We start from the raw sequence: 72,089 nt of genomic DNA, 5'->3' as shown, positions 1-72,089 counted from the left end.
GAACACATTGACACAGGGAGGGGAACATCACACACCAGGGTCTGTTGGGGGGTCGGAGGCTAGGGGAGGGATAGCATTAGGAGAAATACTTAATGTAGATGATGGGTTGATGGGTGCAGCAAACCACCATGGCACGTATATACCTATGTAACAAACCTGCATGTTCTGTACATGTATCCCAGAACTTAAAGTATAATAAAAAATTTAAAAAGAGAGAGAGAGAATTATGGGAGCTACAAGATAAGATTTGGGTGGGGACACAGAGCCAAACTGTATCATTCTGCCCCTGGCCCCTCCCAAATCTCATATCTTCACATTCCAAAACCAATCTTGCCTTCCTGACAGTCCCCCAAAGTCTTCAGTCATTTCAACATTAACACATATGTCCACAAAGTCTCATCTGAGAAAAGGTATGTCCCTTCTGGCCATGAGCCTGTAAAGTCAAATGCAAGTTAGTTACCCCATAGATACAATAGAGGTACAGCCATTGGGTAAATACAGCCACTCCAAATTGGAGAAATTAGCCAAAACAAAGGGGCTACAAGCCCCATGCAAAGTCCAAAATCCAGCAGGGCAGTCAAATCTTAAAGCTCCAAAATGATATCCTTTGACTCAGTGTCTTGCATCTGGGTCACACTGATGCAAGAGGTGGGTTGCCATGGTCTTGGGCAGTTCTGCCCCTGTGGCTTTGAGAGTATAGCTGCCCTCCTGGCTGCTTTCATGGGCCAGCGTTGAGTGTCTGTGGCTTTTCCAGGTTCAAGGATGCAAGCTGTTGGTGAATCTGCCATTCTGGGGTCTGGAGGACGGTGCCCTCTTCTCACAGCTCCACTATGTGGTGCCCCAGCAGGGACTCTGCATGGGGGCTCCAACCCCACGTTTCCCTTCTGAACTGCCCTAGCAGAGATTCTCCATGAGGGCCCCACCCCTGCAGCAAACTTTTGTCTGGGCATCCAGGCATTTTCATACATCCTCTGAAATACAGGCAAAGGTTTCCAAACCTCAATTCTTGACTTCTGTGTACCTGCAGGCTCAACACCACGTGGAAGCTGCCAAGGCTTAGGGCTTCCACCCTCTGAAGCAACAGCCCAAACTGTACATTGGCCCCTTTTAGTCACAGCTGGAGTGGCTGGGATTCAGGGTACCAAGTCCCTATACTGCACACAGCAGAGGGACCCTCAGCCTGGCCCATGAAACCATTTTTTCCTCCTAAACCTCCAGGCCTGTGATGGGAGGGGCTACTGCAAAGATCTCTGACATGCCCTGGATACATTTTCCCCATTGTCTTGGAGATTAACATTTGGCTCCTTGTTACTTATGTAAATTTCTGAAGCCAGCTTGAATTTATTCTCAGAAACTGGGAATTTTCTTTTCTATCACATTGTTAGGCTGCAAATTTTCTAAACTGTTATGCTCTGTTTCCTATTTAAAAGTGAATGCCTATAACAGCACCCAGGTTACCTCTTGAATGCTTTGCTGCTTAGAAATTTCTTCCACCAGATACCCTAAATCATCTCTTTCAAGTTCAAAGCTCCATAAATCTCTAGGGCAGGGGCAAAATGCTGCCAGTCTCTTTGCTAAAACATAACAAGGGTCACCTTTGCTCCAGTTCCCAACAAGTTCTTCATCTCCATCTGAGACCATCTCAGCCTGGATTTCATTGTCCATATCATTATCAGCATTTTGTCAAAGCCATTCAACTAGTCTCTAGTGAGTTCAAAACTTTCCCACATTTTCCTGTCTTCTTCTGAGCCCTCCAAACTGTTACAACCTCTGTGTCTTACCCCCTCTAAAGTCACTTCCACATTTTTGGGTATCTTCAGCAATGCCCCACTCTACTAGTACCAATTTAGTGTATCAGTCTGTTTTTATGCTGCTGATAAAGGCATACCTGAGACTGGGAAGAAAAAGAGGTTTAATAGACTTACAGTTCCACATGGCTGGAGAGGCCTCACAATCATAGTGGAAGGCAAGGAGGAGCAAGTCATGTCTTACACGAATGAGGGCAGGTAAAAAAAGAACTTGTGCAGGGAAACTTCTGTTTATAAAACCATCAGATCCCATGAGACTTATTCACTACCATGAGAACAGCATGAGAAAGACCCATGTGGTTCAATTATCTCCCACTGGGTCCCTCCCACAGCATGTGGGAATTATGGGAACTACAAGATAAGATTTGTGTGGGGACACAGCACCAAACCATACAAAACTCCCACACAGTAATAATGAGAGAATTTAACCCACTGAAAATATTAGACATATCATTAAGAGAGAAAATTAACAAAGATATTCAGGACCTGAACTCAGCACTGCATCACTGCATCAAATGGACCTGGGGTGTGTGTGTGTGTGTGTGTGTGTGTGTGTGTGTGTGTGTGTATACACACATACAGAATGCTCCAGCCAAAAACAACAGAATATACATTTGAGTCAATGCCACATGTCACTTACTGTAAAACTGATCACATTATCAGAAGCAAAACACTCCCCAGCAAATGCAAAAGATGTGAAATGTGTGTGGTATCTCAAACCACAAAGCAATCAAATTTTATATTGAGACTAAGAAATTCACCCAAAACCATACAATTACATGGAAATTAAATAGCCTGCTCCTGAGTGACTTTTAGGTAAATAATGAAATTAAGGCAAAAATCAAGAAGTTCTCTGAAACTAATAAGAACAAAGATACTACACACCCGAAACTTTGGGACACAGATAAGGGAGTGTTAAGAGGGAAATTTATAGCACTAAATGTCTATATCAAAAATCTAGAAAGATGTCAAATTAACAACCTAACTTCACAACTGAACTAGAGAAGCAAGAACAAATTGACCCTGAAGCTAGCAGAAGACAAAAATTAACCAAAATCAGAGCCGAACTGAAGGAGATAGCGACATGAAAAAAAACATTCAAAAGATCAGCAACACCAGGAATTGGTATTCTGAAAAAAATAATAAAATAGATAGACACTGAGCTAGACTAATAAAAAAGAAAAGAGAAGATTCAAATAAACACAATCAGAAATGAAAAGGGGAATATTACCACTGACCCCACAGAAATACAAACAACCATCAGAAAATATTATTAATACCTCTATGCACACAAACTAGCAAACCTAGAAGAGACAAATAAATTTCTGGACACATACACCCTCTCAAGATTGAACCAACAAAAAATTAAATCCCTGATCAAACCAATACCAATTTCTAAAACTGAGGCAGTAATAGCATACCAACCGCAAAAAAAAAAAAAAAAAAAAAAAAAAAAAAAAAAAAAAAAAAAAAAAAAAAAAAAGCCCAGAACCAGATACATTCACAGCTGAATTATACCAGATGTACAAAGAAGAGCTGGTACCATTCCTACCGAAACTATACCAAAGAATTGAGGAGGACGGACTCCTCCCTAACTCATTCTATAAGGTCAGCATCATTCTGAAAACAAAACCTGGCAGACCAAAAAAAAAAAAAAATTCAGGCCAACATACTAGAACATCAAAGCAAAAATCATCAATAAAATATTGGCAAACCAAATCCAGCAGCACATCAAAAAGCTTATCCACCACAATCAAGTAGGCTTCATCCCTGGGATGCAAGTTTTGTTCAACATACACAAATCAATAAATGTAATTCATCTCATAAACAGCACTAATGACAAAAACCACATTATTATCTTAATAGATGTAGAAGAAGCCTTCAATAAAATTCAACATCCCTTCATGTTAAAAACTCAATAAACTAGGTATTGATGGAACATATCTCAAAATAATAAGAGCCATATATGACAAACCCAGAGCCAATATCATACTAAACGAGTAAAAGCTGGAAGCATTCACCTTGAAAACAGGCAAAAGACAACAATGCCCTTTCTCTGCTTTTACACCATTGGTGGGAGTGTAAATTAATTCAACCATTGTGGAAGACAGTGTGGTGATTACTCAAGAATCTAGAACCAGAAATACCATTTGACCCAGCAATCTCATTACTGGGTATATACCCAAAGGATTATAAATCATTCTACTACAAAGACACATGCACATGTATGTTTGCTGCAGCACAATTTACAATAGCAAAGACTTGGAACCAAAACAAATGCCCATCAATGATAGACTGGATAAAGAAAACGTGGAACATATACACCATGGAATACTATGCAGCCATTGAAAAGGAATGAGCTTATGTCCTTTGCAGGGACATGGATGAAGCTGGAAGCCATCATTCTCAGCTAACTAACACAGGAACAAAAAACCAAACACCACATGTTCTCACTCATAGGTGGAAGTTGAACAATGAGAACACACAGACACAGGGAGTGAAACATCACACACCGGGGCCTGTCAGGGGTTGGGGGACAAGTGGAGGGAGAGCATTAGCACAAATACCTAATGCATGTGGGGCTTAAAACCTAGATGATGGGTTGATAGGTACAGCAAACCACCATGGCACATGTATACCTATGTATCAAACCTGCACGTTCTGCACATGTATCCTAGAACTTAAAGTAGAATTTTTACAAAATACCCTTTCTCATCACTCCCATTTAACATACTATTAGAACACAGAAGCAGAGCATAGAAAGTTCTGGCCAGGACAATCAAGCAACAGAAAGAAATAAAAGGCATGCAAATACAAATAGAGGAAGTCAAACTATCTCTGTTTGGAGATGATGTGATCCTATATCTAGAAAACCCCATAGCCTCAGCCCAGAGGCTTCTCGAGCTGATAAACAACTTCAGCAAAGTCTCAGGATACAAAATCAATGTCACTAGCATACCAACAATAGTAAAGCCAAGAGCCAAATCAGGAACAAACTGTCATTCACAATTGCCACAAAAAGAATAAAATACCTAGGAATACAGCTTATGAGGGAGGTAAAATATCTCTACAAGGAGAACTACAGACCACTGCTCCAAGAAATCAGAGATAACACAAACAAATGGAAAATCATTTCATGTTCATGGACAGGAAGAATCAATACCATTAAAATGGCCATGCTGCCCAAAGCAATTTACAGACTCAACGTTATTAAACTACCTATTAAACTACCATTGACATTCTAAACAGAACCAGAGGAAACTATTTTTAAATTCATATCAAACCAACAAGGAGTCAGAATAGCAAAGGCAATCCAAAGCAAAAAAGAACAAAGCTGGAGGCATCATGCTACTCAAACCTAAACTCTACTACAGGGCTACAATAACCAAAATAGCACGGTATTGGTACAAAAACAGACACATAGACCAAAGAAACAGAATACAGAAGCTAGAAATAAGACTGTACACCCAAAACTATCTGACCTTCGAGAAACCTGACAAAAGCAAGCAATCGGGAAAGAATTCCTTATTCAATAAATGGTGCTGGGATAACAGACTAGACATAGGCAGAAGATTGAAACTAGACCCCTTCCTTACACCGTATACAAAATTAGCTTAAGATGGATTAAAGACTTAAATGTAAAACCCAAAACTATAAAAACCGGGAAGACAACCCTAGGCAATACAATTCAGGACATACACCCAGGCAAAGATTTCATGATGAAAATGTCAAAAGCAATTGCAACAAAAGCAAAGATAGAAAAATGAAATCTAATCAAACTAAAGAGCTTCTGCACAGCAAAAGAAATTATCAGCAGAGTAAACAGAAAACCTACAGAATGGGAGAAAATTTTTTGAAACTATGCATTTAACAAAAGCCTAATATCCAGTGTCTATAAGAACTTAAACAAATTTACAAGGAAAAAAACAACCCCATTAAAAAGTGGGCAAAGGACATGAACAGACACTTTTCAAAAGAAGACATACATCCAACCAACAATTATATGAAAAAAAGCTCAACATCACTGATCATTAGAGAAATGCAAAGCAAAACCACAATGAGATACCATCTCACACCAGTCAGAATGGCTGTTATTAAAATATCAGAATATAACAAATGCTGGGGAGGTTGTAGAATAAAAGGAATGCTTACACACCGTTGGTGGGAATGTAAATTATTTCAGCAATTGTGGAAGACCATGTGGTGATTCCTCAAAGACCTAAAGACAAAAATACCATTCAACCTAGCAATCCCATTACTGGGTATATACCCAAAGGAATATAAATCATTCTATTATAAAGACACATGAACATGTATATTCACTGCAGCACTATTCACAATAGCAAAGAAATGGAATCAACCTAACTGCCCATCAATAACAGAATAAATAAAGAAAATGTGGTACATATGCACCATGGAATACTATGTAGCCATAATAAATAATGAGATCATATCCTTTGCAGAGATGTGGATGGAACTAAAGGCCATTATCCTTAGCAAACTAACACAGGAGTAGAAAACCAAATAACTCATGTTCTCACTTTTAAGTGGGAGCTAAATGATGAGAATACATGGACACGTAGAGGAGAACAACAAACACTGGGGCCTTTCAGAAGGTGGAGGGTGGGAAGAAGGAGAGGATTAGGATAAATAACTAATGGGTACTAGGCTTAATACGTGGGTGATGAAATAATCTGTACAACAAACTCCTATGACATAAGTTTACCTATGTAACAAACCTACACTTGTACCCCGAACTTAAAATAAAAGTTAAAAAAAAGTACATATATACAATGCACTACTATTAAGCCTTGAAAATCAATGAGATCTAGTCATTTGCAACAACATGGATGGAACTGGAGGTCATTATGTCAAATTAAATGAGCCAGGCACAGAAAGACAAACTTTGTATGTTCTCACTTATTTGTGGGATCTAAAATCAATAGAGTTGTACCATGGAGATAGGGAGTAAAAGGTCAGTTACTAGAGGCTGGGAAAGGCAGTGGGGCTGGTGAGGGGATTTGATGATGTTTAATGGGTGTAAAATTGTAGTCAGAAAGAATGAAAAGACCTAGTATTTGATAGCACGACAAGGTGATTACAGTCAATAATTACTTTAGTGTACATTTTTAAATATCTAAAAGAGTATAATTGGATTGTTTGTAACACAAAAGATAAATGGTTAAGGGGGTGGATACCCCATTCTCCATGATGTGATTATTATGCATCACACACCTATATCAAAACACCTCATGTACCCCATAAACGTATATACCTACTATGTACCCACAAAAATTACAAATTAAAATTTTGTATAAAAAAAATATGATATAGCTGGTCGGTCATAAACACAGGTAAAACCACTTGGGTATGCCACTGGCATGTGAAGTAAGAGGCAGTCTTGTGAGACTGAGCACTTAACCTGTGAGATCTGACATTATCTCCAGGTTGATAGTGTTAGAATTGAATTGAACTGATGTGTGTGCTGGTATATGCTGGATAACTGATTGCTTGGTGTGTGGACAGAAATTCCTACACATCTGGTATCATAAATGTTGTGTTAAGTGTGTGAGAGTAGAAAAAATACTGGCTTTTCCTATCTCTAATAGAATATTTAGCAGATTCTGGTAAGTTGAGATGTACACGGAGAGTCTAAAGTAACCCATAAGAAACTAATAAAAATGTAGTAAAAATAGAATAATTAAATTGTAACATTATAAAATATTCACTTAATGCAAAAGAAAGTAGAAAAAAGGGAACAGAGGAACAAGAAAGGCGCAACATATGCAGAAAAGAAAAAGCAAAATTGCAGACACAAATCCAACTATATTAATAATATTAAATGTAAATGGATTAAGCAATCCAATCAAAAGTCAGAGATTGCACGAATGGATGAAATAATATCCAACTGTATCTTATTTAAGGAGAGATACTTTAGGTTCAAAGATAAAAGTGGATAGAAAGTATAACAATGGAAAAAGGTATATCATACAAAGATAAACCATAAGAAAACTGGAGAGACTATACTATTATAAGCCAAAGTAGACTTTAAACAAAACGTGTTAATAGAGATAAAGAGGTATATTTTATAATGATACTCAATGGTGAGAGTCTGAATTGTTTTCCCTAAGACCTGTAACAGTACAAGGCTGTTTGCTTTCACCAATTTTATTAAACATTGTAATGGATGTTCTAGCTACAGCAATTAGAAAAGAAATAGAAAGCATCCAAATTGGAAAGGAAGAAGTAAAACTATCTCTATATGCTAATGACATGATCTTATATGTGGAAAATCCTAAAGAATACACACATCTAAAAAAAATAGTTAAAGCTAATAAATGAATTCAGCAGAGTTGCAGGATACACAGTCAACACACAAAACCTCTGTACATCTATACTAGCAATAAGCAATACAAAATGAAATGAAGAAAACAATTCCATTTACAATAGCATCAAAAAGAAGAAAACATTTAGGAATAAATTTAACAAAGGAGGTGCAAGGCTTGTACACTGAAAACTACAAAACATTATTGAAATAAGTTAAAGAAGACCTAAATAAAAAGGCATTCCATGTTTATAGACTGAAAGACTTACTATTAAGATGTCAATACTACCCAAAATGACTTACAGATTCAATGCAATCCCTATCAAATTCCAAATGACCCATTTTGTAGAAATTGAAACGTTAATCCTAAAATTAATAACGAATTTCAAGGCCCAAATAGCCAAAACAATCCTGATAAAGAAAAACAAAGTAGGAGGACTCATAGCCCCTGATTTAAAAACTTACTACAAAACTACAGCAATCAAAACTGGCATAACAATAGAGACATAGAGCAATAAAATAGAATTGAGAATCCAGCAATAAACCCTTACATTTGTGGACAACTGATTCTTGTCAAGGATGCCAAGACAATTTAATGGAGAATGAGTGGTCTTTTCAACAACTGGTGCTGGGACAACCAAATAACCACAGGCAAAAGAGTAAAGTCACCTTCTTTCCTTATATCATACATGAAAATTAACTGAAATTGATGAAATATTACATGATTCCATTTATACCAAATGTTCAGAATAGCCAAATCCATAAAGATAGCAGATTAGTAGGTTAAGAGTAATTTACATTGGTATACTCTGCCTGCCCTCACTCCAAGAATGGTTCCAAATAAGTTGTACCCTGTAGTGCAGTTCACAGAAATAGGAATCATTGTGAATTACACTCATACCTGCCATGAGAAAGAGATGGTACATAACAGTAAACAATTGAACATTTCAGTAAAATCATGACAATATGAATAGTTTTGTCCTCATATGTTATGGGCTGAATTGTGTCCCTGCCCAAAATTCCTATGTTGATGCCCTAACTCCCAGTACCTCAGAATGTTACTATATTTGGAGATAGGGCCTTTAAAGAGTCAATTTAGTAAAAATGAGGCCTTTAGGATGGGCCCTAATCCAATCTGACTGGTGTCCTTGTATGAAGAGAACGTTTGGATACACAAAGAGAAACCAGAGTCACATACACAGAGGAAAGATCCTGTAAGGACAAGCAAGAAGGTGGGTACCTGAAGCCAAAGAGAGATGTCAGAAGACACTAAGCCTGTCAACACCTTAATATTGGACTTCTAGCCTCCAGAACTGTGAGAAAATAAATTTCTGCTGTTAAAGCCACCCAGTCTGTGTTAAAGCCATCAGTTACCATCTTACTTGGAACCTGGAAATAAAGGAATCCTGGTCCCTTGTGATGACACCTCTCCCTAAGAACATCTGCTAAGTGGCCAAGAGCCAATTATGTTGGGTAAGGTATAATAACTCTTACTGACTTGTGGAATGAAACAGAACTGTATTACTACCATTGCATGATATGGTATAACATTAGCATTGTTGGTAAAATTACATTACCTTATGTTAATAGGTCATATAATACAAATAATGGTAATTTTATGTATTGTGAAATTTAATTAAAGCCTCCTCAGGATGTAATATCAGTGAAAAATTATTGGCTTGAGGAGGAACTAGATCTAGTTAACCACCAGCTAATTAATATGCTAAATAACTCTAGGTAAGTTTATCATAAAGCATAAATATCATTAGACCAAGGGAAGAAGCAATCAAATTACTACAAAAATATGAAGAAAATATGAAGACGTATACAATGGCTTTATGGGTGGATTAATTGCTTCTTCAGGTCTGTATCTTGCACCAGCTCCTCCAAATGTTGGACATCCTCATGCTAACATTACTAATATATCTATTATAAAATATAATAGTTTTCCTTTAAGAGAGTCTGAGCCTAGGGCCAGGAAGGTAGGCTGTACAGGAAACAGTTGACTCAGCAGGTCTGAGTTGCTCAAACTTGTACATTTTCAGAAGGGTCTATTGTCATGAATGGTCCTTGTCCAGCTACTGGGAATTGAGATCTTGGAATGTTCTAACTAATAAGGTTGTTTTGCATACTTGGAACTTTTACCCACAGTGTACGAATTTGTCTATATATCTGTGAGGGCCACTGCTTGCGCAGCATGTGGAAGACAGAGTATAGACCAGCCTGACATAGCCCACACCTGCCTTTACCCCTCCACCCTCACTGGTAGCTTGACACAAAACACAGAAACTTTTGGGAGCTCTATGGTCCCACCATTGCCTGAGACACCAAAGTACCTCCCCTGGGTAATATAAAGCAAGCACAAATCCCACCTCTACCACCACAGCTGGTGCTCTCTTGCTAGCACCATCTCTTGGCTGGAGGCCAACCAATACAGTCCACTACAACATCTCCACATAGAATAACCATGTCTAGAAAGGAAAAAACTTGTGTGTGACCTCAGCTATCACCACTGCCTGCAGCACCCCAGCTAACCAGGAGGTCCTGAGTCTGTCTACATGACCAGATCATTACTACTGCAACTGGCATTACAGAAAGCCATCATACTAAGGCTGTTTATAACCGAGGAATCTCAAAGAGTCGACATCACTCCCCTGCCACCCCCATCAGTGCTGGTGTTGATACCCACTGTTGGGAGACTTGAAGACAGGCCATATCACTGGATCCCTTGCAGACATTCCCCAGCACCAGCCTGGAATGTGCCAGCTCCAATGGGCAGCTAAACCCAGAGAAGCAGCAGCATTCAGAGTAGTCTGGCTCTCAGGGACTCCTACTCCTAGGGGAAGTGGCAGTGTACCACAGCAAGGGAGCTCGCTTGTAGAACAAAAAAAAAAAAAAAATTCCAGATGGAAGGCCTTGCATTCCAGAAATTTCTACTTATGGGAAGTTTCCTTCAGCAGAGGCACAGGTATGGTGCTGGGCTCAGCAGGGAAAGTCTGTGGCTCTACCTTAACAGTCAGGCAGCCCTGGTGCTTGTGAAGGGTCTTGGAGAAGGGGACTTCTTTTCCCACTCATCCACCATTGAAGACAAAGCTTGGGCTTCCACCATGGGAGCTCAGCATGGGTGCATCTGTAGACAGCTTTTCTGGAACACTTCAAGGTGACTGTATCCCCACAGAAATAGTGCCCTCCAGGTTCGGGCTTACATGAGAAGTAGAGTCACAATACTTCTCTACTTGGAATATCAATATTCTTGCAGATAAAAACAGGTACCTTTCTGATCTGAATAGCTGAAACACTGAGTCAGGAGTGTGACTGGCAATGGGATTGCTTTCTGGCTGGCCTGGCAGGGGAGCTGACATGGCTTCCACCCTTCCCCCATAAGACCTTAGTGCATTACACTGAGAGCTCCTCCAGCCACTGTTTTCAAGGCTGGGACCTCTTCCTACCATGAGGTATTCTATTTATCCACCTGTTTTAGCCACAGCCAGTTTCTATCTGAGGACGCCCCCTCTACTGACCTAAAGCATAAACTATTCAACCCAATAAATAAAATACAGAAGAAAAATAAATACATAAAAAAGTACAGGCTACAGGGGAAAGAGACAAGTTTCAAAAGATACCTCTGCCACTCCAACCCCACAGGAAACAGTGAATTTACTCATATAACAAGCACATTGCTACTAAAACAAGCATCTGGGAAAGTTAACATACAAAGACTCTATATAACCAAGGAACTCATACAGTCTTCAGCCTTGAAAGCACCAAGAACTGAATAGGCTACAATAAACTGTAATCATTAAACTCAAATCCTTAAGGGAGGAAAGAAATTTTTAAAACACAGCTGAATAAAAAAATCAATTCAAGAATAATCAGAAAAAATAGTCTAGCCAAATGAGAAGAAACCAAAAAAGTAATTTTGGCAATGTGACAAAATAGGGTTCTATAACACCCTCAAAAATTCACACTAACTCTCCAAGAATGGATACAAACCAAGAAGAAATCATTGAAAAAACAAATAAAAAATCCAAACGGTTGATTGTTAAGCTACTCAAGGAGATACAAAAGAAATGTAAAAACCAATATGAAGAAATGTTAAAAAAAAAATTCAGAATATGAATGAAAAATTTTCTAAAAGACGGATATTTTAAAGAAAAAACAATCAGAACTTTTGCAAATGAATGACACATTTAGGGAATTACAAAATGTAGTGGAAAGTTTTAAGAATACATCAGACCTGGTAGAAGAATGAATTTCAGAGTTCAAAGACAAGGCTTTTGAATTAACTCAATCAGACAGTTTTTTAAAATATCAAAATAAATGAACAAAGTCTCCAAAAAACATGGGATTGTGTAAAAGGGCCACACCTAAAAAGGAATGGTGTTCCTGAGGGAGAAGAGAAAGCAAAAAGTTTGGAAAACTTATTTTAGGGAATAACTGAGGAAAAGCTCTTTGATAGAGATTTAGATATCCAAACACAAGAAGCCTGAGAGAAATCCTGAGAGATTCATTGCAAAAAGGATATCACCAAGGCCAATAGTCATTAGGCTTTCTAAACTCAAAGAGAAGTGAGATAAAAGCATCAGGTAACCTAAGAAGGAAAACCATCAGACTAACAGCAGGCTTCTAAGCAGAAACTTTATAAGCCAGAAAGGATTGGGGTCCTATCTTTAGCCTCCTTAAACAGAATGACTATCAGCTAAGAATTTTGTATCCAGCAAAACTAAGTTTCATAAATGGAAGATAAACAGTCTTTTTCTGACAAACAAATGCTGAGAGAATTTATCACTAGCAGACCAGCTCTACAAGAAATGCTAAAATTAGCTCTAAATCTTAAAACAAAAGGTCAATATGCAACAAAATAGAACCTCTTGAAAGCATAAAACTCACAGGGCCTATGAAACAATAACACAATGAAGAAAACAAAATATAGGTATCAACTAATATGATTAATAGAACAGCACCTCACACTCCAACATTAACCTTGAATATAAATGGCCTAAATGCTCCACTTAAAAGATACAGATTGGCAGAATAGAGTTTAAAAATCACAAACGAAATGTATGCTATCTTCAAGAGACTTGCCTAATATGTAAGGACTTATGTAGACTCAAGGTACAAGGGATAGAATATATACTCAATGCAAATGGAAACCAAAAGAAAGCAAGAGTACCTATTTTTATATCAGAAAAAACAAATTTTAAAGCAACAACAATAAAAAAATACAAAGAAAGTCATCATAAAATGATAAAGGGATTGATCCCACAAAAAAAAAAATTACAATCCTAAATATACATGCACCTAACTCTGGAGCTCCCAGATTCATAAAACAATTACTACTAGTCCTAAGAAGAGACATAGACAGCAACACAATAATAGTGGGGAACTTCAGCACTCCACTGACAGCACTGGACAGATCATCAAGGCAGAAAGTCAACAAAGAAACACTGAATTTAAGCTGCACTCCAGAACAAACGGACCTAACAGATATTTACAGAACTTCTACCCAAGAACAAAAGAATATACTTTCTCTTCATCAGCACATAAAACATTGTCCAAATAGAGCATATAATAGGCCACAAGTCTCAAAAAATTTTTAATAAATTGAAATCATACCCAGTAACTTTTCAGGCCACAGTGGAATAAAACTAGCAATCAACTCTGAAAGGAACCCTCAAAACTATACAAATACATGAAAATTAATCTGCTCCTGACTGACTTTTGGGTTAACGATGAAATCAAGATGGAAATTTAAACATTATTCAAAATGATTAATAATAATGACACAACTTATTAAAATCCCTGAGTTACAGCAAAAGCAGTGCTAAGAGGAAAGTCTATAGCACTAAATGCCTACATTAAAAAGTCTGAAACATCACAAATTGACAACCTAAGGTCACACCTCAAGGAACTAGAAAAACAAGAACAAACCAAACTAAAAGCTAGCAGAAGAAAAGAAATAACAAAGATCAGAACACAACTAAATGACACTGAAACAAAAATAAAATGATCTCAAAAAGATCAACGAAACAAAGACATGATTCTTTGGAAAGATTAAAAAAAATTGATAGAGCATTAGGTAAATTTACCAAGAAAACAAGAGAGAAGATACAAATAAGCTCAATTGGAAATAAAAATGGAGACATCAAAACTGACACCACAGAAATACAAAAGATCATCTGAAACTACTGTGAACACCTGTATGCATACAACTAGAAAATCTAGAGGAAATGAATAAATTCCTTGAAACATATGGCCTTCCTAAATTAAATCAGGAAGAAATATATACCCTGAACAGACCAATAACAAGCAGCGAGACTGAATCAGTAAGTTAAAAATTGCCAAATATAAAGCCCAGTTCCAGATGATTCACAGCTGAATTATACCAGACATTGAAAGAAGAATTGGTACCAATCCTACTGAAACTATTACAAAAGATTAACAGGGAAACTTCCCTAACTCATTTGATGAAACCAGTATCACCCTGATATGAAAAACATTAAAGGACATAAAAACAACAAGAAAAAAATGACAGACCAATATCCCTGATGAACACAGATGCAAACAACCTCACAAAAATACTAGCAAACCAAATCTAACAGCACCCCAAAAAAGATAATAAACCATGATAAAGTGGGTTTCATCCTAGGGATGCAGGAATGGTTTAAGACAAGTCAGTCAATAAATGTGATACATCACATAAACAGAATTAAAACAAAAACCATATGATCATCTCAACAGGTTCAGAGAAAGCATTCAATAAAATCCAGCATACCTTTATGATAAAAATCCTTAACAAACTAAGCATAGAAGGGACATACCTCAAAATAATAAAAGCCATATATGACAAACCAACAGACCTTATCGTAGTGAATCAGGAAAAGTTGAAAGCATTCCCGCTGAGACTGGAAGAATTCAAGGATGGCAACTTTTACTACCTCTGTTCAACATAACACTGGAATTCATAGCCAGAGCAATCAGGCAAGAGAAAGAAATAAAGGGTATTCAAATTGGAAAAGAAGGAGTCAAAATATTGCTGTTTGCCAATGATAGGATTTTATACCTAGAAATCCCTAAAGACTCCTCCAAAATACAACTATATTTGATAAACAAACTCAGTAAAGTCTCAAGTTACAAAATCAGTGTACACAAATCAGTAGCCCTGCTATAACCAATGACCAAGTTGAGAAGGAAATCAGGAACTCAATCCCTGTTACAATAGCTAAATAAATAAATAATAAAATAAACTAGGAATATACTTAACCAATGAGGTAAAAGATCTCTACAATGACAACTACAAAAGTACTAAAAGAAATCGTAGATGACACAAATGAAAACACATCCCATGCTCATCGATTGAAAGAATTAATATGGTGAAAATGAGAATACAGCCCAAAGCAATCTACAGATTCAATGCAATTCCTATCAAAATCCCAACATTATTTTTTAAAGATTTAAAAAGTTAATCCTAAAATTCATAGGGAACCACAAAAGAGTACAAATAGCCAAAACAATTCTAAGCAAAAATAGCCAATCTGCAGTCATCACATTACCTAACTTCAAATTATACTACAAGACTATAGTTACTAAAACATCATAGTACTGGCATAAAAGTAGATACAGAAATGAAACAGAATAGAGAACCCAGAAATAAAGCCAAACACCTACAACCTACAGATCTCCAACAAAGCATACAAAAACATAAATTGAGAAAAAGACACTATTTAATAAATGGTGCTGGGTTAACTGGATATCCACATGTAGAAGAATGACACTGGATCCCTATATCTCACCTTATATAAAAATCAACTCAAGATGGATCAAATACTTAAATCTAAGATGTGAAACATTAAAATTCCAGGAGAAAACCTATGAAAAACTCTTCTGGACATTGGCCCAGGCAAAGAATTTATGAATATGTGCCGAGACTAGCTTGGTCGGGGAGACCCTAACCCAGTGGCACTAGAGGAATTAAAGATACACACAGAGAAATACAGAGTGTGGAGTGGGAAATCAGGGGTCCTTATGGGAAATAAAGAATGGGCCGAGGTAAAGGGATGGGCTCTGGCTAGTTATCTGCAGCATGAACATGTCCTTAAGGCACAAATTACTCATGCTTTTGTTTGTGGTTTAAGAATGCCTTAAGTAGTTTTCTGCCATGGGTGGGCCAGGTGTTCCTTGCCCTCATTCCGGTAAACCGACAACCTTCCAGCGTGGGTGTCAAGGCCATCAAGAGCATGTCACAGTGCTGCAGAGATTTTGTTTATGGCTAGTTTTGGGACCAGTTTATGGGCAGATTTTGGGGCCTGTTCCCAACATGTCCCCTTTCTTTGTTTTGCAAAGCGATAAAAGCAAAGGCAGCTTTGTCATGGTGAGCTACTTCTCCCAGGAGTCAGGATCTGCATCTGCAGACTATATAAAAACAAACAACACAGATTAAAAGCACAATTATCATTGAAATCACAGAGCTTCTAAGTGTTGTTATCCATTTTAATGGGTTAGTAGCTGCCAATCTGTCTGCAGCTACTTCAAGCACTCCAGTTCCTGGCATTAAGGTCAGGTGTGCCTGGGATGCTTTAAATATTTGTTGTTTGTTGTTGGGTTTTGTTTTTTTTTGTTTTTTGTTTTTTTTTTTTTTTTTTTTTGCAATATCCAAAGACAAGTTTGCAGAGTATCCTTCTAGATGCTTTTTTATTCTTTCCCAAATTTTGATTTTATTAAAAGCTATTAATAGTTTCCACAGATTCTTATGTTTAGCTCTTACAATGGGCTATATCATTTGAGGTTGAGGTGCCACTATACCGCCATGGTTCTAGATAATAGGAACTCTTGCTGTACTTTGTACCATTTGTACCATCTGACCATTTTGTTCAGACCAGCTGAACACAGTGTGGCTGTGACACACAGACTGAGAAATGCAATTCAAGCTAAACATCCCCTTAGGGGACCGATCAATAATGATTCCATAGGAATCATTGCGCAGCATCTCTGCCTGTTCTGCAATGCAATCTTCCTAAACAAGTATGTTCATTTTTTCTGGCCAAGTTCAAATTTGTTTACAAATAGGTTTTTGAGGGCGGTATGCCTCAATTATAGGAGCAGATTTATTATGGTAAATATTGAGACCAGAAAGCATGTGTAACTGTGTCATAGAGTAATCACATCCAGGCATTATTGCCAGCCAAGATTGATAAATATGCCCAATATGTATAATTGATCTCTGTGTCAGCCCTTGTTGAAGGAATACTCATGGCAGTGGTGATATGATATGCTATCATAGCTACCATTAAATTACTCATTGTGACTGGTTGTCCCACTTTCCTCAGGTTTTCTTCCACCATCTGTGACAGCTTCTTGATCTGTCCCAAGGTGGATGGCTGTGTTCGACGGGTGTTGTTCATGACAGTTGGGGTCCTCATCAGCTTCAGTCTCGACATGACTGCAACTGGGGGGTTCTCGGGATCCTCTTGGAATCTCTTCCTTGGCATCTGGCTCATGATAAGCTTTCAGGTTTCTTGATGGTATCCAAATTGGCTGTTGATTTTGGCCTGGAGAAACACAAGCATAACCTCTACCCCAAGTTATTATTTTACCTATTTCCCAACTTTTCGTTATTGGATCTCTCTACTAAACCAGTTGTTCTGCTTTTGTCTTTGCAGCTTGTTTCTGTAGATGCTGTTCAGCTGCTGATAACATCTGGCCTTTAGGGAGGCTCAAAAAATTTAAAGCTAACAATGTTAGATTCAATTATATATGGGCTGTCCTGTAATCCCTGTTTCTCCCCCTTGTTTGTTTTTGTCATCAGTTGTTCATCTGTATGAAATCGTAACTGAGCATTGTAATAAATCTCTTCCCCATAAATCTATAGGTACAGAAGTTATAATTGGCTGAATAGTCCCAGGTTGTTCATCAGGCCCTTCACAAGGCAAAATATAACTACTTGGATATACTTCAGGGGCTTTACCAACTCCAACTATGTTAAATTGAGTGGGTTGATGAACTGGCCATGTGGACGGCCAGTGCTGTAGAGAAATAATTGAAATGTCTGCTCCTGTATTTACCAACCCTTTAAATTTCTTTCCCTGAATAGTTATTTCACAGGTAGGACATTTATCAGTAATTTGATTCACCCAATAAGCTGCTCTGCCTTGTTTATTTGTGCTTCCAAATCCTCCTGTTCATTTAATTTCACTTCTCCCCATTTCCACATACGGCACAATCAGGAGCTGTGCTATATGCTCCCCTGGCTCTGCTTTCCAGGGAACAGAAGTAGATATAACAATCTGAATTTCCCCATTGTAATCTGAATCAATGACTCCTGTTTGTATTTGTACCCCTTTTAAATTTAAACTAGACCTTCCTAGAAGTAATCCCATCATCCCTGCTAGCAAAGATCCACAGACCCCTGTTGGAACTTTTTGTGGGAGTTCCCAGGAAGAACGCTCACAGCTTTTTTGCAGCATAAATCTACTGCGGCACTACTGGCTGTGGCAGGGGACAGACATTGTACAGGGGTGAGGGAATGGCCTGAGCCAGAAATGTCCCAGTTTGGAATGGGGTCTGGGATGGGCCCCTCATGGCGTTTCCCAGTTTTAAAAGGAAAAGGCTCAAATGTAGCTATAATATTTCCCTGTTGATCTGGGTGGTATATTCTAACAGGGAACTGCCAAGCCTCTAAATCACCCCCTCATCTAGTTTGCTGAATTCCTGCCTGAATAGAACTGAGAGTGGTTGCTCAAGGTGCTGCTTGAACAGTCACTGAGGAAACTATTTTCACCCAGTATCCTCCAGAAAAGAAAGGTCTGCAGGGCCAGACCACTCTTTTTCTTCAAAATAAGGAGGGGGTGGAGAAGGGTAAGGATGAACCTCTCCCTCCTTTGCCGCTTTAGCTGGCAAACAAACCTGCTCTGTCACCTCTTCTGTTACTCATTATACTTCCCTTCCTCCTCATCATTAGTGTGAAAAGGTTCCAAGGTGGAACGAACCAGAGTCCACACTTGTCCCATTGTTACCCTGATGCTTCCAAGCTCCCCTATTTCTATAGATTATAGATTAACTAAAAGTATTCCTTATGGGAAATAAAGGGATGGGCCGAGGTAAAGGGATGGGCTCTGGCTAGTTATCTGCAGCATGAACATGTCCTTAATTAAGGTACAGATCGCTCATGCTATTGTTTGTGGTTTAAGAATGCCTTAAGTGGTTTTCTGCCCTGGGTGGGCCAGGTGTTCCTTGCCCTCATTCCAGTAAACTGACAACCTTCCAGCGTGGGTGTCAAGGCCATCACGAGCATGTCACAGTGCTGCAGAGATTTTGCTTATGGCCAGTTTTGGGGCCAGTTTATGGCCAGATTTTGCAGCCTGTTCCCAACAAATATGACCTCAAAAGAAAATGCAACAAAAACAAAAATAAATAAATGGGACCTAATTAAACTAAAGATTCTGCACAACAAAAGAAATAGAGTACACAGACAATGAACAGAATGAAAGAAAATATTTGCAAACTATGCATCCAACAAAGGTCCAATATCCAGAATATACAAGGAACTCAAACAAATCAGCAAAAAAAAAGTCCCATCAAAACGTGGGCATATGACATGAATAGACATTTTTCAAAAGAAGATATACAAATGGCGAACAAACAAGAAAAAATACTCAACATCACTAATCATCAGGAAAAAGCAAATTAAAACCACAATCTGATACCACCTTACCCCTACAGGAAAGGCCATTATTAAAACGTCAAAAAAATAACAGATGTGGATGTGGATGTGGTGAAGAGGGAATGCTTAAACACTGCTGGTCACAATGTAAATTAGTACAACCTCTATGGAAAATAGTATGGAGATTTCTTTTTTTTTTTTTTCAGGTCTCCATTTCTGTTTATTTTTTAAAGTAATTTCTGTTCTTTACAATGTGTTATTATACACACATACATAACGTATGTGCACTTGTGCACACGTGCACACACAGGACTTGAGATGGATAAATAAGAATAGCCTCCACACATAATTTTTACAAAGTTCAAAGTAGATTACATTTATGTGCTTTTCATTCATTACACAATGTACAGATATGATCCGTTTAATGACTTAGGCTCCTCACATGGTTAAACAGTGAGGATTTCCTATGGAAGACTAGACATAGAAGTTTTTAGAAGCGGAGACTATTTTCTGCAAAAACCAACCTCAGGCATACATTTGTGTTTGTAGCAGTGCATAAATTCATTCTGTAAAAAGATCTGAAAGATGATTTTCAAGAGACTCTTAATGCATTGTGCTTTCAGGTAAAAATTGTTAGACAAAAGATCAGTTACTGTGACAGTAACAGTTAAAACTGCATATATGTGTTAGACATCAGAAGAGGCTATAAAGAAATGTAAATAGTTGTGCTTAGGGGATTTTTTTTGGCAAAGTTGTCTTAATAATAAATAAAAACTTTAAAAAAAGTCTCAGTGACTGATATAAAATCGAGACAGCTATGAAGAGTTTCCTACACTTGGCTTAGAGTTTAAAGGTGAAAAATCATCTCCACATAAATCACCTGGTATCTGGTAATCCCAGTCTGGGCAAGTCAGGCGGGGAAGGGGCTTAGAAGAAAAGATAAAGTGATTTTTCCTTCCTGTTAACACAAAGCATTAACCAGAGGTAAAGCCAGGGTGAACCAACTAATTAAACAGATGCCTACCTTCCTTTAGAACTCTTAGGCCAAAGAGAGAGGTCACCCTACTTCCATTAGGTTTCTTTAAAAAACCCCTATGATTCTTGGTGTCTGGACCACAACCCATTCTGTAATTCACAAAATTAATATGTCCTGTCTTCTGTGAGACACTAGGATAAGCATGATCCCTTAGTACTTTATGCTTTGTTCCCCTCTACACATAAATGGTAAAACACTTACTTTTAGAAACACCATGGCAACCGCTTATAATGATAGAGGGTAAGGTATGATTAACATAATAACGCTGATGTTTGTAGCTAGGGAATAAATGTCATTTTAGTTTTAAGCCGGTCACTTTGCTCTTTTAGTCCTGTAACTTTGAAGCATACATGACCCCTAGCAATCAAAGTGAACTGGAAAAAAAAGGTGAGCAAATAACAAATGTTTTAAAGTCTCTTGCACAACAGGTATAGGTATAAAAAGAATTTCTTCAAATAATTTCCTAGGTGTCACTCAGAAGCATCCTTGCTGTCTGTAAAATAATGTTCTGCAGTCCTTCAAATTAAATTATAATTTAAAATATATATTATACATCTGCAATTACTTGAAATCATTCAATAGTTTGTAGCATGTTAATGGAGTGAAATAGAGATAAAAGGCAGTCCACATTCATATTTTCAAGATAGAGTTACTTCAGAAGTCAACTGAAATCCTTGCTCATGTTCTAAGTATGGCCATTGTGATAAGACCTACGATATAAGCAGCCACTAATTTTTGATTCACACTTAAGTGGAGGTAGAGAGGCACCAGCGATTCCACATCCCCCATTGTAGGCAGCATCAGGGCTGCAATGCACACCACTCCCAGGAAGACAGTTAGTAAACTAGGTCCTGAGGAGACAGCTCTGTTTTCTGGTTGAAATGACTGCTCAAAAACTAAACTTTCAGTTAAATGTTCCTTTATTCTTTTTTCCTCTTCTTCCTTTTGTTGTTCTTTTGCTGATGGGAGAAGAGTAGCAACAACCTCTTTTCTTCCCAAAGCCTTCCTCTGGCTTTGCTCAGAAACTTGAAGACGAAATTTGTCTATTACACCATAGTGACAGGATCGAACATCTCCATGACGAATTACAATATCCACACAACACTGAGGCTTTACTGCATCTGCAGCATCAACGACAACATACTTATTTGGAGTAGTACACAAAACTTTGAACTTTAAGGCACACTCATAGGGATTGTACAGTGTCAACACTTGCTTATGTGTTGACTGATCATCTGCATAAAATATGAGCTCCGTGGGGAACACGAAAACAGAAAGATTTCCTTCCACTAACTCTGGCTGTCTTTTTTGTTGATGCATTGGCACTGAATCCCCCTTGCTGCAGTTTCTGTTTTTACAGTCTCAAATCTATTTTGGACTTTTCTTAGATTCAGTTAAAAACTCCAAAGCATTTTGGCAATCTCGGCAACACCAGCTTCCTCGGAAAAAAGCCGAGATTTCTTAAAGAACTAAAAGTAGTAGATCTACCATTCAGTGAAGCGATCCCACTACTGCGTATCTACCCAAAGAAAAAGAATTAATTATATCAAAAATACACTTGTATGCATATGTTTATTGTAGCAAAATTCACAACTGCAAAACTATGGAACCAACCTGAATGTCCATCCACCAATGAGTGGATCAAGAAAATGTAGTAGGCTAGGTGCAGTGGCTCATATCTGTAATCCCAGAACTTTTGAAGGGCAAGGTGGGAGGATCACTTGAGTCCAGGAGTTCAAGACTAGCCTAGGCAACATAGTGAGACCTCATTTCTACTAAAATTCCAAAAAAAAAAAAAAAATTAGCCAGGTGTGAGGCGCATGCTACTCTGGGGGCTGAGGCAGGATGATCACTTTATGGGGGATAGTGGCTGCAGTGAGGCCTGATCATGCCACAGCACTCCAGCCTGGGCAAGAGTGAGACCCTGTCTCAAAAAAAAAAAGTGTTGGCGGAGCAAGATGGCCGAATAGGAGCAGCTCCAGTCTCCAACTCCCAGCGCGAGCGACACAGAAGACCGGTGATTTCTGCATTTTCAACTGAGGTACTGGGTTCATCTCACTGGGGAGTGCCGGACAATCGGTGCTGGTCAGCTGCTGCAGCCCGACCAGCGAGAGCTGAAGCAGGGCGAGGCATTGCCTCACCTGGGAAGCGCAAGGGGGAAGGGAGTCCCTTTTCCTAGCCAGGGGAACTGAGACACAGAACACCTGGAAAATCGGGTAACTCCCACCCCAATACTGCGCTTTAAGCAAACAGGCACACCAGGAGATCATATCCCACACCTGGCCGGGAGGGTCCCACACCCACGGAGCCTCCCTCATTGCTAGCGCAGCAGTCTGTGATCTACCGGCAAGGCAGCAGCGAGGCTGGGGGAGGGGCGCCCGCCATTGCTGAGGCTTAAGTAGGTAAACAAAGCTGCTAGGAAGCTCGAACTGGGTGGAGCTCACAGCAGCTCAAGGAAACCTGCCTGTCTCTGTAGACTCCACCTCTGGGGACAGGGCACAGTAAACTAAACAAACGCGCCACACACCTCTGCAGACGCAAACGACTCTGTCTGACAGCTTTGAAGAGAGCAGTGGATCTCCCAACACGGAGGTTGAGATGTGAGAAGGGACAGACTCCCTGCTCAAGTGGGTCCCTGATCCCTGAGTAGCCTAACTGGGAGACATCCCCCACTAGGGGCAGTCTGACACCCCACACCTCACAGGGAGGAGTACACCCCTGAGAGGAAGCTTCCAAAGCAAGAATCAGACAGGTACACTCGCTGTTCAGAAATATTCTATCTTCTGCAGCCTCTGCTGCTGATACCCAGGCAAACAGGGTCTGGAGTGGACCTCAAGCAATCTCCAACAGACCTACAGCTGAGGGTCCTGACTGTTAGAAGGAAAACTATCAAACAGGAAGGACACCTACACCAAAACCCCATCAGTACATCACCATCATCAAAGACCAGAGGCAGATAAAACCACAAAGATGGGGAAAAAGCAGGGCAGAAAAGCTGGAAATTCAAAAAATAAGAGCGCATCTCCCCCGGCAAAGGAGCGCAGCTCATCGCCAGCAACGGATCAAAGCTGGACGGAGAATGACTTTGATGAGATGAGAGAAGAAGGCTTCAGTCCATCAAATTTCTCAGAGCTAAAGGAGGAATTACGTACCCAGCGCAAAGAAACTAAAAATCTTGAAAAAAAAGTGGAAGAATTGATGCCTAGAGTAATTAATGCAGAGAAGGTCCTAAACGAAATGAAAGAGATGAAAACCATGACACGAGAAATACGTGACAAATGCACAAGCTTCAGTAACCGACTCGATCAACTGGAAGAAAGAGTATCAGCGATTGAGGATGAAATGAATGAAATGAAGCGAGAAGAGAAACCAAAAGAACAAAGAAGAAAAAGAAATGAACAAAGCCTGCAAGAAGTATGGGATTATGTAAAAAGACCAAATCTACGTCTGATTGGGGTGCCTGAAAGTGAGGGGGAAAATGGAACCAAGTTGGAAAACACTCTTCAGGATATCATCCAGGAGAACTTCCCCAACCTAGTAGGGCAGGCCAACATTCAAATCCAGGAAATACAGAGAACGCCACAAAGATACTCCTCGAGAAGAGCAACTCCAAGACACATAATTGCCAGATTCACCAAAGTTGAAATGAAGAAAAAAATCTTAAGGGCAGCCAGAGAGAAAGGTAGGGTTACCCACAAAGGGAAGCCCATCAGACTAACAGCAGATCTCTCGGCAGAAACTCTACAAGCCAGAAGAGAGTGGGGGCCAATATTCAACATTCTTAAAGAAAAGAATTTTCAACCCAGAATTTCATATCCAGCCAAACTAAGTTTCATAAGTGAAGGAGAAATAAAATCCTTTACAGATAAGCAAATGCTTAGAGATTTTGTCACCACTAGGCCTGCCTTACAAGAGACCCTGAAGGAAGCACTAAACATGGAAAGGAACAACCGGTACCAGCCATTGCAAAAACATGCCAAAATGTAAAGACCATTGAGGCTAGGAAGAAACTGCATCAACTAACGAGCAAAATAACCAGTTAATATCATAATGGCAGGATCAAGTTCACACATAACAATCTTAACCTTAAATATAAATGGACTAAATGCTCCAATTAAAAGACACAGACTGGCAAACTGGATCAAGAGTCAAGACCCATCAGTCTGCTGTATTCAGGAGACCCATCTCACACGCAGAGACATACATAGGCTCAAAATAAAGGGATGGAGGAAGATTTACCAAGCAAATGGAGAACAAAAAAAAGCAGGGGTTGCAATACTAGTCTCTGATAAAACAGACTTTAAACCATCAAAGATCAAAAGAGACAAAGAAGGCCATTACATAATGGTAAAGGGATCAATTCAACAGGAAGAGCTAACTATCCTAAATATATTTGCACCCAATACAGGAGCACCCAGATTCATAAAGCAAGTCCTTAGAGACTTACAAAGAGACTTAGACTCCCATACAATAATAATGGGAGACTTCAACACTCCACTGTCAACATTAGACAGATCAACGAGACAGAAAGTTAACAAGGATATCCAGGAATTGAACTCATCTCTGCAGCAAGCAGACCTAATAGACATCTATAGAACTCTCCACCCCAAATCAACAGAATATACATTCTTCTCAGCACCACATCGTACTTACTCCAAAATCGACCACGTAATTGGAAGTAAAGCACTCCTCAGCAAATGTACAAGAACAGAAATTATAACAAACTGTCTCTCAGACCACAGTGCAATCAAACTAGAGCTCAGGACTAAGAAACTCAATCAAAACCGCTCAACTACATGGAAACTGAACAACCTGCTCCTGAATGACTACTGGGTACATAACGAAATGAAGGCAGAAATAAAGATGTTCTTTGAAACTAATGAGAACAAAGATACAACATACCAGAATCTCTGGGACACATTTAAAGCAGTGTGTAGAGGGAAATTTATAGCACTAAATGCCCACAAGAGAAAGCAGGAAAGATCTACAATTGACACTCTAACATCGCAATTAAAAGAACTAGAGAAGCAAGAGCAAACACATTCGAAAGCTAGCAGAAGGCAAGAAATAACTAAGATCAGAGCAGAACTGAAGGAGATAGAGACACAAAAAACCCTCCAAAAAATCAATGAATCCAGGAGTTGGTTTTTTGAAAAGATCAACAAAATTGACACACCACTAGCCAGACTAATAAAGAAGAAAAGAGAGAAGAATCAAATTGACGCAATTAAAAATGATAAAGGGGATATCACCATCGACCCCACAGAAATACAAACTACCATCAGAGAATACTATAAACACCTCTACGCAAATAAACTGGAAAATCTAGAAGAAATGGATAATTTCCTGGACACTTACACTCTTCCAAGACTAAACCAGGAAGAAGTTGAATCCCTGAATAGACCAATAGCAGTCTCTGAAATTGAGGCAACAATTAATAGCCTACCAACCAAAAAAAGTCCAGGACCAGATGGATTCACAGCTGAATTCTACCAGAGGTACAAGGAGGAGTTGGTACCATTCCTTCTGAAACTATTCCAATCAATAGAAAAAGAGGGAATCCTCCCTAACTCATTTTATGAGGCCAACATCATCCTGATACCAAAGCCTGGCAGAGACACAACAAAAAAAGAGAATTTTAGACCAATATCCCTGATGAACATCGATGCAAAAATCCTCAATAAAATACTGGCAAACCGGATTCAGCAACACATCAAAAAGCTTATCCACCATGATCAAGTGGGCTTCATCCCTCGGATGCAAGGCTGGTTCAACATTCGCAACTCAATAAACATAATCCAGCATATAAACAGAACCAAAGACAAGAACCACATGATTATCTCAATTGATGCAGAAAAGGCTTTTGACAAAATTCAACAGCCCTTCATGCTAAAAACGCTCAATAAATTCGGTATTGATGGAATGTACCTCAAAATAATAAGAGCTATCTATGACAAACCCACAGCCAATATCATAGTGAATGGGCAAAAACTGGAAAAATTGCCTTTGAAAACTGGCACAAGACAGGGATGCCCTATCTTACCACTCCTATTCAACATAGTGTTGGAAGTTCTGGCTAGGGCAATCAGGCAAGAGAAAGAAATCAAGGGTATTCAGTTAGGAAAAGAAGAAGTGAAATTGTCCCTGTTTGCAGATGACATGATTGTATATTTAGAAAACCCCATTGTCTCAGCCCAAAATCTCCTTAAGCTGATAAGCAACTTCAGCAAAGTCTCAGGATACAAAATGAATGTGCAAAAATCACAAGCATTCTTATACACCAGTAACAGACAAACAGAGAGCCAAATCATGAATGAACTTCCATTCACAATTGCTTCAAAGAGAATCAAATACCTAGGAATCCAACTTACAAGGGATGTAAAGGACCTCTTCAAGGAGAACTACAAACCACTGCTCAGTGAAATCAAAGAGGACACAAACAAATGGAAGAACATACCATGCTCATGGATAGGAAGAATCAATATCGTGAAAATGGCCATACTGCCCAAGGTAATTTATAGATTCAATGCCATCCCCATCAAGCTACCAATGAGTTTCTTCACAGAATTGGAAAAAACTGCTTTAAAGTTCATATGGAACCAAAAAAGAGCCCGCATCTCCAAGACAATCCTAAGTCAAAAGAACAAAGCTGGAGGCATCATGCTACCTGACTTCAAACTATACTACAAGGCTACAGTAACCAAAACAGCATGGTACTGGTACCAAAACAGAGATATAGACCAATGGAACAGAACAGAGTCCTCAGAAATAATAACACACATCTACAGCCATTTGATCTTTGACAAACCTGAGAGAAACAAGAAATGGGGAAAGGATTCCCTATTTAATAAATGGTGCTGGGAAAATTGGCTAGCCATAAGTAGAAAGCTGAAACTGGATCCTTTCCTTACTCCTTATACGAAAATTAATTCAAGATGGATTAGAGACTTAAATGTTAGACCTAAAACCATAAAAATCCTAGAGGAAAACCTAGGTAGTACCATTCAGGACATAGGCATGGGGAAAGACTTCATGTCTAAAACACCAAAAGCAATGGCAGCAAAAGCCAAAATTGACAAATGGGATCTCATTAAACTAAAGAGCTTCTGCACAGCAAAAGAAACTACCATCAGAGTGAACAGGCAACCTACAGAATAGGAGAAAATTTTTGCAATCTACTCATCTGACAAAGGGCTAATATCCAGAACCTACAAAGAACTCAAACAAATTTACAAGAAAAAAAAAACAAACAACCCCATCAAAAAGTGGGCAAAGGATATGAACAGACATTTCTCAAAAGAAGACATTCATACAGCCAACAGACACATGAAAAAATGCTCATCATCACTGGCCATCAGAGAAATGCAAATCAAAACCACAATGAGATACCATCTCACACCAGTTAGAATGGCAATCATTAAAAAGTCAGGAAACAACAGGTGCTGGAGAGGATGTGGAGAAATAGGAACACTTTTACACTGTTGGTGGGATTGTAAACTAGTTCAACCATTATGGAAAACAGTATGGTGATTCCTCAAGGATCTAGAACTAGATGTACCATATGACCCAGCCATCCCATTACTGGGTATATACCCAAAGGATTATAAATTATGCTGCTATAAAGACACATGCACACGTATGTTTATTGCGGCACTATTCACAATAGCAAAGACTTGGAATCAACCCAAATGTCCATCAGTGACAGATTGGATTAAGAAAATGTGGCACATATACACCATGGAATACTATGCAGTCATAAAAAAGGATGAGTTTGAGTCCTTTGTAGGGACTTGGATGCAACTGGAATGCATCATCATTCTTAGCAAACTATCACAAGAACAGAAAACCAAACACCGCATGTTCTCACTCATAGGTGGGAACTGAACAATGAGATCACTCGGTCTCAGGAAGGGGAACATCACACACCGGGGCCTATCATGGGGAGGGGGAGGGGGGAGGGATTGCATTGGGAGTTATACCTGATGTAAATGACGAGTTGATGGGTGCAGCACAGCAACATGGCACAAGTATACATATGTAACAAACCTGCACGTTATGCACATGTACCCTACAACTTAAAGTATAATAATAATAAATAAATTTAAAAATAAAAAAATTTAAAAAATTTAAAAAATAAATAAATAAATAAAAATAAATCAGAAAAAAAAAAAAAGTGTTACATATACAACACCATGGAATACTACTCAGCCATAAAAAAGAATGAAATAATGTCTGTTGCAGCAACTTGAATGGAGCCAGAGGCCATTATTCTAAGTGAAATAACTCAGGAATAGAAAACCCAAAACTGTATGTTCTCAGTTATAAGTGGGAGCTAAGCTATGGGTATGCAAAGGCATACACAGTGGAATAATGGACTTTGGAGACTCAGAAGGGGAAAGGTGGAAGGGGAGTAAGGGATTTTAAAAAACTACATATTCAGTACAATGTACACTACTCGAATGATGGGTTTACTAAAATCTCAGACTTCAACACTATACAATTTATCCATGTAACCAGCAATGACTTGTGCACCAAAATATATTCAAACTAAAAAAAAATTTTTTTTAAAAAACATAGTCTGAAAATAATGTGACTTATGGGGAACACCTGTTTTCTTTCTGGTGGTCTGTTTTGGTAACTGGAGTCAACCATGCAGGCACTGTGTGCCTATGTGACCAAACTCCACTAAAAAAAAACTTGAATATTAGGCTAAAATGAGCTCTCAGGTAAACCACACTTCACACGTGTTCCTGCAAATTGTAGATAGAGGAATTAAATGAATCCTATACAATTCCACTGTAAAAGTACTCTTGGAAGCTTGCACCTGCCTGGTTTCCTCCAGACTGTGCCACATTTGCCTATTCCCTGTGCTGATATTGCCTTGCATCTTTTTGCTGTAATAAGCTATAACCATGAATATAATGACTTCTCGGTACTATGAGTCCTAGAGTTGGTCTTGGGGATCTCCAAAACAGGTACAACAGAAAATAATCTAAATAACATAAAACAAGGCAGTAATGGAAATAAAAGACATATAGAAAACAAATAGCAAAATGGCAGATGTAAATCCTACGTAGTCAGTAATTATATTAAGTACAAATGGAAGAATAACAGCAGATTTCTCATCAAAGAAATCCAATAAAGACAGTGAAGAAACATTTTTAAAGTACTGAAAGAAAAAATGCTGCCAACCTAGGATTCTGTAACAGTGAAATGTCTTTCAAAAGTATAGGTGAACTTTTGCAACTTTTCAGACACACAAAAGCTGAAATAATTCATTACTGGGAGATGTGCACTACAAGAAATAGGAATTCCTTCAGGTATAAGAAAAATAATACCTAATGGAAATCTAAATCTACACAAACAGAAAACACCAAAAGTGGTAAATATGTAGGTAAATAAAAAAGAGCTTTTGAGATCTAGCAAGATGACTCAATAGGAACAGCTCTGGTCTGCAGCTCCCAGTGAGTACAACACAGAAGGTGGGTGATTTCTGCATTTCCAACTGAGGTATCTGGTTCATCTCATTGGGACTGGTTAGACAGTGGGTACAGCCCACGGAGGGCAAGCAGAGGCAGGGTGGAGCGTTGCCTCACCTGGGAAGTGCAAGGGGCCACGAACCTTCCCTTAAGGGAAGCCGTGAGAAATTGTGCTATCTGGTCCAGATAACTACACTTTTCTCACGGTTTTTGCAATCCGCAAACAAGGAGATTCCCTCGTGTCCCCACACCACCGGGGCCCTGAGTTGTAACCACAAAACTGGACAGCTGTTTGGGAAGACACCGAGCTAGCTGCAGGAGTTTTATTTTATACCCCAGTGGCACCTGGAAGCCCAGGGAGACAGAACCATTCACTCCCCTGGAAAGAGGGCTGAAGTCAGGGAGCCACGTGGTCTTGCTTAGCAGGTCCCACCTCCATGAAGCCCAGCAAGCTAAGACCCACAAACTTGAAATTCTCGCTGCCAGCAGGGCAGTCTGAACTCAACCTGGAGCGCTTGAGCTTGGTGAGGAGAAGGGAGTTAATCATTACTGAGGCTTGAATAGGCTGTTTTCCCTCATAGTGTAAATGAAGCTGCCAGGAAATTCGGAATGGGTGGAAGCTACCACAGCGCGGCAAACTCACTGTGGCCAAACTGCCTCTCTAGATTCCTCCTCACTGGGCAGAGCATGTCTAAAAGAAAGGCAGCAGCCCCAGTCAGGGGCTTATAGATAAAATTCCCATCTCCCTGGGACAGAGCACCTAGGGGAAGGGGCGGCTGTTGGCACAGCTTCAACAGACTAAATGCTCCTGCCTGCCAGCTCTGAACAGAATAGCAGATCTCCCAGCACAGTGCTCGAGCTCTGCAAAGGGATAGACTGCCCCTCAAGTGGGCCCCTGACCTTCATGTCTCCTGACTGGGAGATACCTCCCAGCAGGGGTCTACAGACACCTCACACAGGAACGCTCTGACTGGCATCTGGCAGGTGCCCCACTGGGATGAAGCTTCCAGAAAAAAAAAAAAGCAGGCAACAATCTTTGCTGTTCTGCAGCCTCTGCTGGTGATACCCAGGCAAACAGGGTCTGGAATGGACCTCCAGCAAACTCCAGCAGATCTGCAGAAGAGGGGTGTGACGGTTAGAAGGAAAAATAGCAAACAGTAAGCAATAACATAAACATCAAAAAAAGGACACCCACGCAAAAACCTCATCCAAAGGTCATCAGTATCAAAGATCAAAGGTACATACATCCAACAAGATGAGAAAAAAACAGCACAAAACTGCTGAAAATTCCAAAAACTGGAATGCCTCTTCTCCTCCAAAGGATCACAACTCCATGCGCAAGGGCACAAAACTGGATGGAGAATGAGTTTGATGAACTGACAGAAGTAGACTTGAGAAGGTTGATAATAACAAACTATTGCAGCTAAAGGAGGATGTTCTAACCCAATGCAAGGAAGCTAAGAACCTTGATAAAAAGTTACAGGAACTGCTACTAGAATAACCAGTTTAGAGAAAAACAAAAATGATCTGATGGAGCTGAAAAACACATTACAAGAACTTCGTGAAGCATACACAAGTATCAATAGCCAAATCGATCAAGCGAAAGAAAGGATATCAAAGATTGAAGATCAACTTAATGAAATAAAGCGTGAAGACAAGATTAGAGAAAAAAAATAATGAAAAGGAACAAACAAAGCCTCAAAGAAATATGGGACTATGTGAAAAGACCAAACCTATGATTGATTGGTGTACCTGAAAATGAGGGGGAGAATGGAACCAAGTTGGAAAACACACTTCATAATAATATCCAGGAGAATGATCCAAATCTAGCAAGACAGGCCAACATTCAAATTCAGGAAATACAGATAACACAACTAAGACACTCTTCGAGAAGTGCAATCCCAAAACATAATCGTCAGATGCACCAAGGTAAAAATGAAGAAAAAAATGTTAAGGGCAACCAGTTAGAATGGTCAGATTACCTACAAAGGGAAGGCCATCAGACTTATAATGCATGTCTCTGCAGAAACCCTACAAGCCAGAAGAGTGTGGGGGCCAATATTCAACATTCTTAAAGAAAAGAATTTCAACCCAGAATTTCATATCCAGCCAAACTAAGCTTCACAAGCAAATGAGAAATAATATCCTTTCCAGACAAGCAAATGCTGAGGGATTTTGTCACCACCAGGCCTGCTTTACAAGAGATCCCAAAGGAAATACTAAATATAGAAAGGAAAAACTGGTACCAGCCACTGCAAAAACATACCAAAATACAAAGAAAAACGACACTATGAAGAAACTGCATCAAGTAATGTGCAAAATAACCAGCTAGCATCATGATGACGGGATCAAATTCACATATAACAATATTGACCTTATGTAAATGGGTTAAATGCCCCAAATGAAAGACACAGACAGGCAAATTGGATAAACAGTCAAGACTCATTGGTGTGCTGTATTCAGGACACCCATCTCACATGCAGAGACACACATAGATTCAAAATAAAGGGATACAGGAATATTTATGAAGCAAATGGAAAGCAAAAAAAATTAAAAAGCAGGGGGGGGTTACAAACCTAGTCTCTGATAAAACAGACTTTAAACCAACACAGATCAAAAAAGACAAAGAAGGACATTACCTAATGGTAAAGAGATCAATGCAACAAGAAGAGTTAACTATTCTAAATGTATATGCTCCCAATACAGGAGCACCCAGATTCATAAAGCAAGTTCTTTGAGACCTACAAAGAGACCTAGACTCCCACACAATAATAGTGGGAGACTTTAACACACCACTGTCAATATTAGACAGATCACGAGACAGAAAATTAACAAGGATATTCAGGACTTGAACTCAGCTGGGCACCAAGCAGACCTAATAGACATCTACAGAACTCTCTACCCCCAAATCAACAGAATAAACATTCTTCTCAGCACCACATAGCACTTATTCTAAAATTGACCACATAATTGGAAGTAAAACACTCCTCAGCAAATGCAAAAGAACAAAAATCATAAAAACCAGCCTCTCCAGACCACAGTGCAATCAAATAAGAATTCAGGATTAAGAAGATCACTCAACAGCACTTTGGGAGGCCGAGGTGGGCGGATCATGAGGTCAGGAGATCATGTCCATCCTGGCTAACAAGCTGAAACCCCGTCCCTACCAAACATACAAAAAAATTAACCAGTCATGGTGGCAGGCACTTGTAGTCCCAACTACTCTACTCGGGAGGCTGAGGCACGAGAATGGCATGAACTGGGAGGCGGAGCTTGCAGTGAGCCAAGATCACACCACTGTACTCTAGTCTGGGCAACAGAGCGAGACTCCATCTCAAAAAAAAAAAAAAAAATCACTCAAAACCACACAAGTACATAGAAACGGAACGACCTGATACTAAATGGCTACTGGGAAAATAACGAAATTAAGGCAGAAATAAATAAGTTCCTTGAAACCAATGAGAACAAAGACACAACGTACCAGAATCCCTGGGATACAGCTAAAGCAGTGTTTAGAGGGAAATATATAGCAGTAAATGCCCACAGGAGAAAGCAGAAAAGACCTACAATCGACACCCTAACATCACAATAAAAAGACCTAGAGAAGCAAGAGCAAACTAATTCAAAACCTAGCAAAAGACAAGAAATAACTAAGATCAGAGCAGAACTGAAGAAGATGGACACACAAAAAACTGTTCAAAAAAATCAATGTATCCAGGAGCTGGTTTTTAAAAGAACTAGAGGAGCAAGAGCAAACACATTCAAAAGCTAGCAGAAGGCAAGAAATAACCATTATCAGAGAAAAACTGAAGGACATAGAGACACAAAAAACTCTTCAAAAACTCAACGCATCCAGGAGCTGGGTTTTGAAAAGATCAATACAATTGATAGACTGCTAGTAAGACTAATAAAGGAGAAAAGAGAGAAGAATCAAATAGACACAATAAAAAATGATAAAGGGGATATCACCACCAATCCCACAGAAATACAAACTACCATCAGAGAATACTATAAACACCTCTATGCAAATAAACTAGAAAATCTACAAGAAATGGATAAATTCCCAGCCATATACACCCTCCCAAGACTAAACCAGGAAGAAGTGGAATCCCTGAATAGACCAATAATAGGCTCTGAAATTGAGGCAACAATTAATAGCCTACCAACCAAAAAAAGTCCAGGACTAGATGGATTAATAGCCGAATTCTACCAGAGGTACAAGGAAAAGCTGGTACCATTTCTTCTGAAACTATTGCAATCAATAGAAAAAGAGGGAATCCTCCCTAACTCATTTTATGAGGCCAACATCATCCTGATACCAAAGCCTGGCAGAGACACAACCAAAAAAGAGAATTTTTGACCAATATCCCTGATGAACATCGATGCAAAAATCCTCAATAAAATACTGGCAAACTGAATCCAGCAGCACATCAAAAAGTTTATTCACCATGATCAAGTGGGCTTCATCCCTCGGATGCAAGGCTGGTTCAACACACACAAATCAATAAACGTAATCCAGCATATTAACAGAACCAAAGACAAAAACCACATGATTATCTCAATAGATGCAGAAAAGGCCTTTGACAAAATTCAACAGCCCTTCATGCTAAAAACGCTCAATAAATTCGGTATTGATGGAACGTATCTCAAAATAATAAGAGCCATTTATGACAAACCCACAGCCAATATCATACTGAATGGGCAAAAACTGGAAGCATTCCCTTTGAAAACTGGCACAAGACAGGGATGCCCTCTCTCACCACTCCTATTCAACATCGTATTGGAAGTTCTGGCCAGGGCAATCAGGCAGGAGAAAGAAATAAAGGGTATTCAAATAGGAACACAGGAAGTCAAATTGTTTCTGTTTGCAGATGACATGATTGTGTATTTAGAAAATCCCATCGTCTCAGCCCAAAAACTCCTTAACCTGATAAGCAACTTCAGCAAAGTCTCAGGATACAAAATCAATGTACAAAAATCACAAGCATTCCTGTACACCAATAACAGACAAACAGAGAGCCAAATCATGAGTGAACTCCCATTCACTATTGCTACAAAGAGAATAAAAGAATATAACTTAATGGGACGTAGAGGACTTCCTCAAGGAGAACTACAAACCACTGCTCATGGAAATAAGAGAGGACACAAACAAATGGAAGAACATTCCATGCTCATGGATAGGAAGAATCAATGTCGTGAAAATGGCCATACTACCCAAAGTAATTTATAGATTCAATGCTCTCCCCATCGAGCTACCATTGACTTTCTTCACAGAATTAGAAAAAACTAAATTTCATGTGAACCAAAAAAGAGCCTGTATAGCCAAGACAATCCTAACCAAAAAGAACAAAGCTGGAAGCATCACCCTACCTGACTTCAAACTATTCTACAAGGCTACAGTAACCAAAACAGCATGGTACTGGTAGCAAAACAGACATATAGACCATGGAACAGAACAGAGACTTCAGAAATAATACCACACATCTACAACCATCAGATCTTTGACAAACCTGACAAAAATAAGCAACGGGGAATGGATTCCCTATTTAATAAATGGTGTTAGGAAAACTGGCTAGCCATATGCAGAAAACTGAAACTGGACTCATTCCTTACACCTTATATAAAAATTAACTCAAGATGGATCAAAGACTAAAATGTAAGACCTAAAACCATAAAAACCCTACAAGAAAACCTAGGTAATACCATTCAGGACATAGGCATGGGCAAGGACTTCATGACTAAAACACCAAAAGCAATGGCAACAAAAGCCAAAATTGGCAAATGGGATCTAATTCAACTAAAGAGCTTCTGCACAGCAAAAGAAACAACAAAAAAAAAAAAAACTGTCATTAGAGTGAACAGGCTATCTTTCGAATGGGCAAAAATTTTTGCAATCTATCTATCTGTCAAATGTCTAATATCCAGAATCTACAAGGAACTTAAACAAATTTACAAGAAAAAAAAATAGCCCCATGAAAAAGTGGGCAAAGGATATTAACAGACACTTCTCAAAAGAAGACATTTATGCAGCCAGCAAACATTGGAAAAAAAGCTCATCATCACTGGTCATTACAGAAATGCAAATCAAAACCACAATGTGATACTATCTCACACCAATTAGAATGGCAATCATTAAAAAGTCAGGAAACAACAAATGCTGGAGAGGATGTGGAGAAATAGGAACGCTTTTACACTGTTGGTGGGAGTATAAATTAGTTCAACCATTGTGAAAGACAGTGTGGTGATTCCTCAAGGATCTAGAACCAGAAATACCATTTGACCCAGCAATCCCATTACTGGGTATATACCCAAAGGATTATAAATCATTCTACTATAAAGACACATGCACACGTATGTTTATTACAGCACTGTTTACAATAGCAAAGACTTGGAACCAACCCAAATACCCCTTAATCATACACTGGATGAAGAAAATGTGGCACATATATACCATGGAATACTCTGCAGCCATAAAAAAGAATGAGTTCGTGTCCTTTGCAGGGACATGGATGAAGCTAGAAGCCATCATTCTCAGCAAACTGACACAGGAATAGAAAACCAGACACCACACGTTATCACTCATAAGTGGGAGTTAAAAGATGAGAACACATGGACATAGGGAGGGTATCATCACACACTGGGCCTGTTGGGGCATGGGGAGCAAGGGAAAGGATAGTTTTAGGACAAATGCCTAATACATGTGGGGCTTAAAACCTAGATGACAGGTTGATGGGTGCAGCAATCCACCATGGCACATGTATACCTATGTAATAAACCTGCACGTTCTGCACATGTATCCTAGAACTTAAAGTATATTTTAAAAAATATAAAATGAAAAGACCTTTTTTCTTATTTCTTTTTATTATATCACTTTAAAAGTATTGAAAACAAACAAAATCCCACAATGTATTATAAGGTTTAACACGTGTAGAAGTAAAACATGACAATAATAGGAAAAAGACTTGAGTGGAGGAATAGAAGTACATTAAGTTCTTATCTTACACTTGAAGTGGGCTGTGATAAATTAAAGTTATATACTATAAACCCTAAAGGAACCACTAAAAGAACAAAGCATTGTATCTAATATAATCCAAAGAGATAAAATGGAATAATAAATAATAATGCAAAAGAAGGTAGAAAAAGAGGAAAAAGTGAATAAAGAACAAATAGAACGCAAATAGCAAGATGGTAGATTTTAAACCAATCATATCAATAATCAAATTAAATAAAAATGGTCTGAACATCCTGATTAGAAGGCAGAGACCATCAAATTGGAAAAAACAAACAAACAAACAAACAAACAATAAAAAAACAAGACCCAACTCTAGGTTACCTATAAGAAACCCAGATTAAATATAAAAACAATTCAGGTGTGGTGGCACATGCTTGTCATCCCAGGCTACTCAGGAAATAGGAGTTGAAGTCCAACATGGGCAATATTGCAAGACTCTGTCTCTAGAAATAAAATTTTGAAATGTTTAATTTGAAAAATCTATAAAAACACAAATAGGGCTGGGTGTGATGGCTCAAACATGTAATCTCATGGTTTTGGGAGGCTAAGGTGGGAGGATCCCTTGATGCCAGGAGTTCAAGAACAGCCTGGGCAACATAGAAAGACCCCATCTCTACAAAAAAATTAAAAATTAGCCAGGTGTAGTGATGCATGCCTGTAGTCCTGGCTACTTGGGAGGCTGGGGCAGGAGGATCACTTTAGCCTAGGAGTTCAAGGTTACAGTGAGCTATGATCATGACATTGCATTCTGGCCGGGGTGATGGAATGAGACCATGTCTCAAAAAGCCCCACACATAAGTTAAAAGTAAAAGGATGAGGCCAGGCATGGTGGCTCACACCTGTAATGCCAGCACTTTGAAAAGTTGAGGTGGACAGATCACTTGAGGTCAGGAGTTCGAGTCCAGCCTGGCCAACATGGTGAAACCTCATCTCTACTAAGAATACACAAAGTAGCCAGGCATGGTGGTACATGTCTGTAGTCCCAACTACTTGGGAGGCTGAGGCAGGAGCATCACTTGAACCCAGGAGGCAGAGGTTGCAGTGAGCCAAGATCACACCATTGCACTCCAGCGTGGGTGACAGAGTGAATGAGACTCCATCTCAAAAAAAAAAAAAAAAAAAAAAGAAAAGTAAAAGGATGGAAAAAGATATGCCATGTTAATATTATTCAAAAGAAAGCCAGAATATTTATATTAACATCAGCCAAAGCAGATTTCGGAAGAATAATAACAGGGATAAAAGGGAATATTTCATGATAAAGAGTCAACTTATCAAGAGAACATAACAATCCTAAAAGTTTACACTCCTAACAACAAAGCTTCAAAATACATAAAGCAAAAACTGATAGAACTGAAAGGAGAAACAAACAAATATAAATTTTAGTCAGAGATTTCATCAATCCTCTCCCAACAATTGATAGAATAAGTAGACAGAAAATAGTAAAGTTGCCTCAGAAGGAGCAGACAAAAAAACAGAAAATCAGTAAAGTAGAAGACTTGAACACTATCAACCAACTTAACCTAATTGACATAGAACACTCTATCCAAAAACGGCAGGATAAAACATAGTTTTCAACCACGCATGGAAGATTTACCAAAAGAGACTATATTCTGGGCCATAAAACAAGTCTCCATAAATTTAAAAGGATTCAAATAATAAGAAGTATATTCTGTCACCACAATGGGATTAAATTAGGAAGCAGTAACAGAAAGAAATCTGGAAAATCCCATATTTGGAAATTAAATGACATGTTTCTAAATAACCCTGGGTCAAAGAAGAAATGAAAAGAAAAATGAGCAATTATTTTTATATAAATGAAAATGAAACATACTATATCAAAATTTGTGAGGTACAGCTAAATCAATATTTATAGGAAAACTTGTAACATTAAATGCTTCTATTATGAAAGAAATATCTTAAATCAAAATGTGGTCTCCAAAACAATATTAGCATCTCATGGGAACTTGTTAGAAATGCAAATCCTTGGACCCTAACTGAGACCTACTGAATCAGAAACTCTAAGGGTGGAGCCCAGCAATCTGTGGCCCTCTAGGTGATTCTGATGCACATTCAAGTTTTGAGAACCACTGCATATACTATTGGAGTGTTGTTTTTATTGTGCTAGGGTGTGTTCTTCAGTAAGGAATATACACAGTTTATACTGCTCTGAAGTTCATATCACTTAAAAACAATCTTGTTTTGAATAGTCTGTTAATCTTGTGTTAAATTTAGAATACTTAAAAATGTCCCATGCTCAAAGAGTCCTGCAAGTGATTAACCCTACAAATAATGCCTCATTTGCTAAAAAGACACAAACTTCAAAAGCCATAGGTATAATTTTCTTGAAATCTAGAAAGGGATAGAAGACAAACATCAGGGGGGACTATGACCTCATTGAATACTTCCTACTATTCATTCTAGGCTCTTCATGTGGGAACCAAATGTAGTCAACTAAATATCAATCAAGGAACAAAGACATGTTAAATCTAAATGGCTGGTAATACAAAAATAATTTACTTAAAATATGGTTTTATATCTACACTTGAATGTAAATTTGTCTGCTGTTTTGGAACGTCACCTCAAATGAAATACTGAAGCCCTAAAATAAGCACTAATTTAGAAGCATTAACTCCTATAGTGGTAGGTGTCATCTTTTCAACTAGTTTGATGCACCAATCTCAAGCATATCTGTTCTCCATCTAAATTTGCTGGTTCACATCTGTGCTGGGAGAGGGAGATAGAAATTCTGGCTTTAATGGGCTTTAGTTATAACTTCTGTTAGTCAGGAGTAAACAAAATCCACACTGTATCAAGACAGTTAACTGACGAGTATAGATGAGAATTTCAATAACAACTTGAAAGCAACATTTGCCATGGAAGAACTATAATATGAGTAATCTATTAATCTCAATGTATTACATGACAGTCTTCAAAAATAAAGGGAAAAACATACTGAAGTTCTTCTAGTATTCTAGTCTCCAAAGGAAAAATATAATCCAGTCTACACTAGGCTTCCTTCCTCTCCCCAATCTTTGCTGATTTCATCAGCTTTGGTTCTTTCTAAGACATTTCCTTCTGCTCTTTTCTGTGCTCTTGAACAGAGGCCCACAACAGCTGCCTATGGGGCCATGGGAGTATAATTAATCAAGTAATCAGCTAGCCAACACTGTTAAAATGTTTTAATATCAATATAAAATGAGATCAGAGTTTTACAAGCAGATTTCAGAACACCAACATTGATTTCCAAAATGGTTTCTCTCCTTTCAGAAGCCTAAAGATGAACATATACAAAACTTAGGCGTTTTTATAAAAAGCATGGTTTTTTTTTTCTATTTTAATACATCTACAGTTGACAAACATGCAAAATAACTAATTTCCAAATCAAAGGTCTCTAGCAGAAACATCCAAATTAAAAATGAAGCATTTAAATTTACTTACTGGCCATGAAATCCAGCAAGAAACCACCCTTTCTCCCACACTTCAGAAAAACCACCAATTCCTTCCTAGAGGATTGATGGCATTAACAGTACTTGGCTCTCCCTTGTCAGCTTCCAGACATCCCCGATTCAATCTTGTAAATTAATATTACAGTTCCAATTACTGAAAATGCCCCACCATCTTCTTCACTGCATTACAGCTTAGCAAGGCACCTACCAACAATGCAGTTTGGGAAATGAGCCATGAAGAACATAATGGCCTGAGAGTTAACCATACATCCTAGGTCTGCCAATTGAATGAGGACATTAATGGGAATGTAAAATTCCAGGAGACATTCTTTTATTCTCCTCTCCAAGTTACTAGCATGTCCAGTATCCGAAAGAAAACAGTACAGGAATGTGGCAATAGCCACATATATGAAGCCTTACTAGAGCTAAAACCAAACTAAAGAAAATGCAAACTACAGTGGGACAAAGAACTAACTCTCATTTGAGTTTTATTTGTGGCTTCAAGCAACCTCCAAACTAAGAGGCTCATAAATTACGAAATAATTTTAATGCACTGAGGATTCAGTAATTTGCATTAGAATATTATTAAAATTTATGTTTTGTAAGAGTTGCATGTACTTCATTGTTGAATTTGGTACCAACAGTAAACAAATAACTAAATGAGATATAACCTCAAATATACGCACTTCCAAAACTAAAAGGCATTTTAACACATTCTTCTCTGCCTCTCAATTGAATCAGTAAAACAAATAGAAAATCAAAACATGATTGTACTATTACACAAGATGATTATTTTACTTAAATAACTTAGTCTGTTCCAAAGTATTTCTGTCCAAAATGTGTAGGTGCAACAGGATGAACTTCAGTAGTTAAAATTGTGATCTCTGGAAACTCCTGAATGATTGATTTGGCACCTTCAAAAAAAAAAAAAAAGTTATTATGGTAGGATGTTTTGGTAACACCAATTGTAATTCAGGAATTTTGTAGTTATTGCCACTAGGTCTAAAATTGACAGAAGACAGAGAGCAATGATCTTTGAATACCTAATCAGACTTGGTTAATCTCTTCCTTTTTATAAAGTCTGAAAAGCTTTGACAGTAATCAAGACTATGCCTCCTCCATCTCACTAATACATTCTTAGAATTATTATTTTATACTCAAGTTGAAAAATATAGTTATTCAGCTACAGAAATTTCCCCCTGAAGAGTATTTTTTATTTTGTTTTATTTTAAAGGTGACTGTAATAGAGTGAATACAGTCCTTTTTAAAACGAAGATCACAGGCCAGGCACAGTGGCCCAAACCTGTAATCCCAGAGCTTTAGGAGGCTGAGGCAGAAGTATCACTCAAGGCCAGGAGTTTGAGACCAGCCTGGGCCACACGGCAACACCCCATCTCTATTAAAAAAAAAAAAATTAAAAAGGATCACATATAAGATAATGGTTTCCCAACTGAAACACTATGAAACAAGTGCAGTGTTTCATAGCATGCTTGTTTTTCACAGAAAAAGCTGATGTGTCAGAGCACACCAGCTTTTTAGAAGTTAGGACTCTAGCTTATCGAGAGAGGAACAGGTAGGGAAAGAAAACAAGGACTAGGATGTTCAGTGTAGAGTGATTTGGCATAAGAAAAAATGTGAAAGTATGTAAATAACTCACAATAAGGAAATGGTTAAATAAATAACATATATTCAAAGGATATAACTGTTAAATCATGTTTTTGGAAAATATTGAATGGCATCAAAAAATGTACATGGTAAATGTAAAAATGTAAAAAATGTATAAATAACAGCATTAGAATCACATAAAATGTTATCAGCAAGCTTAGAGATGACCAATACAAATTATGACTATTTTAATTACCCTGTCAAACTAAAAATCCATAGCAAATCCTGCCACAGAATACAATTTTTCAGCTATAAATGTCAAAGAATAGTACATCATTCTCATGTATACTATTAGAAATAAAACGAGTGCTTTTCCATTCCCAAAGGCAAAAATTTTAATAATTATTGGATTCTCTCAATTTTTTCAATGCCACCTGCGTTATATATATAAATGATAATTAAGCAAATCACCTTTTGTTACCACCAACATTTGAACTACAAGTAATAGTTGGTTATGAAACAGCAAAGTAATCAAACAGGCCATAATTCCTATCAATAACCTACTGAAACCAGCTTTCCCAACTAGATATACTGTAGCCTCTTCAGAACTGGCTAAGACTTAGAAATTTTGGAAATGAGAAAACACCTGACTAGAGAAACCATACATTGCCCTTTTTAAAAATTATGAAGCAAATACAAATTCACTGTAGAATACTTGAAAAATACCAATTTAAAGCTTAAAAATAAAATGAAAAGCACTTAAAATCCCACCAACCTAAGATAACCACTATTAACATTGTGTATGCATTTTGAAACCAAAATTGAAACAACATTGTCTGTCTAGCCTCTCATGCTAAGGAAAGATTTATTAGGTTCCATATTAAATCCAACTCTGATTTTTGTAATTAAAATACTCATAATTTGTACTAGTCATCTCCAAGCTTGGTGATAACACTTTACCCTATTCTAATGTTATTTTTATACTGCTTTTTTACATTTACCATGTACATTTTTGGATGCCATTCAATATTTTCCAAAAACATGATCTAACAGTTACATAATAGTATATCCTTTGAATATATATTATTTATTTAACCATTTCCTTATTGTGAGTCATTTGTATACTTTCACATTTTTTCTTATACCAAATAACTCTACAATAAACATCCTAGAAGCTAAATTTCTACATGCACCTATAATTATTTTCTTAAAATATATTCTCAATTGTTCTATAATGTATGGCAAAAAACACTAGGATCTTAAGTTAGGTATACCTCCTTCAGGAAATGGAGAACACACAGTTCTCTCTGCCCTTTGAGCAGAAGTCTAACTTGAAAAACTTCCGCTCTTCACACTGCAAAGATTACTTCAGTAAGACTACAGGGCTAGCTAGAACCTTATATTTCTTGCTCTTTGTGAGCAGTTCTCAGGCCTCAGGGAAACCAGAACCTTTCAGTCATTTGCAGGCCAAACCAGGAAAACAACAGCAATTCTTTTAAATGGCGTTAGTTCATACTTCTCCATTTGCATTTGAACATTAGAATGGTATAAAATGTTATCAGTCAGCTTAGAAATGACAAACACAAGTTATAATTACCAAAATTAGATTCAGATTTAATGTGAAAGCAGATAAACTTTTCCTCCGGATTAGAAGCTAGAAAACGCATACTTACCCACCTCAGGTCTATCTGGAGCCCTAGTTACTGCCTCATGCTGAACTCACCATGAGGAGTGGAGAACAGACTGAGTAGGATGATAACACTGGGTTGAACTCCATGTTCTATAAGAACCTTTACAGCTTCAATTACAGTATTTCCAGTGCCTGAAATCAAAAGATAACCAAATGCATTAGCAACCTGAACATTAATTTTAAAAAGTCTTTTTTTTTTTTTTTTTTTTGAGACTGGGATTCACTCTGTCACTCAGGCTGGAGTGCAGTGGCATGATCTTGGCCCACTGCAGCCTTGACCTCCCAGGTTCAAGCCATCCTCCCACCTCAACCTCCCAAGTAGCTGGGACTATAGGCACATGCCACCATACCCAGCTACTTTTCTATTTATTGCAGAAATGGGGTCTGCATATGTTGCCCAGGCTGGTCATAAACTCCTGGGCTCAAGCGATCCTTCCACCTCGACCTCCCAAAGTGCTGGGATTACAGGTGTGAGCCACAGCACCCGGCCACAAAATGTCTTTGAAGCAAGGGCAATATAGCAATCTAACATAAGAAACCACTTCATTTGAAGGTACTTGTTCTTTATCCGTGCTATTTTCAATAATGAACATGACACATACACTTTTGAGTTATCAAATACCAAGCCCTAAATTCATTTAGCATATGAGCTATCAAATTTAACATATTCCCTCTCACCTCCCTTAAAGACCATGCCAAGTGTGGTCTGAGTAAGCTTAAGAAAGAGAACAGAAGAGCAGGAAAAAATATTACCTCCAGAGAGAATAAATTATTGAGGAAAATCACTGCTGTACTCATTAGGCTAAAGAGGAGATATGTTTCGATATATTTTCTGAATTCCATATATTTTGCCTCATTAAATCATTTGTTTCAACGTATTCAAGACAGAAGCTTGTTGGGGCTAATAAGGTCTGACTACTGTATATTCTCTTATTATGCAATAAAACCTCTCCAGTGAACTGCCCGGGGCAGTTTTCCCAACTGAGAAAAACACATTTAGAAACTATTTTTGCGTTTTATATAATGGTACCTAGGAGGCAGGCACTAAGTTGAATTTAAACCCTAACCAAAGGTTACAAATAAACGGAAGCCACTCACTGAGAATTGGATACATCAGAAGGACTTTTCTCCGGTAAATGTCTGGGGGGAATTTGGCATAATATACTTTAGCTCTTTGTGTCTCCTCATCACTCTGAATCAGGATCTTTCCAATTCGTATGGATCGACAGCAGTCTCGTAAACCTTGTTCCATTGCCTCACCTTGAAGAAGAAAAAAGAAAGAAAAAATATTAGGGGAAACAGAGAGAAAGTCCAAGAAAAGGCCAAAGTATAGTTTGTCACTGTTATTAATACAAAAAGGAAGGAAGAGGAAAATAATTATTCTGAAGCTGACAGTTTTTATTTCTGATATGCTCATATTTCATACTTAGTGGAGGTTAATGAAACCAGGTTAAGGGCTGGTTAATGAAACTAGAATAAGCTAATTTTATTGCTGGTTTACAAGTTTTAGAGCTGTCATGCTTCCGTGATTACAGGAAATAAAGCATTTTGTTGAGCAGTTCCCTGAGCTTTTTTAATATCAGGAATATTTTTATCTCTATTATTTTAAAGAGGCCTTTAAATCACCTAAATTTGTGACTTTTGTCTGAGAAAATGCAAAAGCTTTCTGGAAGAATAAAGGCTGTAGATCAAAAAGTCTCCTTTTAGGTCAAGGTAGCATCAGGGGACATCACTTAGCTCAACAATGACTTCTCAACAGCAAAGATATTGCTGCAAGCAGTGAAAAAGTTGTATATCGTTCCCCCTCTCCCAGGTAACAATAACTAGCACTACCACCGTTGGTTTCTGAACACAGAGCTATTTTTGACTCTGAATTCCTTTAAGGGGGTGTTTGCCAAAAGGCAGTCATTCTCGTGCCATCTTCAAGATTTTAGGCCATATCAGAATTCTACCAATACTAGCATTTACTTAACATTTTTCTTAAATTTATTGTTTTCATTTAAATTTATTTTAAGAGAAAACTATATCACTAGGGTAAATATAAAACAAGTATCTTTCTAATATATATGAAAATCAACAAATGGCTATTAAGGTTATAAACAATGCTGTACATCACCACAAGTCATCTGGTATATACTAAGGGTGCAAGGACCATGCTTGTGTCTTTAGGGAAGAAGCTGAACTGAAACAGAAGAAACTGCACCTTAAAAGTCCATTGTCTTTAGCAGATTTTAAAACTTGAACATCATTGTCCTGAAATGTCCTGAAATGCTATCAATGCTTAAGAGCTACCTCCTAGAAAAAAGGAGTTCCTAGTTTACTTGAGGCATTTAATTGTTCACAAACAGAACTTCATAACCAAAAGAGAAAAGTGAATGTTTATATGTTAAAAATTAAACTATATGTATTCAGTGCAAACAAGTGGAGCTTCTACCACTTATGCAAAAAAATATAAATCTTATGCAAAACAATTAAGTTTGCTGAATGGAAAAAACCCCACATAACAGGTATAGGTTCTAATCACAGGCAAGTGATTTTGCTATACAAAGGTTGGTTTAGAAGGGTAATCAGTTGAACTCAAATACAAATATAACATTCATAAGACCAGCAAATGGAAATACCTAGTAGTAATGACAGTCAAGCACTTTTGCCTATGCGGTCACATAGTCATCACATATAAAGTTTAAAAGGATTAGGCCGGGTGTGGTGGCTCATGCCCATAATCCCAGCACTTTGGGAGGCTGAGGCAGGAGCATCACTGGAGGCCAGGAATTTTAGACCAGCCTGGGCAACATAGCAAGACCTCATCTCTACAAAAAAAAAAAAAAATTGCTTTTCAGTTTGCTAGGTATAGTGGCACGTGCCTGTAGTCCTAGCTGCTCAGGAGGCTGAGGTGGGAGGATTACTTGAACTCAGGAATTTGAGGTTACAGTGAACTATGATCACGCCACCATACTCCAGCCTGGACAACAGAATGAGAACCTGTCTCTTAAAAAAAAAAAAAAAAAAAAAAATTAAAAAAAATTAAAAATATCAAACAAATCATTTAGCCCAACAACAGAAATATATAAAAACAAAAGAAATATTTTCTCGTCAGGTACTCCAAGTTCTCCAGGCCCGAATTTATACCATATTCCCTCAGTCTTCAAACTGCCCTATTCTCCCCAAGATAGCATCATCACATCCTCCTATCCTCCCATCCTCCCCTGAATCTCTTTGAAAGGTGACTTGCCCATGGGAGCACTCTGTTAGGGAATATGCTCTAGTTAAAATTAGCCAAACCTAGCCTCACACAGGCCATGACTCCACAGCACCATGAGGATAGATAACACAGGGGGTGAGATTTAACTAAAGGCAGGCTGCAATTATGACAGACAAGCCTGCCTCTCTTCTGAAAAACAGCAACCATTTCTATGCATACAAAGAGACAAAAATCACACACATGTGAACCTACCGCTTCTCATTATGCTGACCCCACAATTTCCCTTCTCAAATTTCACTCCTTCATACTTGTACCCTGTTAGGAAATAAAACCAAATAATTTATCTTTCATCACTGGAGTAACCTACTTATTCTATAAAGCGTCTGTGGTTTAAAGTAGATGGGCACAAAGCAACCCTTGTTCAGACACACTGTATAATGCCTGAGATTCCCTGTGGAAGTAATGAGATGAGTCGTGACTTTTCAGTTACTTCTTAATTCTTCATAAGAAACCTGTGGGGATAATTGGGAGAGGCAGACTTCATTGAATGGGAAGAGGACTTATTATAACATGATATTCACATACACATTCCTCAAACTGAATTCAAAGGAGAATCACTGCACTCCGAGAATGCTATATACCCCATCAATTCAAACTGGGACCCCACTGTGAGCCACAGCAGAAAACCTCCTCATTCCATTCTTCTTTATGAGCCTCCATTCTTCCTTAAAAGCAGAAGAAAGTGGCTGAAGTAGTTTTTAAGACATGCTCAACTCTTGGTCTCATCCTGAATTTGTGTCAATTATGATGCAACAAGCTCAGTCCCCAATTTTCATAAAGTCAACCCTTTGAATAGAACAGTTTTACATTATTTACTAAAGAACCAAATCATAATTTCAAATCCCTGAAACAGAGATCTTTGGCTACTTTCTATTAAAGGATAGAACAAAGCATCTTCTCCAATTCTTATCATTTTTAGTTTTCTTTTTTACTTTCTATCCTTTTTTACCATGTAATTTCAGTGCCAAAACAGACTTGCCCATTTGTGCTCACCAGCAGCTTTCCCATAGAGATGAAGATAAGCTGCCAGCAATTCTTAACTATGGTCCCAATGGGCTGTCATCAGAGGCAACACCTGCATGCTGAAGAGTATTTATTAACCTTTAACTTGAATTGACAAGCAAGCCATTAACAAAATGTCATCTACACAGATTTCTTTCCTAAATGCCTGAGAATTTTTTTTTTAAGATTTTAAAAGAATAGTTCCACCTAGGCTCCTCGTTTTGCATATTTATTTTACTTAGACTGCTTTACTTCCATCTTTCCCCATTCTAGCTCGGAATTTTTATGAGGAAAATTTGAGAATAACAGCCCTAGTTACCTGTTGGAGTGGTCACCATGCATTCCTTATATGGCAGCTGATTCAATCCCTCTTCCACAACAAGTCTGATCTAGAGAGTCAAAGGAAAAAGAAGTTGAGAACCTGCTGGGAATCTCCTGTTAGCTGTTAGCTTCAGGAGCTGAACAGTAGGCAGAGTCATGAACACACTAGGCAAAGGTTTCACTTATGGAGGCAGGAAGGGGCCCCCTATCATGTGTTAGATACGGGGATAGATCCAAATGCCATGCTACTTGCTGCTAGGTATCCAGCCTCAGATAGGCACATGATTGCCACCAAAAGGCTCCAATATGCCTTCTGATTCTCACTCTGTCAGTCCAGACTGTGAAGGACACAAAACTCCAGCAAGTGACAACAGTCATGGCAGGCACTCTTGGAAGTAATATACTTCTTATTATTCTGGAAATAGTGCCCACTCGGAATTTCTCTGCTTTATTCAGTACCTTGGAAGTCGTTAAGTCAGATGATTTTTAACAAAGGCCCACCATAATGTAAATAAAGCCTGAAACTTCTTTAGAGGAAATAAATGAGTGCATTGGCTGAACCAATTTACTGAGCTTGAAGGAGGATCTAGTAAAATGCACTGGGGCTTCTCAGCTAAAGAAAAGGCTCATATCAATCCTAATGTGTGGTACAAAGGAAAGCATCACTCAGAACTACTAGAAGAGCCTCCAAAAACAAGATATGGTAATCCCATGAACAACCAGAGCCAACTACAATAAAGGTAATGCTGAGTCTGCAATGCACATTTTATTCAATCAATATTACATTACTGATTGAGAATCTGCAACAGCAGGGAGAAGCACCAGGCCCCCATGCTCTGTTATCACAACATATAATAACACCCTGCTGCCATTAAAACAATCAATTCTAAATAAGCCAGGATTTTGTCAGCCTGTAGCATGAGACAGAGGGCCCAGGCACCTCATGAATACTGCATATGTGTGCATACTCACCTCCAGTCACCATCTTCTGTGGATTTTTTTTTTTTTATGAGCAAATTACAAGGGTAAAAGAGGATTCTTTTCTTTGAAGAGCCTAGATCTTTTCCTCCTAGTAACAGTCCTCTAATGAGTCTTACCTCCTATCCCCATCCCCTCCAACACTGGGACAGAAATTAGTGTGCCCAACTCTTACAGGAGAGCATAAAATCAGAAGAGCAACTAAAATATAAAGAACCCAAGGATCTGAGGGCCAAGGAAGCGAACCTTGACAAATTCAGGATAAAATTAATATATATAAAATAATATATATTAATGACATGTGCTGCAGGAGATAGTGTACTAGAAATCCTCAAGAAGATAAACTTAAATAGCTCCAGTCTCTACCACAACCACAACAGACCCTTTCTCACCCCATATCAGGACCTTCAAAGCCACCTGTAGAGAACAGAGAGAGGTCCAGCTCATCATCCCCTCAGGCGAATTATGCCATAGGTCCTTACTATCTCATTGGGCTAAGATTATGCTTGTCCTTTCAGGGAAGCATCTTACAATAACCATGAACTTAACTCCTACTTTCTATAGAAAAAGAACATAAGAACAGCAAAAGAAAGAGGAACCATTTTCTACCAGTAAACACCAAAACAGCAGCCATTAAGATACAAGTTATTCGAGCCAGTTCTTTTGGTTTGATAAAAGCATAAAGAACAGAATGACCTAACTATTGCTCCAGGAATGTCATCCACATTTATCTTGTTACTATCCAAGGGTTTTTACTGCCACTGAAAACTCAAGTAATTTTAAATAAAATTGGTCTCTGAACCAAGAATATTTATGACCAAAAGCAGAACAGGAGTTGTCTATGCTCTTTTGGAATAAATTCCTCAGGCAAAACCTAAATGAAAAGTTTCATGCCTTTTTTTTCACATTCCTTTTAATCATCTACCTTAATCTGATTATAACTTTGGGGCTAAGAAGCCATGTTCATTCCTTTCTTTCCCAAACTAAATTTGTACTTAGTTTGTAAATCTGGTATTTAGATCATAAACACCATGAGATTAGGGACCATGCCTACCTTCTTCACTATTGTATCTCATCTATCTGGACACAGTCTAGCACAATGCCTGATTCACACAAGTTTAGTGAAATACATTCATGAAATATACACTAAACTTCATGAATATACACTAAATATAAATATACATTAGACTATATATAAATATAAATATACACTAAACTTTCCTGAATGTAATGTATTTTCTACTGTGGATTAAAACTAATATCCACAGCAGAAAACATGTCAACCTCACTCCAAGCACTGAGCATGCTTAGATATTAACACAAGAAGAAAACACAGTGCTTACCCTGAAGACAAACCACTTTGGACTAAGATCCTCTCAGATCACACTAGATAAACAGAATTGGGCTTGGTCAATCCTTAATAGGAAGTGCCTGAGGAAAGCATAGACAGTCAAATGTACTATTCACATGTGAAGGCTAGTACAGGAAAGAAGAGGCAAAATAAGCCTCCTCCCGCTGCTGCCGTAAACTACAAGAAATATATTTTTGTACATTCGCTGGATACCACAAGTGTAACTATTAGGTCTCCTTACATTTTTGGTTTTCTTTTAATGTACTTCACTGCCCTAAGAGGAGGCACTTAAGAATTGCTGAGACTCGAGTTACCAAGATCCATTTGAGAGGTAGTGGTATCTCAGAAATACAGGGAATTAGTTCATGGGCAATGCTTTGTGGTGAAGAGTATTGAAGTAGACCTTTAATGCAACAGTGAAACAATACTTCATTAGCCTAGCAAGATGATGGTTACTTAGTACAATCTCTTTCAGCCCCAGAATGCTCTAGAACAAAAATACCCCTTAGTCTACCATGATTATATCACTAGGCAAAATAATGAAATGAAAATGAAAAGCCCGCACCTACCAAACGATCCGCAGAAAACATGAAGTCCCCTCTACTGGCTGTCCTAAAAAAAAGATAATACAAGTTTTAGTCTAAATTAGAGCTTTAAGGCAAAATGTTATTTAATATGTACAGTAACACTGATATTAAGACCTATAACATACTAAAAGCTTAAATGTTTACATGTACAGACTATTACCGAGGCTAGATACTTTTTACTAGGATACAGGCATCTAAATGAGATGACTTGATCAATAATGAAAATGCTTATTTGATATCAACATTAGAGACTGGAACTGAAAAGATCATGCAGTCCCCCGCTGAGCTGCCCAAGTACATATTAGTCAACCAGGAGATGAACAAGTTACCCCTGGAGGGTGAGAACAAGCCCAGAGCTAAAGTTGAGAGGAAACTTTGCAGTAAGAAAAGCACTTTCTCCCCATTTTCCCCCTCAATTCACCTTGATCTAAAACCCATATTACCAAGATAAGTAACCCATCTACTTTGTAATCTTTTCTGGAACTAGAATGGTATGAATAAATAAATCCTCTATTTTGCCACTGCTTTCAAAAACATATAACCTAATTTCTGAGAACTCATTATCAAATAATTGATAATTTGTTCCTTTTGACTGTTTTTTCAAATGAGTACTTCATTCCCTAGATCTTTCTGCCATTTTCCTGTCCATTTCCTCTGGTCAGTATCCTAAGGTAACCAAGTAATAATAATCCAGGGCTACCTCTACCCACAAGCTGTTAACGAGCCAAAAAGGGAATGTTAAACAACTTATGTTATTTCTGTACATAAAAATGTAGTATTGTTCCTCATCCTTCTTCCATATAAGTTAAATGATCTGACTGAATGGATTGATTTACAGCTTATGTGCTTAAAAATCCCCATCTGCCTATCTATGGACTACCTAAAGTATTCTCCAAAACAGCATCAAAATGATATATGCAAACACATATTATCTCAGTATATCATTAATTTCCACTCTTTTTCCTCAAGCTGCATTTGATTTCTCTGAGATGGAAAAAGCAATGAAATAGCCCTGAGACAAATGGCATTAGGTTTCTTAGAGTAACCATAGTTCTATCATACTACAGATACTAGCTCTCTAAAATATAAACCACAATTGAGCAACAGCAAGAATCTAGGTCTGTGTTGTTTATGTAGAAAAATTCCTTAAACTCAGAAAACTCTATCCACACATACCTACACACACACAGAGCCCCTTTAAAACAGGCTCAATTTCATGAACTGTGGTTTTCAAATAAGATTATCCAATTACACCAGCACCTTTCATTTATATAATTAAACTTCACTACCGTGAACTACAAAAAATACTGAAACCTACTGCTCTGTTTGCTAGGTCTATGCAAACTTACCTAGGCAGCCAGAACATAGTTTTTCAATAAGAAGTCTGGATTTGACTTAAAGACATATGCAGTGTTATATATTATGGGAGACACCGGAAATGTCGGTTTTAATTTCTGAACAGTTAGCTATCACTTGAATACAGAGAAACAGTATATTAGGTTAAGTGATCAGAGTTGCCCAAATCTGTTATTTTACTTTGGAATCAAACATTTTACTACCTTTCACACCCTCCCCCACAAAAAAATCAGCCTCAGCTAACTTTTGCATAAAAAGCACCTACTTTCTCTACATTCCAAAAAAGTACACACTATGAGAACTTAATATGAGCTGTTATCTCTTGACATCTATTTGACCTCCAGTAAAATCATTTACCACTCCAAGTAACTCTACAAGCTGTAATTACTTACCTATTTCCTGCTGTATAGACAGACTTCAGATCCATACTATTCATTTTAAATCCATTTAGAAATTAAAGTATATCTAGAATACAATAAGTTGACCTCCTTTTTTAAAAAAAATCCACAATGGGCTTCAATATCATATTTAAATCTTTAACATTGTTAAGACTACAGTTTCATAAAGCAGGTATTTACTTGTTGTATCAATGAAGCTGCATGTATTCTCTGAGGCTCTATTTTAGACACAACGCTAGGCTGAAATATTTGTTAATAGGGATGTTTTAATATGAACCAGACTCCAGACCTTCTTCATTCCACACATTTCATTTTAAATCATAAATGTAATCTCTCCTACTGGAAATAAAGCTTTGAAAGGCACATTAATCATCTTCTATCTGATAATAGTCCCAAATAAAGTCTAATGTAAAATTACCACAATGTAAAAAACACACAGACGCATATCCCTGGAATATTTTTAAATATATCTAAATAACCAAATATCAAATATTTAAACAGATAATGATATTCAGGCACTTGTAATCCAAAGTATAGATATCTAATTAATGTTAGGCTGAGCATATTTTAAATTGTACAAACCCCAACCAGGTTTAACAATGCAGATTTAATCATATCTGAGAACCCACTTTTTTTGACACCGCCTCACACAAACAAATGTGTCACACACCTGTAGCAACAAGACAAATGCCAAAGGCAGTCATTTTAAAAAGTGATCTTCACACTGAAACAACAAAAGAATGAGATTCATACTGGAAGCTAAATCCTTATTTTTTAATTTACTTTTTTTCAACTTTTATTTTACATTCAGGGGGTACATGTGTAGGTTTTTTACCTGGGTGTATTGCATGATGCTGAGGTTTGGGTACAAATGATCCTATCACCCAGGTACTTAGCATAGTACACAACAGTTAGTTTCCCAATTCTTGTTCCCCTCCATCCTTCCCCCTAAAATTTAGCAGTCCCCAGTGTCTACTGTTGCCATCTTCATGTCCATGAGTACCCAGTGTTTAGCTCCCATTTATAAGTAAGAACATGCAGTATTTGATTATCCGTTCCTGCATTCATTTGCTTAGGATAATGGCCTCCAGCTGCATCCATGTCACTGCAAAGGACATGATTTCATTCTTTTCTATGGCTGCATAGGATTCCATCATATATATTTACCACACTTTTTCTATCCAATCCACTGTTGATGGGCACCTACATTGATTCCATGTCTTTGCTATTGTAAATACTGTTGTGATGAACATACAAGTGCATGTGTTTTTTTGGTAGAACAATTTGTTTTCATTTGAATATATACCCAGTAATGGGATTCCTGGGTCGAATGGTTTCTAATAATTTCAGAAATCTTGAAACAGCTTTCCACACTGGCTGAACTAATTTACATTCTCACCAACAATGTATAAGCATCTCCTTTTCTCCACATCCTTGCAAAGATCTGTTGTTTTTTGACTTTTTAATAATCACCATTCTAACGGGTGTGAGATGGTATTTCATTGTGGTTTTGATTTGCATTTATCTGATTAGTGATGATGAGCATTTTTTCATATGTTTGTTGGCTGCTTGTATGTCTTCTTTAGAAAAGTGTTTGTTTATGTCTTTTGCACCTTTTTAAGGGGGTTCTTTGTTTTTTGCTTGTTCAATGTGTTTAAGTTCCTTATAGATTTCTGGATATTACACCTTTGTCAGATGCACAGTTTGTGAATATTTTCTTCCATTCTGTAGGTTGTCTGTTTACTCTGTTGATAGTTTCTTTTGCTGTGCAGAAGCTCTTTAGTTTAATTAGGTCTCACTTGTCAATTTTTGTTTTTGCTGCAATTGCTTTTGAGGACTTTGTCATAAATTCCCAAGGCCAATGGTAAGAAGGGTAATTCCTAGGTTTTCTTCTATGATTCTTGTAGTTTGAGGTCTTACATGTAAATATTTAATCCATCTTAAGTTTTCTACACAGTGAAAAGTGGGGGTCCAGTTTCATTCTTCCGCATATGGATAGCCAGCCATCCCCAAACCATTTATTGAATAGGTAGTCCTTTCCCTATTCCTTATTTTTGTTGGTTTTGTCGAAGATTAAATAGCTGTAAGTCTGTGGCTTTATTTCTGGGTTCTCTATTCTGTTCCATCAGTCTGTGTGTCTGTTTTTTCACCAGTACCATGCTGTTTTGGTTACTGTGGCCTTGTAGTATAGTTTGAAGTCAGATAATGAAGTCAGATAGTGTGATGTTCTCTTTGCTTAGGATTGCTTTGGCTATTCTGGCTCTTTTGGGGCTCCATATGAATTTTAGAATAGTTTTTTTTTCCAATTCTGAGAAAAATAATGTTGGTAGTTTGAGAGGAATAGTATTGAATCTATAGATTGCTTTGGGCAGTGTGTCCATTTTACCAAAACTGATTCTTCCAATCCATGCTCATGAAATGTTTTTCCACTTGTTTGTGTCATCTATGATTTATTTTAGCTGTATTTTGTAGATCTCCTTGTAGAGATCTTTCACCCCCTTGGTTAGATGTATTCCTAGGTATTTTTTTGCAGCTATTGTAAATGGAACTTTTTTTCATTTATTTACTTTATAGATATGGGGTCTCACTATATTGCCCAGGCTGGTCTTGAACTCCTCAGCTCAAGTGATCCTCCTGCTTTGGCCTCCCAGTGTGCTTGAATTACTGGCATGAGCCATCATGCCCAGCCCTGTAAATATGATGTGTTCTTGATTTGGCTCTCAGCTTGAATATCATTGGTGTATATAAATGCTACTGATTTTGGTACGTTGATTTTGTATTCTGAAATATTACTGAAGTCATTTATCAGTTCCAGGAGCCTTTTAGTGGAATCTACATGGTTTTCTATGTATAGAATCATATTTTCCATGAAGAGATAGTTTGATGACTTCTTTTCCTATTTGGTTGCCTTTTATTTATTTCTCTTGCCTGATTGCTCTTGGTAGCACTTCCAGTACCATGTTGAATAGGAGTGGTGAGAGTGAGTATCCTTGTCTTGTTCCAGTTTTCAAGGGAAATGCTTCTAGTTTTTGCCCATTCAGTACAGTGTTGGCTATGGGTTTGTCATAGATATATGGCTCTTATTACTTTCAGATATTTTCCTTTGATAACTAAGAAATGATTTTTTGAGGGGTTTTATGATAAATGGAGGGTACACTTTATCAAAAGCTTTTTCTGCAGCTGTTGAGATGATCATATATTTTAAAATTCTTTTTATGTGTTGAATCACATTTAGTGATTTGTATATGTTGAATTATCCTTGCATCCCAGTAATGGCACCTACTTGATCATGGCAAATTAACTTTTTGATATGCTGTTGAATTTGTTTTGCTAGTATTTTGTTGAGGACTTTTGCATCTATGTTCATCGTAAGTGGCTTGTAGTTTTCTTTCTTCATTGAGTCTTTGCCAGGTTTTGTTATCAGGGTGATGCTGGATTTGTCGTATTCACAGAATGAGTTAGGGAGGAGTCCTTCCTCCTTGATTTTTTGGAATCGTTTCAGTAGAACTGGTATAAACTCTTCTTGCATGTCTGGTAGAATTCAATTGTGAATCTATCTGGTCCAGGTCTTCTTTAGGTTGGTAGGTTTTTTATTACTTATTCAATTTTGGAACTTAATGTTGGTCTGTTCAGGGTTTCAATTTTTTCCTAATTCAATTTTGGGAGAATGTTTGTTTCCAGGAACGTATCCATTTCCTCTAGATCTTCTAGTTTTTGCATCTAGAGTTGTTCATCATAGTCTCTGAGGATCTTTTGTATTTACATGGGATTATTTGTAATGTCACCTTTGCCTTTTCAGATTGTGATTATTTGGATCTTCTCTCTTTTTATCCTTTATCAATCTAGCTAATGGTCTATTGATTTTGTTTATCCTTTCAAAGAAGTAACTTTTGATTTTGTTGATCCTCTTTATGTTTTTGGGTATCAATTTCATTCACTTCCACTCTGACTTTAATTATTTATTTTCTTCTGATAGCTTTAGGGTTAGTTTTTTCTTGTTTTTCTAGTTGCTCTAGGTGTGACATTACATTGTTAATGAGATCTTTTTAACTTTTTGAGGTGTTTAGCACTATAAACTCCTCTTAATCCTGCTTTTGCTGCATCCCAGAGATTTTAGTATGTTGTGTCTCTGTTTTATTTCAAAGAATTTTGTGCAAATCCTCAATTTAATGTGGACTTGTTAAACCCGACTCTTTCCTAAATGTTAAGTGAGACTGTCTATAAAGCACTTTAAAATTTCCTGGGACTCTAGCAATTGTGTATATTTAAAAATATGTACATCTCATAGTAGACCCAAACCAACATGAAACCTTTTCCCCTCTTCTTACTAGGCTTCACTACTACTAGTACTATTACTATTACTACAACTTCTAAATGGAGGGATTCTCTAGCATGTTGGAGGACATTCTCCCCTGGGATAATTACAACTTCAATTCTCACAGCAGATATTGACATTTTATCACTCATTCTGTTTCTTCTCTCTATTCAGAATACACTTAACAACCCTCATCTTTTTTTTTACAAAATCAATTTAACAACTACATATACATACGTGTGTGTGTGTATGTGTGTGTGTATATGTGTGTGCGTGTGTGTGTGTATATATATATATATACATATCCTATATATATATATATATCCTAAATCACAATGACTTAAGTATATAACTATTCTTTAAAAAGGTCCATAAACTACAGGAGGTACCTAATGTTATACACATGTTACTACTTTATTTTCCAGAGGCCACCATTTATTAAAAGCTTCCTTGGTGCCCAGTAGTAACCACTTTTGGTGTATTATCTCATCTAATCCTCATGCAATTTAAGAAGTGGATTTTATTATCACCACCACTTTAGCAATGAGAACAGTGAGGCTTCCAAAAGTAAAGTCAGGTTCTTTACAGCCTGGAGCTCTCCAATTCCAAGTCTCTGAGAAAAGCAATGACTTATATTTTGCCCTAATAAGGAAATGCTTACTACCAAAAGGTTGCCAATTTTTTAGATATCCTTTTAGGATTCTTCTCTCCCTGTGAATCAGATTGACATGTATATACAATGCAAACAATAAAACAATGAGTCTGGGAGGCAAATAAAATATCATTAAAATATTCCTTCTGAAGAGGGAAAAGTTTTTATAACATGGCTTGTAAAATATGTACTAAGGTTACCACATACAAGAATACATCCTTTCCAAAAATGACTAAAGCAAAATCTTGTGACTTATCACCTAAAAACAACTTAATTTAAATAAAATGCTAGTAGCACTGAATTAGTTGTCATTTCAAAAGTTTAAATGTATCACTCTCTCTGGGAGGATTATATACAAAGTTTGTTTGTAGTGTATGGGGCAAGGGGCAGGTTGGGTGTTGTAGCTGGGCATAGGTTTGCCAGATTAAGCAAATCAAAATCAGTACCCACCCCTACAAGTAAATTTGTATTTCAGAAATCTCATGAAATATTTAGGACATACTTAACATTAAAAAATCATGCATTATTTATTTGAATTCAGATTTAACTAAGCATCCTGTACTTTGACAGGCAATCTAAGTTGAGGAGGAAGAATTAAATGGACTCAAACTCAGCTCTAATGTGCTTTTTTTGGTTTTGAGCAACAAGTCAAAGGAAAGTACAACATAAAAGCTTTTCTGGCAGGTTTTAACCAAAGGAATGTTTCATTTAAAGTTAATGTTTAGTGAAAACATGACCTTTACATCCATAACTACTTTATTATTATGAGATCACTAAAATATAGTCCCAAAGTTTGTCATAATATACAGATGATTTATGAATGTTTTTCCTTCTCCTTCCTTTACCTTCACAAAAACAAACCCCCAATGAAGAATTTGGAGCAAACTTAACCAAAAGCAAAATGTTTTTTAAAAAAATAGTATAATGTTACTATTTTTTTTTTTGCCAGGTGCAAGTCACCAAGGCCACAGCACTTTAGCACCTTCCTAATAAACTCATAAAATAGAGTGTCAATAACTATTTACCTGCACCTCAAAGCTGTGTTCAATGTGAACATTCAAAATAGGACAGAGGAGAGGACCCACAGGCCCTCTTAAGGAAGCAGACTGCTCCTGCAGGACCTGGGAGACACCCCAAATACTGTGAGTGCCCCAACTATGGAAGAGAGAAAGGGAGACCCTCCTCTCCCAAACACACAGCCCCACTGAAGAATCTGAAGGTCTGTTTGCGGGAGAAATTTATGACCTTACCTGGAGCTGAGTCAATTTAGATTGCCAAGTGAAATACAGGGGTAGAGGAAGCAGCAGAAAGGCCCTGGAAGCTTGCTGGGTCCCCAAGCAGCCCATTCCTGCCTGACAAAACAGGAATCCATCAGGAGTGAGGTCAGAGGAGTAGGGGGTAAATCTCCACAGGGAGAAGGAAATCTCTAGCTGAACTTTGTAACAATTTCAATGGGGTGAGAAGCCTCCTGGCCAGAACTCAGGGAGGGCACAAATCCAGTGAGCTGACTCCACAGGCAAGGGAAGAAGTTTTTCTTTCTCAACTTAGAGGCAGGTAGCCTGGGCAATTTTTCAAGCCAGTCGTGCCCACCGCCTGAAAACAGACTTGGGGCTGTTGGAGGGGGCACGGTGGGAGTGAGACCGGCACTTTAGTTTACATGGGAGCTGGGTGAGGCCTGTGACTCCTGGCTTTCCCCCGCTTCCCTGACAACCTGCAGGACTCAGCAGAGGTAGCCATAATCCTCCTAGGTACACAACTCCAGTGACCTGGGCATCTCAACCCCATCCCCAACAGCAGCCACAGCAAGACCAGCCCGAGGAGAGTCTGAGCTCAGACACACCTAGACCTGCCCCCACCTGATGTTCCTTCCCTACCCACCGTGGTAGAAGAAGACAAAGGGCATATAATCTTAGGATTTCTAGGGCCCCACCCACCACCAGTCCCTCTCCACACTACTACAGGTGCTGCTCCCTGGAAAGTGCCACCTCCTGGTAAGAGGCCAACCAGCAAAAAAATAGAACATGAAACCACCAAAGCTAAAAACCATAATGGAGTGCACTGCAGCCCCCTGCCACCTCCACTGGAACAGGCACTGGTATCCATGGCTGACAGACCCATAGATGGTTCACATCACAGAACTCCCATGCAGACAACACCCAGTACCAGTCCAGAGCTGGGTAGACTCTCTGGGTGGCTGGGCCCAGAAGAGAGACAACAATCACAGCAGTTTGGCTCACAGGAAGCCACATTCATAGGAAAAGGAGGAGAGTACTAATCAAGGGAACACCTCATGGGACAAAAGAATCTGAACAACAGCCTTTGGCCCTAAACCTTCCCTCTCACAGAGCATACCCAAATGAGAAGGAATCAGAAAACAAACCCTGGCAATATGACATAAGAAGGCTGTTTAACAGTCCCCAAAAATCACACTAGTTCACCAGCAATGGATGCAAACCAAGAAGAAATCCCTGATTTGCCTGAAGAAGAATTCAGGAGGTTAGTTATTAAGCTAATCAGGGAGGCACCAGAGAAAGGCAAAGCCCAATGCAAGGAAATCCAAAAACAATACGACAAGTGAATGGAGAAATATTCAAGGAAACAGCGCAAAGAAAAAACAATCAAAACTTCAGGAAACTTTAGACACACTTTTAGATATGGGAAATGCTCTGGAAAGTCTCAGCAACTGAATTGAACAAGTAGAAGACAGAAATTGACAGCTTGAAGACAAAGTCTTTGAATTAATCCAACAAAGACAAAGAAAAAAGAGTAAGAAAATATGAACGAAGCCTCCAAGAATTCTAAGATTATTTTAAACAACTAAACCTAAGAATCATCAGTGTTCCTGAGGGAGAAGAGAATTCTAAAAGCTTGGAAAACACATTTGGGGGAATAATTGACAAAAATTTCCCCAGCCTTGCTAGAGACATAGACATCCAAATACAAGAAGCACAAAGAACGCCTGGAAAATTCATCACAAAAAGGTCATTGCCTAGGCACATTGTCATCAGGCTATCCAAAGTTAAGATGAAGGAAAAAATCTTAAGAGCTGTGAGACAAAAACACCAAGTAACCTATGAAAACCTATCAGATTAACAGCAGATTTGTCAGCAGAAACCCTACAAGCTGGAAGCTTTCTATCTTCAGCCTCCTCAAACAAACAAACAAACAAACAAACAAATCAGCCAAGAATTTTGTGTGCAGCGAAACTAAGCATCAAACATGAAGGAAAGATACAGACTTTTTCAGGCAAACGCTGAGAGAATTCACCATTATCAAGCCACCACTACAAAAACTGCTAAAAGGAGCCCTAAATCTTGAAACAAATCCTGGAGACACATCAAAACAGAACCTCTTTAAAGCATAAATCACTCAGGACCTATACAACAAAAATACAAGTAAAAGGCAAAAACTAAAAACAAAACAAAACAAACAAACAACAAAAAAAAGTACAAAGACAGCAAAGAGCATGATCAATGCAACAGAACCTCACATTTCAATACTAACATTGAATGTAAATCACCTAAACGCTCCACTTAAAAGATACAAAATTGAAGAATGGATAGGAACTAACCAACCAATTATCTGCTGCCTTCAGGAGACTCACCTAACACATGAGGACTCACACACACATAAGGTAAAGAAATGGAAAGAGACATTTCATGCAAATGGACACCAAAAGCGAGCTGGAGCAGCTGTTCTTATATCAGATAAAACAAACTTGAAAGCTACAGCACTTAACAAAGACAAAGAGGGACATTATATAACGGTAAAAAGCCTTGTCCAGTGAAAAACTGTCACAATCCTAAACATATGTACACCTAACACTGGACCTCCCAAATTTATAAAATAATTACTAACAGACCTAAGAAATGAGTTAGACAGCAACATAATAATAGTGGGGAACTTCAATACTCCACTGACAGCACTAGACAGGTCATCAAGACAGAAGGTCAACAGAGAAACAATGGATTTAAACTATACCTTAGAACAAATTGACTTAACAAATATATACAGAACATTTCATCCAACAACTGCAGAATATATATTCTATTCAACAGTGCATGGAACTTTCTCCAAGATAGAGCATATGATAGGCCATAAAACAAGCCTGAATACATTTAAGAAAACTGAAATTATATCAAGTATATATATATCAGACCACAGTGGAATAAAACTGGAAATTAACTCCAAAAGCAACCTTCAAAATCATGCAAATACATAAAATTAAATAACCTGTTCCTGAATGATCATTGGGTCAAAAACAAAATCAAGATGGAAATTTAAAAGTTCTTCAAACTGAATGACACATACCTCCCAAATAACGACACAACCTCCCAAAACCTCTGGGATACAGCAAAGGCAGTGCTAAGAGGGAATTTCACAGCCCTAAACACCTACATCAAAAAGACTGAAAGAACACAAATTGACATTCTAAGATCACACCTCAAGGAACTAGAGAAACAAGAACAAACCAAACCCAAATCCAGCAGAAGAAAGGAAGTAACCAAGATCAGAGCAGAACTAAGTGAAATTGAAGCAATATATATATATATATATATATATGATAAATGAAACAAAAAGCTGGTTCTTTGAAAAGATAAATTAAATTAATAGACCAATAGCAAGATTAACAAAGAAGAGAGAAAATCCAAATGACCTCACTAAGAAATGAAACATGATATATTACAGTTGACACCAGAGAAATACAAATGATCATTCAAGGCTACTATGAACACCCTTACACACATAAATTAGAAAACCCAGAAGAGATGGATAAATTCCTGAAAAAAAAATACAACCCTCCTAGCTTAAATCAGGAAGAATTTGATACCCTGAACAGACCAATAACAACCAGCAAGACTGCAATGGTAATTTAAAAATTACCAACCAAAAAAAGGTCCAGGATCAGACAGATTAACAGCAGACTTCTACAAGACATTCAAAGAAGAATCGATAACATTCCTTTTGACACTATTCCACAAGACAAAGAAAGAGGGAACACTCCCTAATTCATTCTATGAAGCCAGCATCACCCTAATACCAAAACCAGGGAAGGATATGACCAAAAAAGAAAACTACAGACCAATATCCTTGATGAACGTAGATGCTAAAATCCTTAACAAAATACTAGCTAACCAATACCAACACCACATCAAAAAGATAATCCACCATGATCAAGTGGGTTTCATACCAGGAATGCAGGGATGGTTTAACGTACACAAGTCAATAAATGTAACACATGACATAAACAGAATTAAAAGCAAACATCACACAATCATCTCAATAGATGCAAAAAAAATCATTCAACAAAATGCAGCATCCCTCCATGATTAAAACTCTCAGCAAAATCAGCATACAAAGGACACAACTTAATGTAATAAAAGCCATCTATGACAAACCCACAGACAACATAATACTGGATGGGGAAAAGTTCAAAGCATTCCCTCTAAGAACTAGAACAAGACAAGGATGCTCACCCTCACCATTCCTCTTCAACATAGTACTGGAGGTCCTAGCCAGAGAAGTAAGACAAGAGAAAGAAATAACGGGCATCCAAATCAATAAAGTGGAAGTCAAACTGTCACTGTTTGCTGATGTGATCTTTTACCTTGAAAACCCTAAAGACTCCTCCAGAAAGCTCCCAGAACTGATAAAAGAATTCAGCAGTTTCTTGATATAAGATTAATGTACATAAAACAGTAGCTCTTCTATACACAAACAGTACCCAAGCTGGGAATCAAATCAAGAACTCAACCCTCTACAAGAGCTGCTAAAAAAAATAAATAAAAATAAAATCTTTAGGAATTGACCTAACTAAGGAGTTGAAAGACCTCTACAAGTAAAACTTCAAAACACTGCTGAAAGAAATAATAGATGACACAAATGAATGGAAATACATCCCATGCTCATGGATGGGTAGAATCAATATTGTGAAAATTATCATATTGCCAAAAGCAATCTACAAATTCAATGCAATCCCCATCAAAATACCACCATCATTCTTCACAGAACTAGAAAAAAAAAATTCTAAAATTCATATGGAACCAAAATAGACCCCACATAGCCAAAGCAAGACTAAGCAGAAAGAACAAACCTGGAAGTGTCACACTACCTGATTTCAAACTATACTATAAGGCAACAGTCATGAATACAGCATGGTACTGCTATTAAAATAGGCACAAAGACCAATGGAACAGAATAGAGAACCCAGAAATAAACCCAAATACTTATAGCCAACTGATCTTCAACAAAGCAAGCAAAAATATAAAGTGGGGAAAGGACACCCTTTTAAACTAATGGTGCTGGAATAATTGGCTAACCACATGTAGGAGAATGAAACTGGATCCTCATCTCTCACCTTATACAAAAATCAACTCAGGATGGATTAGGGACTGAAATCTAAGACCTGAAACTATAAAAATTCTAGAAGATAACATTGGAAAAACCCTTATAGAAATTGGCTTAGCCAAAGATTTCATGACCAGGAACACAAAAGCAAATGCAATAAAAACAAAGATAAATAGCTGGGACTTAATTAAAGAGCTTTTGCATAGCAAAAGGAACAGTCAGCAGAGTAAACAGACAACCTATACAGTGGGAGAAAATCTTCACACTATACATCTGACAAAGGACTAATATCCAGAATCTACAAGGAACTCAAACAAATCAGCAAGAAAAAAAAAAAATCCCATCAAAAAGTGGGCTAAAGACATGAATAGACAATTCTTAAAAGAAGATATACAAATGGCCAACAAACATATTAAAAAATGCTCAACATTACCAATTATCAGAGAGATGCAAATTAAAACCACAATGCAATACCACCTTACTCCTGCAAGAATGGCCATAATCTAATATAAATGATGAGTTAATGGGTGCAGCACACCAACATGGCACATGTATACATATGTAACAAACCTGCACGTTGTGCACATGTACCCTAGAACTTAAAGTATAAAAAAATAATAATAATAATTTTTAAAAAAGAATGGCCATAATCAAAAAATAGTAGATGTTGGCATGGATGTGGTGAGCAGGGAACACTTCTACACAGATGATGGGAATGTCAACTAATGGAAACAGTGTGGAGATTCCTTAAAGAACTAAAAGTAAAACTACCATTTGATCAGCAGTCCCACTACTGGGTATCTACCCAGAGGAAAAGAAGTCATTATACGAAAAAGATAGTTGAACACATGTTTATAGCAGCACAATTTGCAATTGCAAAAACGTGGAATCAACCCAAATGCCCATCAGTCAATGAGTGGATAAAGAAACTGTAGTATATATATACGATGGAATACTAGTCAGCCATTAAAAAAATGAATTAACATCATTTGCAGTGACCTGGATGAGATTAGAGACAATTATTCTAAGTGATGTAACTCATGAATGGAAAACGAAACATCGTATGTTCTCACTAGTATGTGGCAGCTAAGCTATGAGGATGCAAAGGCATAAGAATAATACAGTGGACTTTAGGAACTTGGGAGGAAAGGGTGGGAGGGGGTCAAGGGATAAAATATTACAAATATGATGCAGTGTATACTGCTTGGGTGATGGGTGCACCAAAATCTCACAAATCACCACTAAAGAACTTACTCATGTAACCAAATACCACCTGTACCCCAATAACTTATGGAAAAAAATAAATAATTGAAACCTGAACGCTTTAAAAAAATGTTGAAATTATTGCAAAAAAATGAGACAGAAAAATGAGAGAAACTATTTGATCTGATTACAACTGCTACATTAATTATCCTTTGTGTCAGGGACTGTGCCAGGTCAGACCCCCTTTCTGCCTCCTTGGAGGCCAGTCTAGTTAGGTATACCAGGATATGCCCAGTAAATATTATAACAGAGATCCGTATAGCTTAGTAGTGACTTCCTCCTTCCTGCTCCAAAAGTCAGAGGAGTCATATGGGAGACACATAAAAACCGAAAATATGTCCATGTTTTAAACAATTTGCATGTCACAGTATTTTTCTGTGGTGGGCATTTTGGTTTTGTGCAAGTTGGAAGGAAATGTTGGGAGATTCCTCCAGTGTTGATGTAATGCTAGGCCAGCCTCTCTAGGCTAGCTCTGTTTAGTGTGTGGAATTCCTGGATCACCCTATCTATAGCCCAAATCAGCAGGCTAGCAAATCAGCACACAAGGGAGACTGGCCATTCTCCCAGGGGCAACGCCCCCGTCTAAACACAGCACAATTACCTGTGGTCAGGTTTCACTCAAGACTATACAAACAACTGCTAAGGATGGGAGTCAGGAACTTGTATTTAAAAAGAGAGAGAGAGAGAAAGAGAGAGAGAGAGAGAGAAAGAGAAAGAGACTCCACAGGCAATTCTGATGCACACAGCTTTGGTTAAGGACAATACATTACTTAGTCACATAACTCAAATCACATCAGATTGCACTCACATTAGGGTTACACAGGATGTTCATTCACCCTAAGGATAATTTTCTCCTCTCCAGGTGACTAAAGAGAGTTACAAGGCTGAATGTGCTCCTTTCTTTGTCCTATGTCACATACTGACATACTCTAACATTGCTAAACTTTTATCCAAGCAGCTTGCTGAGGCCATGCCAAAGCCCCACCTAGGACAAATATACAGGAAGCATTCAAGAGCTCACACAACATCTTTAATGTTTCAGGAAACAAAAATAAAAAACTGGACAGGGAGGATGATCTTTTAAATACACTGCATTGCCTTAAATATGAGGTCATGAACTATATTCACAGGAAAAGCGCATTACTCAGATTTTGCTGGGTTTAGTATATAAAGGAGGCAAAAGACAAGGATGTGTGGTTTAATCCATTGCAACAACAACAACAAAACGACATAAATGAAGGAATATTTTCTTATCCCAAGTTCACCAGCAACCCACATATGTATGGCTGAGCAAATAATCTACTCACTCAGTGTTTACTGCACTTTGAAAGAGAGAAATTTATTTCCTTGAAATTCAATAATACAACCAACATGTTATGTTTCAAATATTGCACATTTCAAAACTTAAAAAGACATTTTAAATCAATACAGACAATGTTCTCAATCTTGCCTGTTTCACATATATATACAACAACATGCAGTCCTGCTGGGTCAATCCCGATTTCCCCATCCAAAGTCAATTCACAAAGCAATCCCTTCACTAGATAGATGCTAAGGACCAGAAACAATAAAAGAAAAAATATGTACTCCAGTGGATTCTATTATCAGACAGCTCCACAGTACACATTTATGCTGTCACATCAAAATAGAGAAGAGAATAAGCCCGAAAGAGAACAGGTTATAATGACTGAAGGCACCTTCCATAACTAGACCTATGTAAATACAGCTCCTCTTACCATAGGCACCTTAAACCAGCATCCTAGAGGGGCTAAAACAGGTCTTGTGTGAGAGGATGACAATTTTTTAAAGATAAAGAAAGGGAATATAAAGCCTCTAATTTGGTTAACAAAAACAAAACTAAAAACAATGTCCCCAGCCTAAATAAGCATCAATACATTACCAAACATTGTCGTGAGTCTTTCCATACTATATCAAAACAAGATAAAAATTATCTATGATATCCCAATATTGATTTTCAAAATAAAAACATGAATTCCACAGAGTTAAATTCCTTTTACTGTCTTCTGACAAATCAAGAAGACAGCACTCATGAACGCAATTAGAAGCATACACAAATCCAAACATGAGGCTTGAAATTCCTTAAATGTGAACAGCTCTTCACAGTTGATAATGAATGTTCATGAACAGTATCTTGCCTTAACCTCCCAGGGACTCCCTGTGATATTTACCAACATCTTCATTTTACAGATGATAAAGGTGAAGCACAGAGATGCTAAACATATTACCTAAATCACTCCTCTGGATCCTGCCATCTCCTTCCAAACTCAGAGGAAAAAAAAAAAGGATTCCACTTACACCCAGGTTTACTACATAACCCAGGTTTTTCTAACTAATGAAGTATAATAGGGTATTTATTTTGTCATATGTGAATGCTAAATGCCATTCCCTCTCCAAGCTCTATACAATGGAACTTAACCTTTACATTATCGTGACACTTTATGAAATCTAATAAAAGCTAAGGAATCCTCACCCTCTAAAAAAAGGCACACATGTGAATGTTCGTAGCAGCATTATTCGTAATAGCCAAAGAGTGGTAAACCACCCAAATGTTCATCAACTGATGGATAAACAAATTGTGGTATATTCACACAATGGAGTATCATTTAACCATAAAAAGGAATGATCCCACACGGATGAACTTTGAAAACATGCTAAATGAAATGAGTCACAAAATGACCACATATTGTATGATATGAAATGTCCAGAATAGACATTATTTTATATGTAATGTGCAGAATGGGCAAACCATTAGAAATAGAAAGTAGATTAATGATTGTCTAGGGCTTTGGGTGGGTTGGGTGAAAATGGGGAGTGATTGTTTAATGGGCATGGGCTTTCTTGCTGGGGTGATGACAAATGTTCTAAAACTGTGGTGATGAATGCACAGCTGTGAACATACTTAAAACCACTGAATTACACACTTTAAATTCTTGAACTGTATGGTCTGTGAATTATGTCTCAATAAAGATGTTATTTAAAAACAACTATTACAAATCCTCATATGAGTAAAATTTTCCAGATAATTTATGAGGGTTTGTTAAAGCCCTGAACCCCATCTACAGGTATGAGGGAGTCCAAGACCCAAGCTTAGTAACTCCTGCTCTACACAGACAAGAATCATCATCTATTTTTCTTTGTTGTACATGTAAGATTTATTTTGGCTGCCCCTACCCTACCACAACTACACCAAACCTATGCCTCCTATTTTTTAAGATCACTATTTTATCTATTAGATAACATAACCACAGTAGTTTTCCGTATTGATTCATTAAAAAGAGTAAAATCATATAGTTTCATAAATATAATTTTAAAAGCTACAAAAAAAAAACCTCTAGCCATTGAGCATCTATTATTCGCAAGGCATGGCTGGCATTCAAAAATTTAAAAGATTTCTGCCCTCAAGTCTAAGATGTCATAGGCAGGATAAGATCTATACAAAAATAACAATATATGAAATAGAAGGTGAATCTTGCATTAAAAAGACAAGGGAAGATAAGACAGGAATAATGATTAAAGGGAAGCTTCTTGGCAGAGGTGGACATTTATTTAATGCTGTGTTTCACCTTGAAGAATAAGTATCCTGAACGTGCATAAAGGAGACACAGGGAATTCCAGATGAGAGCAGAAACAGATATGCTTCAGAATTGTTCCTGGGAATTATGAAGAAGGGCCTTAATCCCAAGGTAAGGGGCCAGGCATAGTGGCTCACACCTGTAATCCCAGCACTTTAGGAGGCCCAGGCAGGAGGATCACTTGAGGCCAGGAGTTCAAGACCATCGTGGACAATATAGCAAGACCTACATCTCTACAAAAAAATAAAAAATTAGCCGGGGGCAGTGACATGGCCTATAGTCCCAGCTACTCAGGAGGCTGAGGCAGGAGGATCACTTGAGCCCAGAAGTATGAGGCTACAGTGACCTCTGATCTCACCACTGCACTACAGCCTGGGTGAACGGAGAGAGATCCTGTCTCAAAAATATCAATCAAGCTAAGGATCCTGACTTTATTTGGTAGGCTCTGAGAAACCAAAGAAGGTTGCTGAGTAGGGCAATTACTGAATCAAAGATGTATGCTATGAAGATTGATTGTATAGTAATGTATGGGTGCATGTGGAAGAGAGGAAAAACTGCAAGCAGAGAAACAGTATTATTACAATAATGTAAGAAAACGTTTCTAGAGTCTGGTTTTGGGAGTGGCATCTGTCATTCAGTAGCCATTTTTAAAAGATCAAGGCATGCCCTCCCCACCCCTGCCACTGAAAAAGGCGTGTTTTGACATGCTGCTGATTTACAGTGCTGCCAATAAAGAAAATGGCTGTAGTTCATCATGGTACATATTTCCCTGGGGAAAACCCATTTACAATGTAGGTTTAGCAATTTCAAAATAACATTTTAACATAAAGTTCTGGTTACATTGGTTTGTGGGATTAGGAGGGGCCAAAGGCTCCTTTAGGCTCCCTTTGATCCATTAACTATGTTCTGTGAGTTTACAGTGAAAAATCTTGATAACAGTTGGACGATAAGCTTTCATGTGACCAAGTAAACCTGAACTCCAAGACTAAAAGACCTTGTTTGCAGTAGCAAATACTAAAGGGTCGGGGCCTGAATAGAATTTTTTTGAAATTGCTTTATTTCTATTTATGAGCCTGAGGTGATTGGTGGTAGTGCATAACCTATAGTAACCCTTTCTGGGTTAGAGGTTTACCATGTGGACAAGCACTGGGCACATAGTATAGGGGAGTTTACCTGCCTGGAATGGCCAAGGAGTTGTCTTCCCTGGGAGAGGAAGAGCCCAGAGGCTACCTAAAGTCTTCCTCCCCACCCAAAGTGATGTTAAACACCGGAACTTGGAAAGAGAAGGTTGGCGTTCGAGTCACACCACACACACACACACCCCCACACACACCCCAAATAAAAGGTCTTACCCAATCTCCAAAGTTTGCCAAGGCCAAGAACACTATCTCTTAGCCCTTTTACTTCCAATCCCCGCCCACAGCCTGCAAGACCCTCCACTTCCCTTTCCCCTTCCGCTCTCAGCTTACTTGTCCCGGATGATGGTCTGCAGCTCCCGGATCTGATCATTCATAGGCAGCAGCTTAAGCTGCGCCCCGATCTGCCGGGAGAGTTCGCAGTCCCCTAGGAAGGAGTTGCCAGCTGGTGCGTCATAGCTGCTACTGTCACCACTACCACTGTTGCTCTCTGAGTTGAGGCTGGAGCCGACGCAGGCCCCAGCGTCCAGCTCGGCAGGCAGGCTACAATGGGTGTGCCCCGTGAGGAGAGTCACCTTGGCCCTGGAGGCTCTGTTTCCCCCTGCATGGTCCAGGATCGGATCGCCAGGTCGCAGCTGCTCGGGACTTGGGGTTGAGGCAGAGTTTACTTGCTGGTTGTGACAGGGCATTGAGTCCGGACACTGTAACTCCGTGGCCATACACCGGGCCCTGGGCTATCCCCGCTGCTACCGAACACTAAAGATAAAGAGGAACAGGTAGAAAGGACAGATGCTCACGTGCTCTCTCGGTTGCTCCCGCCTCTTCAGAACATCTAACCCTGGCTGTCCTTTCACCCCTAGGCCGCTGTTGGTTTCCTTTAGCACACTTTGGCTCACTCCCGCCCACATCAGACGTACTGCCTGCCTAAACACCCTATTGGCTTCACTCCCCGCCACTCTGAGGCGCCACTGCTTGTTAACCCTTTGAGTCACCCTTGCTACGTGGGTTTCCACAGGTAGCTAAGCCCCCGCAGCGAGGCCAGGGATGCCAGCTTGAAGTGTCTTCCGGGAGCCCCTGAGGCCTCTGCATTCAGAACTTTGGGTGATTGGTAGAGCCAGGAAAAACTGGGGGTGGCAAGTGATGCTACACAGTTACACACATAAAGCCCATGTTTTCAGACTTTGTGACCCAGCAGAGAAATTAAACCTCAGTAACCGCATCTTCAGTTAGCTTGTCTGCGTAACTGAAGGAAGAAGTAAAAAATGCTTAGCAGACTGCTGAAGAGCCTGTCCTGTACTAGACAGTTCTAGAAACTGCAGCTTCCCAAGTGTGCTTGACCGCCAAAGCTTTTCTTATCTTTATTGGTTGGGCCCTACAGTGTACACGTTGCCATGGAGATTCAGGCTGCATTTCAGATCCACTATCACTTTGAATCTTTTAAGTACTTGGAAAGACGCTTATTTTTCA

The 72,089-nt window shown here is 38.2% G+C and overlaps 2 protein-coding genes and 1 pseudogene across 7 annotated transcripts in view; 1 reads left to right on the top strand and 2 right to left on the bottom strand.

Moving 5' to 3' along the window:
• ZDHHC15 (zDHHC palmitoyltransferase 15) overlaps positions 1-17,902 on the top strand; it is a 190,657-nt gene extending 172,755 nt beyond the window's left edge. The window contains exon 12 of the mRNA XM_065537823.2: positions 17,793-17,902. The gene's annotated coding sequence lies outside the window, so the exon portion shown is untranslated. The remainder of the gene's footprint in view (positions 1-17,792) is intronic.
• A 3,561-nt stretch (positions 17,903-21,463) lies between these two features.
• LOC102117013 (motile sperm domain-containing protein 1 pseudogene) lies at positions 21,464-22,270 on the bottom strand (annotated as a pseudogene).
• Positions 22,271-40,483: 18,213 nt separating this feature from the next.
• UPRT (uracil phosphoribosyltransferase homolog) lies at positions 40,484-71,531 on the bottom strand. Of its 6 annotated transcripts, none has more exons than XM_005593982.4 (7): positions 70,956-71,531; positions 51,544-51,586; positions 48,644-48,713; positions 47,515-47,577; positions 45,159-45,320; positions 44,044-44,192; positions 40,484-41,679 (listed from the first exon to the last, which is right to left on the bottom strand). In XM_005593982.4, the coding sequence occupies exons 1-6, from the start codon at positions 71,339-71,341 to the stop codon at positions 44,071-44,073; spliced, it is 846 nt and encodes a 281-aa protein (XP_005594039.1). In that variant the 5' UTR covers positions 71,342-71,531; the 3' UTR covers positions 40,484-41,679; positions 44,044-44,070. The 6 variants fall into 6 exon arrangements, with proteins under 6 accessions (XP_005594039.1, XP_005594038.1, XP_045240030.1 ...); XM_005593981.4 differs by having other exon boundaries at positions 44,048-44,192; XM_045384095.2 differs by having other exon boundaries at positions 44,094-44,192.
• Between the last annotated feature and the right edge of the window lie 558 nt (positions 71,532-72,089).

The sequence above is a fragment of the Macaca fascicularis genome, chromosome X, assembly GCF_037993035.2.
Source record: "Macaca fascicularis isolate 582-1 chromosome X, T2T-MFA8v1.1".
Taxonomy (NCBI): domain Eukaryota; kingdom Metazoa; phylum Chordata; class Mammalia; order Primates; family Cercopithecidae; genus Macaca; species Macaca fascicularis.
This window is presented reverse-complemented; position numbering and strand designations above follow the sequence as displayed.

Excerpts from the sequence above, each read along its gene's own strand:
- UPRT (XM_045384095.2), bottom strand. The coding sequence starts at position 71,341 with ATGGCCACGGAGTTACAGTGTCCGGACTCAATGCCCTGTCACAACCAG. Across the intron at positions 47,578-48,643 it reads CATGGTGACCACTCCAACAG|GGTACAAGTATGAAGGAGTG; the intron begins GTAACTAGGGCT and ends ATTTCCTAACAG. Across the intron at positions 45,321-47,514 it reads GGTCAGCATAATGAGAAGCG|GTGAGGCAATGGAACAAGGT; the intron begins GTAGGTTCACAT and ends TTCTTCTTCAAG.